Here is a 72089-nt window from a genome sequence, read left to right on the forward strand (position 1 = left end):
GTAACTAGTCGGACATAGTGTGTTGGGTCATGCACCTTTGAGATGTTTCAGATAGTAGTAGTGAGCTACGTCACTGTTGGTTTAATGCCAATAAAGAGACAGCATATTTACTACAGTAGCATGCTATGCTTGTTTAGTGATGAATACAGTGGAAAAATACTGATCACTAAAGAAACACCCATGAATGATTCATCTGACGCGGGATGTGGACCCCACTCCATCATAGTCTTGGCCCACTTAAGTGGTGCCTTTGGAGCGGCGCCCTCGCCGCCGACCTCGGACTGGGGACCCTTACAGCGGGCCCCGAATAGAAGGGAGACTCCGGCAGCGCCGGACAGGCGGGAGACTCCGGCTGCGCCGGAGTGAAGGATGACCCTGGCAGCTCCTGACTGACGGGCGGCTCTGGCAGCTTCTGAATGACGGGCGGCTCAGGCAGCTCCTGACTGATGGGCGGCTCTGGCACCTCCTGACTGATTGGCGGCTCTGGCTGCTCCTGGCTGACGGGCGGCTCTGGCAGCTCCTGACTGACGGGCGGCTCTGGCAGCTCCTGACTGACAGGCTGCTCTGGCGGCGCTGGACAGGAGGGAGACTCTGGCAGCGCTGGACAGGAGGGAGACTCTTTATGATTCTCAATCAGAAACAACGATTGACAGCTGCCTCTGATTGGGAACCATACCAGGCCAAACACATAGAAATACCAAACATAGAACTAAAACATTGAATGCCCACCCAACTCACGCCCTGACCAACCTAAAATAGAAACATACAAAAGGAGCTAAAGTCTGGACGTGACAGTGTGTGCGTAGCAGGACATGTGTGTGCGTCTGTTTGTGTGCATGTGTGTATGTGCGTCTATTTGTGTGTGTGTGCGTATGGCTGTGTGAATGTGTGGGCGTGAGAAGTCAGTATAAAATGAATTGTTTTGTATTCTTGACTTTAAAACGTTCTGTGAATAAACCTTTTTGACTATTTAGCTGGGCCTCCGTCTGTTTCATTCGACCAGGATCTTACAAATTCTGGTTTGCAGACTGAGAGTAATATAGTTAAATTGGGTGATGTACCTGGAGAACATAATTCTCTTATCAAGTATGCTTTATCCAAGAGTCAAACACTTAATGGAAGGATTCATCTCCCAAAAAACATTACAATTAGTCTTTTATTTGAGTCACCATGCCGTTAGAGTCTGATCAGACAAGTCTGAAAAATGCACTGGATGACAAAAAATACATTACATTTTATTATTATTTTCTACTACAAACCTCATTAAAAAAGTTTCGCAGAACAGATATGGAAGTTTTTACAGTTTAGACTCTAGAGGCAAGTCAGAAAAGATCTGTTCCACCAAAGAATTACAACACAGCTAATCTGCCCCAGCTCCTTCTCATCGAATCAACAAGCTGTTCAACACTAAACACACAAAATCACTATCCCATTTTCCCAGCAGGTTCTCTAGAGTTTTTAGGAAATGTGTGTATTTCCTGCCTCAATAATTACAGTAGATTATTTGTTTTCATAGATAGGGATTTTATCAGATTAACACTCAGCCCAAGAACTACATGTCATTTTGTTTTTAAGCATCTTTGAGATTATTTTGTAATGAAAAGTGCCATATAAAATAAATGTATTATTATTGTTATTATTACTCTTAGTTTTGTGAATTCTATGAATTATTTTGCAATTAAAAGAGTTTCTGGGTTCAATGACTGAGAACATTCTTCTTGGGCTGCGAGAATACAAGATTTATCTAACACATTAGATAGTGAAAACTATGAATTAAATGCAAATAAACTCAAGACAAAAACCACAAAATACAAGTATTGATTTAAATTAGATTTGATCATGTATCTTGTGCATCTCAGTTTTGTCCCTGTATTTAGTTGAGCAAGTACCAATGCATGTACTGTAGAAGGTATACAAATGTGTGGAAATTAGGTCAACATAAAAAATAAATAAAACACTGAAGTTTTCGGTAGTGGTAATCAATCTGAAGTACCTGAGCCATTCTTCCTGTGTAATAAACACTCCCTGTTCTGAGACGGTAATATCACTGGGCAGAGCTCTGGACGTGTGCTACCTTTGCACGTCGTGTTTCAGTTAATATGTAATCTAAGAGCTGGGAATAACATGGTGTAGGTAGAATAGTTTCCTCACATAGAAACCTGGGACATACAGTACGTTAAATGACATATTATGATTCTCTGTCTCTGCTCCTTATTGATTGTTTTTGTTCTAAGGTTCACATTCATCCCCGTTCTCTCTTGCAACAGATGTTATTTCAATGTAACAGACTAACCTGGATAATTAAAGGTTAAACAAGGCAACAGTAAACATGTAAACGCAGTAACCCCCTTATGCCAATTGAGATATCGTGTGACTAACAGATTTCAGTTAATCACTATATTTCCCACCTTGGGCCAATCAGTGTAATTTTGTAAATGCCGGATCTCTATGGCAAGACGCATAATTCACTCAAGTTTAGTCAAAATTGGGCCAGTACTGTCTAATATATCAAGTGACTAACGTACTAATGGACGGAGACAGATCCAAAGTCCCCTCCCCTTCATCGTGGGGGACAATAAAAATATTTTGTGCCCAAATAGGGTGAAGAGTCAGAAAGTTACAAACTTATTTAAACTGTACAAAAATATAAACGCAACATGTGTTGGTCCCAAGTTTCATTATCTTAAATAAAAGTTCCCAGAAATTTTCCAAAAGCACAAAAAGCTTATTTCGCTCAAGCCTGCTGCTTCGCTCAGTTGTGTCTGTTTAAAAAAAAAAGTCTTATGTTTTCTATCTAGTATTTATTCATTACACTGTATGTAATACAAAATGTGCAGTATTTTCTGAACAAAATGACACTTGCGCAGGTACATATCTATAGGGGAGGCATGTTCAATGGGAGGCATTGGGACTGTTCCATCAGATGATGCCTCCCCATAAAACCATGGTTTCTCTCTTTTTAGCATTTCAGGCATTGGGTAGGTACACAGGTGCTACTGTAGGCTGCTATGTGACAGCCTCAGAGCCACTTGTATCCTTAGGGGTTACTGGCACAGGCTTAGCGTATACCAAAGGCCAAGCCAACATTTTAATGAGAGCAATATTAGCAAAGAATAAGACCCAGCGTTTCCTGTTTCAAAATGATTCAGCATGAGTTGCACAAGACAGACAACTAGCTATGAGTTTTTTTTAGTGGTCACACGCCCTTGGCTTGGGTTTCATCAGTTTAATTTGTAGTTGTCCAAATGTTGATGAGCAGCAATTACGAATTTGGACCATCATTACAGCATATCAGTCAAACATGATGGAAAAGGAGATTGCAGCAGTGGTGTTTTTCCTGAAAAGACTGATCAAGAAGGTGGAAAAGTTGGAGACCCAGAAAGTGGACATGTTTGTGGAGCGGTTGACTGTTGCCCTGCAGGAGAATTCAGGGTGCATTGGTAGCCTGACAACCCCAGCAAATGACTTTAGGTGTATTCGGCTGAACAGGTTGCAGAGGGAGGATCCAGAGCTGCTGCGAGCCTGCCAGGAGAGTGGGGTTCAGTACAAGGACCTTGGCCTGCTCAGGGGAAGTGTGTTGCATATATGGAGAGAAGAAACATGCTTTCAAGGTGGCCAGTTTATTTGGTGATGAGGATGTGACTAAGAAGGTGACCAGCGAGGTTCCTCCTCAGATGAGTATAGTGGCATCAGGGAAACCCGTCCTCCCCCTACCTTCCCCTAAAATCTCCACACATATCAGGTGATCTACCCACCTGCTCCTTTGCGGCGTCCTCCAGTGCCCAAGCAGAAGAAGATGGTACCCGGTAAATCATATGACAGCCCTCCACATCCCCCTCACTATGGCTTCAGACCCCAAGGGAGACACACCCAGCCCTTCACAGACAAAATGTCTGGAATCTGCTGGCCAGAGAGGGGGGCATGGATACTAGGGTGGAACTCCAGGCCTGGCTTACTGTTAGTGACCACTGTAGCAAGTGTTGACATTAGTATTAGCCTGTTCCAGGGGGAAAATCTGTTGATGTGCCCCCGATTTATCAAACCGTAAATCGCTCGGGATAAGAGCGTCTGCCAAATGACTCAAATATAAATAGGGCAGCGTGGGTGAGACAGGTATGAGTCACTTAATGAGAGCTTAACAATTAGGAACTGAGTCATGTCTGGAATACCAAGATTCATAGATTGTTCAAATACACTAAATTACCAAAAGTATGTGTGAGCCATTCTGTGAGCTTGTGTCCACTTCGCGTCTGAGCTGTTGTTGCTCCTAGACGTTTCCACTTCACAATAACAGCACTTACAGTTGACTGTGGTAGCTGTACTGTAGCAGGGCATAAATTTGACCAACTGACTTGTTGAAAATGTGGCATCCTATGAAGGTGCCACGTTGAAAGTCACTGTGCTCTTCAGTAAGGTCATTCTACTACCAATGTTTGTCTATGGAGATTGCATGGCGGTGTGCCTGATTTTATACACTTCTCAACAACGGGTGTGGCTGAAATAGCTGAATCCACTAATTTGAAGGGGTGTCCCATACTTTTGGATATATAGTGTAGTTAATGATAGTTTCCAAGATGGTGGCACAGTAGGACGTTTATATCTATCTTCGTCTTATCCCTTATAAATAGCCAGTCTTTTTCATATATATCTTAATCTCACTTCTATCTACGAACTAAATATACTTTCCTGCAACCCACCTCACCCAATGTGGTACGGATCTGCTATTTTTATTCCTTATAACTGGAACTTCCATCAGGAGCTAGCCAGCTAACTAGCTACTAGTCTTTGTTAGTCACGGCTAGCTGTCCTCGCCTTTTTTCCACGGAATCAGTCAGCCTTAGCTCGGACAATCACCTGCCAGTATGCACCACACGATATCAACCCAGAGCATATCGGACTGATTCTCTCTACCATATCACCGGATTCCTGCCGCTCTGGATCAATACACTGGAACATTAATCCTAGCTAGCTGTCCCTGTCCTGAAGTAAGCACCAGCTAGTTTCGAGCTAGGCCCATATACCAACTAATTCTAGGGCTATAATTACCTCCTTTGCCAATCGGCTTGGACCCTTTATTGTCAACATGGAGCCCCGCCGATCCACCATGATTGGACTGCCGACGTGATCGCCTGATGTGGTCTCAACAGGCTATTCTGTTATGATATCGCCGCAGAACCATCCACTAGCCCCGGCCCATTAGCTTTTTCTGAATGCTGTGTCCCCTGCTCGCCCAGTGTAGTAGTGAATACCGTATAGCACCCTGTCTAACCTATTGCTACTCTTTTGACCCTATGCTCACTTGGCTACACAGCTGATGCCCCCTGGACTGTTTCAATAACGTGATACTTAATTTTGTTTACCTGTCGGCCCCAGCCTCGAACTCAGGTCCTGTATGTATCTAACTGACCCGCTCTGCCATTTCTTCTCCATTTACCCGTTGTTGTCTTAGCTCTCCTGATCAACACCTGTGATTGCTTTATGCCTCTCTCTAATGTCAATATGCCTTGTCTACTGCTGATTTGGCTAGTTTTTATTGTTTTATTTCGCTGTAGAGCCCGAAGTCCCGCTCAAATTGCCTTAGATAGCCCCTTCGTTCCACCCCACACACGAGGAGACCTCAACTATGTTAATTGATGCCTCCAGAGACAAAACCTCTCTTATCATCACACAACCCATAGGTTTACCTCCACTGTACTCACATCCTACCATGCCCTTGTCTGTACATTATGCCTTGAATCTATTCTACCACACCCAGAAATCTACTCCTTTTATTCTCTGTCCCCAGCGCACTAGACGACCAGTTCTTATAGCCTTTAGCCGTACCCTTATCCTACTCCTCCTCTGTTCCTCTGGTGATGTAGAGGTTAACCCAGTCCCTGTAGCCCCCAGTTCCACTCCTATTCCCCAGGCGCAGTCATTTGTTGACTTCAGTAACCGTAAAAGCCTTGGTTTCATGCATTCGTGCATTGGCCCCGCGTCGGTAGGGTTTGACCGGTGTAGGCCGCCATTGTAAATAAGAATTTATTGTTAACTGACTTTCCTAGTTAAATAAACATCTCATGGTTTTAAAGTGTAGGCCTACGCAAGTAAATATAATATGTTTTTTGTTGTTGTTGAAGTTACTGGTATTTGAAATAAGGTATTCAATATTACAGTTAAGCAGCATTAAGCAGTCTCACAAAGTAAGGGATACGGCTGTTGTAATATCTGTCAGTTTGAGTAGGGGGAAGGTTTGTGACTGGATCGTGTGGATCTGCCACTGACATGGCCTCTCATCTGAGGAGACAGCCATTGCTTTAATCCTGGGATTTCGCAATCTTCTGGGCAAGGATCTGCAGAGGTAGGACTCCAAGGACTGCAAGCCCAGGTCATTGTATGCAGATTCGTAGGAGGCGTCGGTGGAGGCCATGATGATTTTGGTTGAATGCCTTTTGATCTTTTCAAGTCGTTGTGGGCTGTGAAACCTGGGTGCCACACCGGAGCTGCATAATCAAGCGCTGGACTGACAAAGCAGATGTTGACTGTCAGAGGGTGGGTTGCATGTGAAGATGGTTGCATGTCCCATTTTATATTGGCTTGGAATGTCACGCTGAGTGCATAGGCACTGGATACTACCTCAAGTGGAGCGGTAGCCTCGAGGTTAGGGAGGTGGGCCGGTATTCGAATCCCCAAGCTGCCTGTGGGGACATCTGCAGGGAGTGAGCGAAAGGGCTTGTATATCCTGTAAACTACCTACCACTGTTGTGCTCTTCAGCAAAGCACTTTACACCTAAGTGATCAAGGGGCGCTGCTCGGCAGCATAAAGAATATCTATGCAAATGGACCAATAAAGCAAGTATTGTCTTGTATAGAGAGCATATGGCTGCAATTTTCTTATTTTACATCTTGCTCTACTTGACTTCTACTTAAAGGGTAACTCCAAACCTGTGTACATAGGTGAAAGCTGCATGTTTCTATGATCTGTGGTTAAAAAGATAGACGAAAGATCCTAAAAAATGCTTTTCTGTGACATCACTGGGCAAGATTCAAAGGAAGAAAAACAGTGATTTTCAAAACCAGGGATGATATTTTCTTGCTCACCGCAAATATCATAGTGTTTGAAAATCATTGCTTATAAAATGTCTTTTGATGATGTCATCAGGTATAACTTTTTAATGTTATATTTGTTTCTACAAAATATAGAAATGAACTGTTTTCACATAGACTGGAGATAATGAATATGAGGTTGAAAAGTAGGGGAGTTGCCATTTAACTTTTATTTGAGCATAAAACAAGGCTATTTTTGCCTCAGTATGTTTTTCTTTGGCTACAATGGGAAGCTGTGTACGGTTATTGTAACTGAACTTACTGAGAACCACCACAACTACAGACTTACAGTCAAACTGCCAGACCATTCATAAATTACAATTACTGATCTGAAGCAAGGTTCTACTTCACCAACTCCAAATTCTGCAGTATAATTTAGTTTCATTTGTCAGAGCGATTGCTACAAAATAAGCACAAACATGCACAAATTGGGTACAAGGTACCTTCCCAAACCTTGTTTTCAGAAAAGAACAGGGATGTTTATGAGTCTTGCAAGACAGAGGAGATTGTGTAAATGTATATAACATGTTGGTTGACATCCCAGAGATAAAATTAACTGTGGTCATGATAGATACTGCTGTGCTGGCAGACACCCCATAACAACTTGATGTAATTTCAGATTCATGTGGCGTAAGTATCCTCACTTTGACAAGACAGGCATCACCCTGATCACCAGCCTGTGGTCAGATATACAGTACCTCCTTACATGGACGGTGCCTATGAAAACATTGAGATGAACAACATGCTGTTTTTCAAAGATACTGCAGCACTGCACAGGAATAATTTGCATCAAATTAACTGGTTGATAACAAATGCTTTGATGTGTCAATAAATATCCTGCTGTTGCAACTCAATAATAGGAGAGTGACAGTAATTGACAAGAGCGTTGAATGTAGGTACTGCATAATGTGATGAATTAACACGACATGTTTGTTTTTCGTAGTGAATGGTCATTCGTTTTGTATCGTTCATGCTCCCAGTACTGGGCAGAGAATCAGCTAAATCTCCTCGAGGGCTACCCCATAAACATCTCAGACTTTGGCTTCCCCTCCAGGGTGAAGGCTATAGATGCTGCACTTCACTTTCGCATTGCCTGCCTCACAGTGTTCTTCACCGGGCACAAGTGCTGCAGGTACTCCTTAGACCGATCTAAGACTCTGCCATAGACTGACTCCTTAAGACTGACTTTACTCCCATGAGACTTCCTCTTTCTCTGCCCACTAACACTGTCACATACTAACACTGTCACAATATATCACATATTGATTCAACAAATGTGGGTAATGTGGTTATGTAGTCACAACATATGCTAACAATTCTGTTGCATCATCTGGAACAATGGATCAAGAAACTGTTTTGCTCACAGAAAACATCAGTTTATTGTGTTCAACAAGGGGAACCATGTTGGTTTCAACCAGAATGGATATTAGGCTACATGTACTGTGTATCATAACCTGGTGGGTGGCATTTCTGATTCTGATTGATCTTCAGGTATGATGAGGAAACCTACTGCCCAACTGTGGCCAGGCATACATACATGACCTGGATGCAGCCATTGTATATGAAGGTAGCTATTGTATATAAATTGCATCCATGAAAATCAGATACCTTTCTAAGTCCTCCCCCAAACCATAAATACATACCATAGAACTTGACTTATGACTGATTTGAACGTCATCACACTCTACATACTAAACTATCTGTTTTATTTGCAAAATAATGAATCTACGTCCTCAAGGGGTATGTTGAGTATAAAAATGACCCCAAATGCAAACATGTCACTGCCATGGGGCCTGCATATGAGTTACTGGACTGTAGACTGTACAGAACAAATTAACGACAACAACACGCTAAAGAGCGCTGATATATCTTCTGCTCACTCAAAGCCTTACACGCTACCTGGCTTCACCCCAGAGACGGTTGTACAAATTAGGGAGGACTCAATAGAGGAATGTAGTCATATGCATGAAATAGATGTGTCATTCTGTTGTGGTGAAAACCACAACAAATTGGTTTACATCATAGGAGACTTACGCCATTCACAGGTTTTCATTAAATAGACTAGGCAATGTCTTTTTACAGTATCCCACAGCTGTAAGCAACTAAATGCTTGTTTTGAAATCCTGGGTTGAATTAACAGGATGCTGTCTGATGAAAGATGTTGCATGATTATGTGATGTGACACTACTTGATAATGATGGCATGTTTACCATATTAATGATTGTAACGTATACTCCCTCTCCGGCACTCGAGGTCACCAAGGCTGCTCATTATTACACACACCTGTCACCATCGGTACTCGCATCAGCGCCTCATCAGACTCACCTGGACTCCATCACCTGCCTGATTACCTTCCCTATATACAGTGGGGTAAAAAAGTATTTAGTCAGCCACCAATTGTGCAAGTTATCCCACTTTTAAAAAAATGAGAGAGGCCTGTAATTTTCATCATAGGTGCACTTCAACTATGATAGACAAAATTAGAAAACAAATCCGGAAAATCACATTGTAGGATTTTTTATGAATTTATTTGCAAATTATGGTGGAAAATAAATAAGTCACTCCCTTAGATTATTTTCCTAGGTGTTGTTGTTTCTGTTCCAGAGTTCATGTCTTTACCCTACCTGTGTTTCTTGTTTTGTCCTATGTAAATGTATTTATTAAATACACTCCCTGAACTTGCTTCCCGACTCCCAGTGTAAAGGTTACAGAATAAAGCTACACCAAAGGGAAGCACCAGGGAGTGTTTTCTTTGTTAGTATGGGTGACGTCAGGTCTGGGTGTCGCTACAGGAGCAACTGGGGACGCCTCAGCTGGCTCGTCAGGTTTCCATGGCCAGAGAATTGAATGTTCATTTATATACCATAAGCTGCCTCCAATATCATTTTAGATTATTTGTATAGCATTGAAGCTGGGCTCTGCCTGGCCAGAGAGGGGGGCACGGGTACTGAGGTGTCACTCCAGGCCTGGCTTACTGTTTGGGACCACTGTTGCAAGTGTTGACGTTAGTACAGTATTAGCCTGTTCCAGGTTGAGGTTGAGTTGTTGAGGGTAACTAATAGAGCAAGCAATAATTAATGGGCGGCAGGTAGCCTAGCGGTTAAGAGCGTTGTGCCAGTAACTGAAAGGTTGCTGGTTTGAATCCCTGAGCTGACTAGGTAAAATAAATCCGTCAATGTGCTCTTGAGCAAGGCACTTAACCCTAATTGCTCCTGTAAGTTGCTCTGGATAAGAGTGTCTGCTAAATGACAAAAATTAAAATAGGGCAGCGTGGGTGAGACAGGTATGAGTCACTTATTGAGCGCTTGCCAGTTAGGAACTGAGTCATGTCTAGAATACCAAGATTCATAGATTGTTCAAATACACTACATGACCAAAAGCATGTGGACCCCTGCTTGTTGAACATCTCATTCCAAAACCTTGGGCATTAATATGGAGTTGGCCCTCCTTTGCTGCTATAACAGCCTCCACTCTGCTGGGAAGGCTTTCCACTAGATGTTGGAACATTGCTGTGGGGTCTTGCTTCCATTCAGCCACAAGATAGTTAGTGAGGTTGTGCACTGATGTTGGGCGATTAGGTCTGGCTTGCAGTCGGTGTTCCAATTCCTTCCAAGGGTGTTTGACTGGGTTGAGGTCAGGGCTCTGTGCAGGCCAGTTAAGTTATGCCACACGATCTCGACAAACCATTTCTGTATGGACCTCGCTTTGTGCATGGGGACATTGTCATGCTGAAACAGGAAAGGGCCTCCCCCAAACTGTTGCCACAAGGTTGGAAGCACAGATTTGCCTAGAATGTCATTGTATTCTGTAGCGTTAAGATTTCCCTTCACTGGAACTAAGGGGCCTCGCCCGAACCATGAACAACAGCCTCAGACCATTATTCCTCCTCCACCAAACTTTACAGTTGACACTATGCATTCGGGCAGGTAGCGTTCTCCCGGCATCCACAAAACTCAGATTGATCCGTTGGACTGCCAGATCGTGAAGCGTGATTCATTACTCCAGAGAATGTGTTTCCAATGTTCCAGAGTCCAATGGCGGCGAGCATTACACCACTCCAGTCGAGGCTTGGCATTGTGCATGGTGATCTTAGACTTATGTGCGGCTGCTCGGCTATGGAAACCCATTTCATGAAGATTCCGACGAACAGTTCTTGTGCTTTCATAGGCAGTTTGGAAATCGGTTGTGAGTGTTGGAACCAGGTACAGACCCTTTTTACACCCTACGTGCTTCTGCACTCGGTGGTCCTGTTCTGTGAGCTTGTGGGAACTTCCACTCAGCGTCTGAGCTGTTGTTGCTCTTAGACATTTCCACTTCACAATAACAGCACTTATCGTTGACTGGGGCAGCTGTAGTAGGGTAGAAATATGACGATCTGACTTGTTGAAAAGGTGGCATCCTATGAAGGTGCCACGTTGAAAGTCACTGTGCTCTTCAGTAAGGTCATTCTACTGCCAATGTTTGTCTATGCAGATTGCATGGCTGTGTGCTTGATTTTATACACCTCAGCAACGGGTGTGGCTGGAATAGCTGAATCCACTCATTTGAAGGGGTGTCCACAAACGTTTGTATATATAGGATAGTTAATGGCTTTGATATAACTATTAATATATTTAAGGTTTACATATATTTAAGGTTTATTTTGAATTGTACTCATTTACAGCTTAAAGCTGAATTGCAGCATACATACATTGTAAAACTACGTTTTCAGGATCTGATCACACTGATCATTTTCTGTAACACTTTCAATGAAAATGCGTCAAAGTATTTAGATTGCAAACACCAGAACATGTTATTGACTAACACTTTTTAAACACATCAACACATGTATTCAGCACAAGGTGTTTCATTTTCAAACACTAATCACTGCAGGTGTTGTTTTAACACTGTAGGGTGTAAAGCCATATTTTCATATTTGCCAGCATGCCTTTCGAGTGAATGTGAGAGAGACATGGTTGTTGTATTCAATAACTTATATTCCTGGAGCTAATTATTGTGTTTAAATTCAAAGTAAATCCTTTATGACCAAATATTAAAGATTTCTTAAGGCCTAGTTATCCTCAACATTGTTGCCTGAAAAGCCTTGCTCATGAGCAACATCAGATCTGCAAGTCACAATACACTAGTTTGTGTAGTGATTAGTAATTCCAATCTATATTATATATTAGATAATACAACCTAAAACATCTAAACAGGAACAACCATCTCAGTAACGGGTGCAATAAATCCAACCCCTACAGATTGGATTAGTTTAGAAAAATGTAAATTATTTATATTTGTATAGTATGAGGTAAAATAATCAATCAATGTGCATGAGATATTAAAACAAACTATGCAATAAATCCAACCCCTACAGATTGGATTAGTTTAGAAAAATGTAAGTTATTTATCTTTGTATAGTATGAGATAAAATAATCAATCAATGTGCATGAGATATTAAAACAAACTATTCTACAAAACCTGTTGGGAAGTATGATAATGTCGCCCTACCACGTCTTTTTCACTCAGAGAATTAACGGAAATTAACTCAACGCAGTTGAGTAACAACAACACCACGCGATTGAAAAGATTTCTTGAATCAAATGTCCTGTTCAGTTGCGCTGAAATGTAGGTATCCCAGAGATCAAATTAACTGTGGGGCTGATAGATATTGCCGTGCTGGCAGACACCCCAGAGCGATGTCATGTCAGATTTATGTGGCGTAAGTATCCTCACTTTGACAAGACAGGCATCACCATGATCACCAGCCTGTGGTCAGATATACAGTACCTCATTATATGGACGGTGCCTATGAAAACATTGAGAAGAACAACATTCTGTTTTTCAAATATACTGCAGCACTGCACAGGAATAATTTGCATCAAATTAACTGGTTGATAACAAATGCTTTGATGTGTCAATAAATATCCTGCTGTTGCAACTCAATAATAGGAGAGTGACAGTAATTAACAAGAGCGTTGAATGTAGGTACTGCATAATGTGATGAATTAACACATGACATGTTTGTTTTTCGTAGTGAATGGTCATTCGTTTTGTATCGTTCATGCTCCCAGTACTGGGCAGAGAATCAGCAAAATCTCCTCGAGGGCTACCCCATAAACATCTCAGACTTTGGCTTCCCCTTTAGGGTGAAGGCTATAGATGCTGCACTTCACTTTCGCATTGTCTGCCTCACAGTGTTCTTCACCGGGCACAAGTGCTGCAGGTACTCCTTAGACCTATCTAAGACTGCCATAGACTGACTCCTTTAAGACGGGCTCCCTTTAGACTGACTTTACTCCCATGAGACTTCCTCTTTATCTGCCCACTAACACTGTCACATATAATGATTCAACAAATGTGGGTAATGTGGTTATGTCCAATATAGTCACAACAATATTATTATTATATTAAATGCTAACAATTCTATTGCATCTTCTGGAACAATGGATTAAGAAACTGTTTTGCTCACAGAAAACATCAGTTTATTGTGTTCAACAAGGGGAACCATGTTGGTTTCAACCAGAATGGTTATTAGGCTACATGTACTGTGTATCATAACCTGGTGGGTGGCATTTCTGATTATGATTGATCTTCAGGTATGATGAGGAATCCTACTGCCCAACTGTGGCCAGGCATACATACATGACATGGATGCAGCCATTGTATATGTAGGTAGCTATTGTATATCAATTGCATCTGTGAAAATCAGATTCATTTCTAAGTCCTCCCCCAAACCATAAATACATACCATAGAACTTGAGTTATGACTGATTTTGAATGTCATCACACTCCACATACTAAACTACCTGTTTTATTTCCAAAGGAATTAATCTACTTCTTCAAGGGGTATGTTGAGTATATATATATTTGACCCTAAATGCAAACATGTCACTGCCACGGGGCCTACCATTGAGTTAATGGACTGTACAGGACAAATTAATGACAACACGCTAAAGAGGGGAGATGGCTGATCTATCTTCTGCTCAAAGCCTTACACTCTACCTGGCATCACCCCAGAGACAGTTGTTCAAATTATGGAGGACTCAATAGAGGAACGTAGTGATATGCATGAAATAGATGTGTCATTCTGTTGTGGAAAACCACAACAAATTGGTTTACATCACAGGAAAATTAAGCCATTCACAGGTTTTCATAAAACAGATTGAGCAATGTCTTTTTACAGTATCCCACAGCTGTCAGCAATTAAATGCTTGTTTTGAAATCCTGGGTTGAATTAACAGGATGCTGTCTGATGAAAGATGTTGCATGATTATGTGATGTGACACTACTTGATAATGATGGCATGTTTACCATATTAATGATTGTCACGTATACTCCCTCTCCGGCACTCGAGGTCACCAAGGCTGCTCATTATTACACACACCTGTCACCATCGTTAAGCACACCAGCGCATCATCAGACTCACCTGGACTCCATCACCTGCCTGATTACCTTCCATATATGTGTCACTCCCTTAAGTTATTTTCCTAGGTGTTATTGTTTCTATTCCAGAGTTTATGTCTGTACACTACCTGTGTTTCTGGTTTTGTTCTATGTAAATGTATTTCCTAAATACACTCCCTGTACTTGCTTCCCGACTCCCAGTGTAAAGGTTACAGAATAAAGCTACACCAAAGGAGAGCACCAGGGAGAGTTTTTTGTTGGGTGTCCCTAGCATTGCCAAAAGACAAAGATGGCGCTGACAGACATGGCAGCTCTGCTTCCAGACGAGAAGGAAAGTATTTTTGCGTGTTATTTCTTACATTATTAGCCCAGAACGTTTTATGTGTTATTACATACAGTTGAAGTCGGTTTACATACACCTTAGCCAAATACATTTAAACTCAGTTTTTCAAATTTTCTGACATTTAATCCTAGTAAAAATTCCCTGTCTTAAGTCAGTTAGGATCACCACTATTTTAAGAATGTGAAATGTCAGAATAAAGCAGAGAATTATTTCTTTCAGCCTATACTTCTTTCATCACATTCCCAGTGGGTCAGAAGTTTACATTTACTCAATTAGTATTTGGTAGCATTGCCTTTAAATTGTTTAACTTGGGTCAAACATTTCGGGTAGCCTTCCCCAAGCTTCCCACAATAAGGTGGGTGAATTTTGGCCCTTTCCTCCTGACAGAGCTGATGTCATCTATTTTGTGAAGTGCACCAGTCCCTCCTGCAGCAAAGCACACCCACAACATGATGCTGCTACCCCCGTGCTTCACGGTTGGGATGGTGTTCTTCGGCTTGCAAGCCTCCCTTTTTCCTCCAAACATAACGATGGTCATTATGGCCAAACAGTTCTATTTTTGTTTCATCAGACGAGGACATTTCACCAAAATGTACAATCTTTGTCCCCATGTGCAGTTGCAAACCATAGTCTGGCTTTTTTATGGCGGTTTTGGAGCAGTGGCTTCTTCCTTGCTGAGCGGCCTTTCAGGTTATGTCGATATAGGAATCGTTTTATTGTGGATATAGATACTTTTGTACCTGTTTACTCCAGCAAGGTCCTTTACTGTTGTTCTGGGATTGGTTTGCACTTTCCACACCAAAGTACGTTCATCTCTAGGGGACAGAACGCGTCTCCTTCCTGAGCGGTTTGACGGCTGCGTGGTCCCATGGTGTTTATACATGCGTACTATTGTTTTTACAGATGAATGTGGTACATTCAGGCATTTGGAAATTGCTCCCAAGGATGAACCAGATTTGTGGAGGTCTACAATTTTTTTCTGAGGTCTTGGCTGATTTCTTCTGATTTTCCCATGATGTCAAGCAAGGAGGCACTGAGTTTGAAGGTAGACCTTGAAAAAAATCCACAGGTACACCTCCAATTGACTCAAATGGTGTCAATTAGCCTATCAGGAGCTTCTAAAGCCATGGCATCATTTTCTGGAAATGTCCAAGCTGTTTAAATTCTTTGGGGTACCCCTTCTCAATTTCCGCCTAAAGACACACCCTAATCTAACTGCATATTGCTCAGGCCCAGAAGCAAGGATATGCATATTCTTGGTATCACTTGAAAGGGAACACTCTGAATTTTGTGGAAATGTGAATTGAATATAACACAATAGATCTGGTAGAAGAAAATACAAGGAAATAAACATACGTTTTCTGTTTTTTATTGTTGTTGCATCTTTCAAATGAACAAGAACAGCCAAACATGCAGATAGGATGCTGGGGATGATTTGAATGAAGAACATAAGATAGCAAAAATAGCTGAGCAAAGTTTTAGACCGATAACTTCAAAAATGAGCGAGCTACATGGCATTGAGCATGAAGTCACCCAGGTGTCCCACACAAATGTACCCAAGTGGCCAAATTCGTACAGTGATACATTTTGAAGGAAAGACCTATTTACAAATTACATAAATGCTATTCTAACACACCCCACAAAAATATTTTAAAAATAATAATAATAATTAAACAAAACAAGGGTAACTATTTACACATTTTCTATTTACAATATTGTGAAGACCCTCAAGTCTTCTACACAATATTGTGCTGCTGGTGCCATGGCCCATAGCAGTCTCTTTCTGCTGTAAAGCAGAGGCTTACTGAACAGGTGGTGCAGGTGAAGGGGCATTTCCTGTGACAAAGGGCACAACGACATCTCCCTGCTTGTGCCCTGTTTGCCAGGAGGCACATTCATGCCTGCAGAGATGAATCTGGGCAGGTGAACACCACTGGTTGGAGCAGAAGGGACAGAGGTAGAGGGGACAGAAGGTGCTGCAGTGGACTTGCTGTAGCTAGCAAGCTCCCGGATAAGCAGCTCCCTGAAGGCTAGCTGTGAGATGGGGGGCTGCCCACAGCTCTTGGCCATTTCCTTCTGGAGGATGAAGGCATTCACCACAGCAATGTCAATTAAATATTTCTTATACCATTTCATGGTCTTGTGGACAACATTGTAGTATCCTATCAGTGCACCTGACAGGTCCACACCTCCCATGCCCTTGTTGTAGTCCTTCACAGCAGCTGAAATGGGAAAAAATGTTTGTGGTCCATGCCCCGCTACCGGCCTTCACATGCCTGACAACGTGATCGCCACTGAAGGACTTGTGGATAGTTGTGCACATGACCACCGCTCCGGTATTAATCCACTTTACAAAGAGCAGGTCATCTTCACGAATCCGTCACATGGAAACCCCGCTCAGCCCGCTTAGGCATGTCATTCACCTTTGTTTTTGGAAAGCCCACTCTGTTGGTCCGAATGGTGCCACAAGCCCACACATCCTGCTTTCTCAGCTCTGTAAACAGGGTAGGGCTTGTGTAGAAGTTGTCCACAAACAGTTTGTAGCCCTTCCTCAGCTCTGTAAACAGGGTAGGGCTTGTGTAGAAGTTGTCCACAAACAGTTTCTAGCCCTTCCTCAGCTCTGTAAACAGGGTAGGGCTTGTGTAGAAGTTGTCCACAAACAGTTTGTAGCCCTTCCTCAGCTCTGTAAACAGGGTAGGGCTTGTGTAGAAGTTGTCCACAAACAGTTTGTAGCCCTTCCTCAGCTCTGTAAACAGGGTAGGGCTTGTGTAGAAGTTGTCCACAAACAGTTTGTAGCCCTTCCTCAGCTCTGTAAACAGGGTAGGGCTTGTGTAGAAGTTGTCCACAAACAGTTTGTAGCCCTTCCTCAGCTCTGTAAACAGGTAGGGCCTGTGTAGAAGTTGTCCACAAACAGTTTTTCGCCCTTCCCAAGCAGTTGAAAATCCAATAACTCCATAACGGAATCATAACTCAGTCCATTACTGGTAGCAAAACTGAAAGATTAATCTTGCTAAAGCAACTCGGTCTCGCTTTCTCTATCAATTTCCTCTATAATTTGGGTTAAATCTGTACACCTAGACTTTGTTTTAGCTTTTCCTGATTTGTTCGTCATAATATATATATAAGCTTGCTGAAAATGCTATTGACTATGTACTGCTATGTGTAACACTCGTGGCTCTGTCAAGTAGAATTTGCAATGGCGAATGAACCTCTTTTACGCCAGAGTTTACGACAAAGGCTGATTGGCTATCTTCCAAGCTAGATTTCAAGATGATGGCGGTTTTGGAGCAGATTTCAAGATGATCAGTGGTCATTGGGCCAAAATAGTCAATCAACAATAGACCGGTCCTACCATTGGTGCGCAATGAGGTCATTGATTGGTGTCTTCAAATCGGTTTGTTACCGTCAATTCGTCCCGGGAAAAGAACCATCAAGTATGGTTGTGTTAGTAACAACCAGCGGATTGCAATGAAACCAACCATGACTGGATAAATGTTTTGTTTAGTGTTGTTTAGTGTTTAGTGTGTTAGGCTATATAAATGGATGTTATCAAACAAAACAAACATTCAATGTATAGTTAGGACACTTGGCATTGCCACCAGAGGAAGATCTTCAAATGTAAGCGATTTGTTATTTCTGACTTTCGTGATGGTAATGCTTGGTTGGAAAATACTAGTAATACTTGTGTGTGCGGGGCGCTGTCCTCAGGAAATCGCTTGGTTTGCTTTCGCAGTAAAGCCTTTTGGAAATCTGACACAGCGGCTGGATTAATAAAACGTTCATCTTTTAAATGATGTAAGATGCATGTATTTACAAGAATGTTTAATTTAACGAATGGTGTATTTAGAATATTAGCGCTCTGCAGTTTACCGGATGTTGGCCTGGTGGGACGGTAGCGTCTCACCTACCCTAGAGAGGTTAATGGCACAGTCAACTTAGTGTATGTAAACCTTTGACCCCCTGGTCAATTTGTGGAGTGGTTGAAAAACGAGTTTAATGACTCCAACCTAAGTGTATATAAACTTCCAACTTCAACTGTATAGCCGGAAATAACTTTTGGATATCAGAAAGGCTGTAACTCACCAGCATTATGCACAAAAATATGACTTTCCTGAATTGGATCCTTTGTTTGTACCCCCAGGGCAATTGAACTCATCCCAGAGGCTGCTCCAAGACCCAGTCGGCGGAGAAGAAGTATTCGGAGTGGACTTCTAGTCTGAGGCATGCACACCGTCCACTGATTCCGAGTATTTTACCCGCTAATGTTCAGTCCTTGGACAATAAAGTAGATGAGCTCAGGGCGAGGATCTCCTTCTAGAGAGACATCTGGGACTGTAACATATTCTGTTTCACAGAATCATGGCTCTCTCCGGATATACTGTTCCCATCCATACAGCCAGCTGGGTACTGAGTATATCATGCACACATGAATAAAGAACTCTCCTAGAAGAAAAAAGGCGGTGGTGTATGTTTCATGGTGTGATTGTGATGACTTCCTGTCCTTTTGTTCACCCGACCGAGAATGTCTCACAATAAAATGCCGACCGTATTACCTCCCAAGACAATTATCTTTCATTATACTAACAGCCGTGTATATTCCCCCTCAAGCCGATACCACGACGGCCTTAAAGGAACTACACTGGACTTGTGGAATCTGGAAACCACATCCTGAGGCCACATTTATTGTAGCTGGAGATTTAAAAAATCTAATATGAGGAAAACGCTACCGGAGTTCTATCAACACAATGCTATCAACACAAAAACTATCAACCATGATTATTCCCCCTTCCGGAATAGCTACAGGGCACTCCCACGTTCTCCCTCCATTTTGCTCCTCTCTTCTTATAGGCAGAAACTCAAACAGGAAGTACCCGTGCTAAGGTCTATTCAACGCTGGTCTGACCAATCAGAAATCATGCTTCAATATTATTTTGATCACACGGACTGGGATATGTTCTGGGTTGCCTAACACTGACGTATACACGGACACGGTGACTGAGTTCATCAGGAAGTGTATAGGGGATGTTTGTTTTACTCATTTTATATGCTTTTCACCCAGTTTAACTTCTCCCTTTCCTACCGCCCGGGTTCCAAGAATGTCAAGCCGGATGCGCTTTCATGCTGCTATAGCCCCACAGCTACTCCCTCGGACCACGAGACCATCCTCCCCACCTCGTGTCTGGCGGCGGCACTCAGCAGGGGAATAGAGAATCAGGTCCGTGAGATGCAGCGTTCCCAGCCAGACCCGGAGGGGGGGCAGATGTTTGTCCCTGACGCTGTCCTCCCCTCGGTATCTGCCACCCGGGCTCCCGTCGGACCCTGGCCTATATACGACAATGCTTTTGGTGGCTTACCATGGTCCCTGACATGTGTCCGCATTCGTCGATGCCTGCACGATCTGTGTGCAGAATAAAACTCCTTGGCAAGCACTGGCTCTTCTCCTTCAACCACTTCCTGTCCCTCACCGTCCTTGGTCACACATATCCCTGGACTTTGTGGCTGGACTTCCCCCATCTGATGGCAACACCATCATCCTTACAGTAGTGGACTGGTTTTCCAAGGCCACCTGTTTTATTCCTCTCCCCAAGCTACCCTCTGCTAAAGAGACAGCTCATGGTGCAGCACATCTTCCAGATCCATGGACTCCCAGTGGACATGGTCTCTGACCGGGGTCCTCAGTTCTCATCCCGGTTCTGGAAGGCGTTCTGCACGCTCATTGGGTCGTCGGCCAACCTGTCCTGCGAGTTCCACCCCTGTCTAACGGCCAGTCGGAGCGAGCCAATCTGGACCTGGAGACAACTCATCGCTGCCTTGTCTCTGCCAAAACCACCACCTGAAGCCAGCAACTCATGTAGGTTGAGTATGCCCGCAGCACCCTCCCCTACTCTGTCACTGGTCTCTCGCCGTTTGAGTGTTCCCTGGGATATCTGCCCCCGATCTTCCCGGAGGAAGAGGTCGGCATACCCTCTGCCCAGATGTTCATCCGCTGCTGTTGCCGGACCTGGAAGAGAGCTCGGATGGCTCTTCTCAAAAACACTTCCAGGTATCGATGACAGGCAGACCACCACTGGCTTTTCACTAGGGATCTGCCCCTCGGGCCCTTTCCCCATCTCCAAAATTCTTATCCTCTCTTCTGTTCATTTTCTTAGGAGGACACCAGGTTGCTACTGTCACACCCTGATCTGTTTCACCTGTCTTGGTGCTTGTCTCCACCCCCCTCCAGGTGTCACCCATCTTCCCCATTATCTTCCCCAGTCCCTTACGGACTGCCCTGGATTACTGACCTCCACCTGCCCTTGACATTTGTCACTTTGAACTTTGTCTGCATCTTGGTCTTATCCTGAGGTCTGATAATTTAGTTGATTTGACTATTGATTAGATTTTTGTGTCTGAATCAATTTGAGGGTATGTTTTCCTCCAAATTATAGTACATAATGAACAGTTAGATGTAGTGATAAAAAGTACACACTTCATTGGGATATAAAATGGTTACCATAACAATCAATGACAAATAACAAATATAACAATGTGTAAATATAGTAGATGAAGGCAGGGTTTTTGTCTTTGTCATAATTCCTTTGTTGTGGAAAATGTATTTGGTGATGTCATCACCTTGATTTCCTTCCTCTTGTTTGATGGAGAGGGTTTTGACAGCGATTACTCACCTGAGACATTGCTCAACTTCCCATGCTTTAAGCGTATATAAGACATCCCCTGGCCACACACCACACAAACAAGAAGCTCTCAAGGAAGAAGCATCATGAAGACTTTCAATCTGTGCTTACTACTAGTCAACCTGGCAATAGTGGTTTACTCTTTGCCAATATTGCCACCTACTGAAGAAGATGAAGCCCTTGCAGAGGTATGATTATTGTAAAATATTTTGGAAGGAAGGTCTTTATGGGTTTTACAACTGAAAATATTATGATGGAACAGACGTGTTCATGTAACTCCATATGGCTTCAGTCAGGTTGGATGTGTTATATTATATTCATAACACTGTAGTAAATGGTACTATCATTATAACATCATGCTTGCCGTGTTTTCTGTAGACGTACCTGAAGAAGTTCTTTAACCTGACGGAGGAGACGGGTCCAATGTTCAGACGGGGGCCCAGCCAGCGGAGCAGGAAAGTCAGCGAGATGCAGAGGTTCTTTGGCCTCAAGGTGACAGGAACCTTGGATGCTGAGACCGTAAAGATGATGAAGAAGCCACGCTGCGGGTTACCTGACGTCCAACTCGGCCGATTCACCACCTTCAATAACCTTAAGTGGCCAACAAACCAGCTTACCTACAGGTGAGAGGAGTGAGAAAAACAAGTTGACCATGGTGAGCAAAAATAGGGTTTGTAATGTTAACATTTAGTTAGTTGCAATACGAATTAGGTTGTCTGTAAACCTTGAGAAAAACACTAAACTACACCAAACTGTTTGTTGCACTCACCACGGTAGGTCGCTCTGGATAAGAGCATCTGCTAAATGACTCAAATGTAAAAGAAAATGTAAATGAGTCAATCATAAAAGTTTTGTATTTGCAAACATCAAATTATACACAGAGACACTGTGAGTGATAGGCCAAAGTCAGGGTTTGCTTAACAAACCCCCCCAAAAAATTCAACATTGAGAAATATTTTTGGTGTATTGTCTTTTTCAGAATTGAGGACTACACTCCTGACATGTCTGTGGCTGAGGTTGACAACTCCATAGAGAGAGCACTACAGGTGTGGGCCAAGGTCTCCCCCCTGAGGTTCACCCGTATCTACCGCGGCACCGCTGACATCATGATCTCCTTCGGCAACAGAAGTAAGAAACTTTTATTTTACACAATGTTAATGTGACCAACTGAAACATGATTAATTAAATATTTAGAAAGTGTAACCTGGAATTACTTGGATGTGATTCTGAATGTTTGTCAAAGCTACAAATAACCTATTATAACAATACTATTGGTAAAAGACCATTGGTCTGATGCACCAACATGTCATGCTGTACATGTACACTAAGAATGTATACATTTAAAGATCCACTCCATATATACACACTACCTTTCAAAGGTTTTGGGTCACATACAAATGTACTTGTTTTTGAAAGAAAAGCACATTTTTTTATCCATTAAAATAACATCAAATTGATCAGAAATACAGTGTAGACACTGTAAATGTTGTAAATGACTACTGTAGCTGGAAACGGCTGATTATACATGGAATATCTACATAGGCGTACAGAGGCCCATTATCAGCAACCATCACTCCTGTGTTCCAATGGCACGTTGTGTTAGCGAATCCAAGTTTATAATTTTAAAAGGGCAATTGCAATTATGTTAGTGCAGCTGAAAACTGGTGTGGTGATTAAAGAAGCAATACAACTAGCCTTCTTTAGATTACTTTAGTGTCTGGAGCATCAGGATTTCTGGGTTCGATTACAGGCTCAAAATGGCCAGAAACAAATAACTTTCTTCTGAAACTCATCAGTCTATTCTTGTTCTGAGAAATGAGAAATGAAGGCTATTTCATGTGAGAAACTGCCAAGAAAGTACATTAGTGTCTAGTTTGAGAAACAGACGCCTCACAAGTCCTCAACTGGCAGATTCATTAAATCGTACCCACAAAACACCAGTCTCAATGACAACAGTGAAGAGGCGACTCCGGGATGCTGTCCTTCTAGGCAGAGTTACAAAGAAAAATACATCTCAGAATGGCCAATAAAAATAAAATAATATGATGGGCAAAAGAACACAGACACTGGACAGAGGAAGATTGGAAAAAAGTGTTATTGACAGACAAATCTAAGTTTGAGGTGTTCGGATCACAAAGAAGACCATTAGTGAGAGGCATAAAAAATGAAAAGATGCTGGAGGAGTGCTTGACGCTATCTGTCAAGCATGATATGGAGACAATGTGATGGTATGGAGCTGCTTTGGTGGTGGTAAAGGGGGAGATTGTACAGGGTAAAAGGGATCTTGAAGAAGGAAGGTTATCACTCCATTTTGCAATGCCATGCCATACTCTGTGGACAGTGCTTAATTGGAGCCAATATCCTCCTACAACAGGACAATGACTCAAAGCACAGCTCCAAAATATGAAAAAACTATTTAGGGAAGAAGAAGTCAGCTGGTATTCTGTCTATAATGGAGTGGCCAGCACAGTCACTGGATCTCAACCCTATTGAGGTGTTGTGGGAACAGCTTGACCGTATGATACAGAAGCAGAGCCCATCAAGCCAATCCAACATGTGGGAGGTGCTTCAGGCCAGGTCGCAATTGTAAATGAGAACTTGTTCTCAACTTGCCTACCTGGTTAAATAGAGGTGAAATAAAATAAAAATAAATAAAAGGAAGCATGGGGTGAAATATCTTCAGATTACCTCAACAAATTGACAACTAGAATGCCAAAGATCTGCAAGACTGTAAATGCTGAAAATGGTGGATTCTTTGACGAAAGCAAAGTTTGAAGGACACAATAATTATTTCAATTAAAAATCATTATTTATAACCTTGTCAAAGTCTTTACTATATTTCATATTCATGTGTCCCTGAACAAAGTGGGGGTCAAAATCAAAAGTAACAGTCAGTATCTGGTGTGGACACCCGCTGCATTAACTACTGCAGTGCATCTCCTCCTCATGGACTGTGCCAGATTAGCCAGTTCTTGCTGTGAGATGTTACCCCACTATTCCACCAAGGCACCTGCAAGTTCCTGGACATTTCTGGGGGGAATGGCCCTATCACTCACCCTCCGATCCAACAGGTCCCAGATGTGCTCAATGGGATTGAGATCCAGGCTCTTTGCTGGCCATGGCAGAACACTGACATTCCTGTCTTGCAGGAAATCACACACAGAACGAGCAGTATGGCTGGTGGCATTGTCATGCTGGAGGGTCATGTCAGGATGAGCCTGCAGGAAGGGTAACACATGAGGGAGGAGGATGTCTTCCCTGTAACGCACAGCGTTGAGATTGCCTGCAATGACAACAAGCTCAGGCCGATGATGCTATGACATACTGCCCCAGACCATGACGGACCCTCCACCTCCAAATTGATCCTGCTCCAGAATACAGGCCTCGGTGTAATGCTCATTCCTTCGACGATAAGCGCAAATCCGACCATCACCCCTGGGGAAACAAAACCGCGACTCGTCAGTGAAGAGCACTTTTGCCAGTCCTGTCTGGTCCAGCGACGGTGGGTTTGTGCCCATAGGCGACGTTGCTGCCGATGATGTCTGGTGAGGACCTGCCTTACAACAGGCCTACAAGCCCTCAGTCCAGCCTCTCTCAGCCTATTGCGGACAGTCTGAGCACTGATGGAGGGACTGTGTGTTCCTGTTGTGACTCAGGCAGTTGTTGTTGCCATCCTGTACCTGTCCCACAGGTGTGATGTTCGGATGTACCGATCCTGTGCAGGTGTTACACGTGGTCTGCCTCTGCGAGGACGATCAGCTGTCCGTCCTGTCTCCCTGTAGCTCTGTCTTAGGTGTCTCGCAGTACGGACATAGCAATTTATTGCCCTTGCCACATCTGCAGTCCTCATTCCTCCTTGCAGCATGCCTAAGGCATGTTCACGCAGATGTGCAGGGACCCTGGGCATCTTCCTTTTGGTGTTTTTCAGAGTCAGTAGAAAGGCCTCTTTAGTGTCCTAAGTTTTCAGAACTGTCACCTTAATTGCCTACTGTCTGTTAGCTGTTCGTGTCTTAATGACAGTTCCACAGGTGCATGTTCATTAATTGTTTATGGTTCATTGAACAAACATGTGTTTAACACCTTTACAATGAAGATCTGTGAAGTTATTTGGATTTTTACAAATTATCTTTGAAAGACAGGGCCCTGAAAAAGGGATGTTTCATTTTTTACTGAGTTTATATATACATATTTTATTTCTTTGTTGAAAAACATAATTCCAAGTATAATTAGTAAAGTCAGTCGTTGAAAAAGTACCCAATTGTCATACTTGAGTAAAAGTTCAGATACCTTAAGAGACAATTACTCAAGTAAAAGTGAAAGCCATCCAGTAAAATACTACTTTAAAAGTCTAAAAGTATTTGGTTTTGAATATACTTAAGTATCAAAAGTATATGCAATTGCTCAAATATACTTAAGTGTTGAAAGTAAAAGTTTAAATAATTTCAAATTCTCTATTTTAAACAAACTAGATTGCACCATTTATTCACTGATAACCAGGGGCACACTCCAACACTCGGACAAAAGAAGCAGAAGAAGCAGTGTTTAGTAAGTCCACCAGATCAGAGGCAATAGGGATGACCAGGGATGTTCTGTTGATAAGTGTGCGAATTTGACCATTTTCCTGTCCTGTTAGTCATTCAAAATGTAAAGAGTACTTTTGGATGTCAGGGAAATGTATGGAGTAAAAAGTACATTTTCTTTAGGAATGTAGTGAAGTAGATATAAAATATAAGTGAGTACAGGTACCCCAAAAAACAACTTAAGTAGTACTTTAAAGTATTTTTACTTAAGTACTTTACACCACTGAGTAAAGTACACACACTAAGGGTGAAAAAACAAAATAGTGTTTTTTTTTAACACAATTGCTAAATTCAGTTGGTCTGGTGGGTGCACTCTGATATCGTTGGCCTCCCCCTTGCTTATGGCAACAACAGAGAAGCAATAGTGGAAAGGCCAACCCCCCCCCAACTTGTTCCATGTAATTAGGAGCCCTGCACCATCTACTAAAATCACCTTTTGTGAGGTAAATCAGGTGATAACTGAGGTGCTAGGGAGGCTGAAGTGGGTCTTCAAAACTGAAACATGAAAGACGGACACTTAAAGCTCTCAGGATGTTTGAGTAGCAGGGTTAGAAAGGGAGAGCGGGAGATACAGTACCTGTGGAGGATCCTCTCTTTACATTCCTCCTGTCAGAGCACGGTGCAGGTATATTCAGACATTATGACAGTATTCCCTGACTAAAAGCTTTGAAACAGAGGTGCACCCTATGCCCCATCCCACTTACATAACCAACATCACCACCACTCGTAAAAAAACAAACACAGTATCATCACTGCTTGTCCCCCTCACTGTAATCTGTCTACAGTTTGACGAGTTGAAAGAGTGTTATTCGAGTCACTTTGCCTTATTACATTGGGCCCCTATAAGTGCATCGGTTTGAGAAACTAACATAAATAATTCTTTTTTTTATACAGTATGCATTTGTCCTCATCTCTGATGGCTCATACTATTATTCATCCTGTCTGTGTAGATCATGGTGATTTCTACCCCTTCGATGGCCCTGAAGGCACCCTGGCCCATGCCTTCTCCCCCGGCGCTGACATTGGAGGAGATGCTCATTTTGATGATGATGAGTACTTCACCTTCAGCTCAACCAGAGGTGAGAACCTCTATCACAACAATAAATGTGGAACATAACTTAATTTACTACATTACCCTGTTTCAAATGTAGGACAATCCTGGGTGAAGTGTCAGGTAGCCTAGCGGTTAAGGGCATTGGGTCAGTAACAGAAAGGTTGCTGATTTGAATAACCAAGTCGACTAGGTGAAAAATACACCAATGTGCCCTTGAACAAGGCACTTAATCCTAATAGCTTTTGTAAGTCGCTCTGGTTAAAAGCGTCTGCTAAAATGTAAATGTCATGAAAATGTCCACAACAGAGTAGAAGAATGATATATTTTCATCATATAGGGTACAACCTGTTCTTGGTGGCTGCCCATGAGTTTGGCCATTCCCTGGGTCTCAGCCATTCCAACGACCCTGGAGCGCTGATGTTCCCAGTGTACAGCTACACAGATCCCAGCACCTTCTCTCTGCCTCGTGATGATGTCACCGGTATCCAGTACATATACGGTCAGTATTAAATGATCTTTTCTCTTTCTGACTTGTTTGATTTACATTTATATTGCTGTATTCCACTTCTTTTGACTGACTAACAAAAAGGCTCATGCTAAAAATCTCCAAGTAACTCATGTTATGAGACTTTCCAATATTGGAACCGGAACTAATGAGTATCTGTGTCCCCCAGGCCCAAACCAAGATGTTAACCCCAACCCAGATAAGCCCGACCCTACACCTGTTTCCACCCCTGATGCCTGTGACCCCACCCTGGTCCTGGATGCTGTCACCACTCTGCGTGGGGAGAAGATGTTCTTCAAGGGCAGGTACAGCACGTCATGTAGCCTAGATCAGATGTTCAGTGACTTATGGTAACCTACAGCTCAGACACAGTCTATGAATGACACTGTTTCCCAGAGAAACAAAATGGTTGCCTTTTAATCTGTGATCCAGAGCTCTAATGTTCTGATGACCTCCCTTCATCTTCAGGTTCTTCTGGCGTATTTACCCTCAGAGCAGCAAACCACATCAGAACCTCATCAAGACTTTCTGGCCTGAACTCCCTGACAACATCAATGCTGCTTATGAGAGCCAGCTATCTGACAGAGTGTTCCTCTTTAAAGGTATTGCAGTCACCAATTGCCTCAAATTAGCCCTTGTATGGCTGTATTCTCCACATGGTGTCTAGACAACAACTGTGGAGGCTACAGCCATATCAGTGCTAGCCTCACTCTTTGCCTGTAATGAATTCTGTGTGAATGCATTAAGCTGTTTAATTGGAGTCATATCTCAGTAATACTCTGTCTCTGTCCCTGCAGACCATCAGGTCTGGGCTCTCTATGGCTATGACATCGTCCCCGGCTATCCCAGAAACCTGAAGAGCTTGGGTCTGCCCAGGACCGTGAAGAAAGTTGATGCCGCCCTGTACGATGAATATTCTCGCAAGACCTTGTTCTTTGTTGGCGACAACTACTACAGGTTAGTGGAGTCTAGTATATCAATACAAGCGATGTCATTTTTGGTCACCTTTTCTATGTACTGTTTGTTGCCATTATACTGTATTCTTATGTCAAGAGTATCACAATCTCACTAATATTTCTGTTACCGTAGTTACGATGAGGAAATGAAAAGCATGGACAGAGGTTTCCCCAAGCGTGTGGATGAACAGTTCCCAGGCATGACAAGCAAAGTGACTGCAGCCTTCCAAGTCCGAGGTGAGTGCGATACAGCATCTAAGCACACAACTGTGCATTACAAGCCAAGGAGACGTAAATATACAAAATATTATTTCCTACCTTCTAAAGTATTCATTGAATATAAGAAAGTCCCCTGAATAGTCCTTTTAAGTCATATTTTAGATTTTCTTGAGCATTGATAGTTTGTCAGTGTGGCATGTCGCTAACCTCTCTACCCTATATGGTTTTTAGGCTTCACCTACCTCTATAGTGGCCCCTACATGTTTGAATACAACATGAGGACCAGAAGACAGTTCCGCGTGCTAGGAAACAACTACTTCCTGCCTTGTTAGACCATCGACCATGATGAAACGCTTAAGAAGCAGCCGTGAACAATGATGAATTTAGCCAAATGACAAAGTTGTTTCAAACATGAAGTTGTTGTATTTTTGGGAGATTTTACAGATTTGTTTTCTCAGAAATATTATTGCTATATATCTATTTAAATATATATTTATGTATCTAAATTATTTTATATTTTTCTTGACTAAATAATCTGAAAACATGAATGTATTGAATATAGTCCGAACATATTTGTATATGTTGCATATTCAAATAAATTCCAAGTTTTTGTGATTCTTTGTTTTTGGCTTTTACTATTATTTTACCTTTATTTAACCAGGTAGGCTAGTTGAGAACAAGTGCTCATTTGCAACTGTGACCTGGCCAAGATAAAGCAAAGCTATTCGACACATACAACAACACAGAGTTACACATGGAATAAACAAAACATACAGTCAATAATACAGTCGAAAAATAGAAAACAAAAAGTCTATATACAGTGAGTGCAAATGAGGTAGGATAAGGGAGTTAAGGAAATAAATAGGCCATGGTGGCGAAGTAATTACAATCTAGAAATTAAACACTGGAATGGTAGATGTGCAGAAGATGAATGTGCAAGTTTTTAAAATATTTTTTTTATTTCACCTTTATTTAACCAGGTAGGCTAGTTGATTTTGCAACTGCGACCTGGCCAAGATAAAGCATAGCAGTGTGAGCAGACAACACAGAGTTACACATGGAGGTTAGAGACACTGCGGTGCAAAGAAGCATGATAAAATAAATACTGTATGGGGATGAGGTAGGTAAATGGGCTGTTTACAGATGGGCTATGTACAGGTGCAGTGATCTGTGAGCTGCTCTGACAGCTGGTGCTTAAAGCCAGTGAGGGAGATATGAGTCTCCAGCTTCAGTGATTTTTGTAGTTCGTTCCAGCCATTGGCAGCAAAGAACTGGAAGGAAAGACGACCAAACGAGGAATTGGCTTTGGGGGTGACCAGTGAGATATACCTGCTGGAGCGCGTGCTACGAGTGGGTGCTGTTGTGGTGACCAGTGAGCTAAGATAAGGCAGGGCTTTACCTAACAGAGACTTGTAGATAACCTGTAGCCAGTGGGTTTGGCGACGAGTTCGAAGCGAGGGCCAACCAACGAGAGCGTACAGGTCGCAATGGTGGGTAGTGTATGGGGCTTTGGTGACAAAACAGATGGCACCGTGATAGACTGCACTAAATTTGTTGAGTGTTGGAGGCTATTTTATAGATGACATCACCGAAGTCGAGGATCGGTAGGATGGTCAGTTTTACGAGGGTATGTTTGGCAGCATGAGTGAAGGATGCTTTGTTGCGATATAGGAAGCCAATTATAGATTCAATTTTGGATTGGAGATGCTTAATGTGAGTCTGGAAGGAGAGTTTACAGTCTAACCAGACACCTAGGTATTTGTAGTTGTTGGAGGCCACGGAAGGAGAGTTGTATGGCATTGAGCCTCGTCTGGAGGTCAGCTAACACAGTGTCCAAAAAAGGGACCAGAAGTATACAGAACTATGGTGGACTTATGGTAGAAACATTATGAAGCATAGATGTTCATTTGAACCCTTTTCTGATGAAACCTAAGACAACTTTACCAAACAATTAACTTAAACAAATATACAACCAACATGTGGACATCCCTTCAAATGAGTGGATTTGGCTATTTCAGATAGACCCGTTGCTGACAGGTGTATCAAATTGAGCACACAGCTATACAATCTCCATAGACAAACATTGGCAGTAGATTGGCCCATACTGAAGAGTTCAGTGACTTTCAACATGGCACCGTCATTTGATGCCACCTTTCCAACAAGTAAATTTGTCAAATTTCTGCCCTGTTAGAGCTGCCACGGTCAACTGTAAGTGATGTTATTGTGAAGTGGATACGTCTTGGAGCAACAACGCCTCAGCCGCAACGTGGTAGGCCACACAAGCTCACAGAACGGGACCGCTGAAGCGCATAAAAATTGCCTGTCCTCGGTTGCAACACTCACTACCGTGTTCCAAAATGCCACTGGAAGCAATGTCAGCACTATAACTGTTCGTCGGGAGCTTCATGAAATGGGTTTCCATGGCCGAGCAGCCGCACACGAGCCAAAGATCACCATGCGCCATGCCAAGCGTCGGCTGGAGTGGAGTAAAGCCCACCGCCATATGGACTCTGGAGCAGTGGAAATGTATTATTTGGAGTGATGCATCACGCTTCACCATCTGGCAGTCCAACAGACGATTCTGGGTTTAGTGGATGCCAGGAGGATGCTACCTGCTCAAATGCATAGTGTCAACTGTAAAGTTTGGTGGAGGAGGAATAATGGTCTGGGGCTGTTTTTCAACTTTCGGGCTAGGCCCCTTGGTGCCAGTGAAGACAAACCGTATCACTACAGCATCAATGACATTCTAGATTATTCTGTGCTTCCAATTTAGTGGCAATAGTTTGGGGAAGGCCCTATCCTGTTTCAGCATGACAATGCCCCCAGGCACAAAGCTAAGTCCATACACAAACGGTTTGTCGAGATCGGTGTGAAAGAACTTGACTGGCCTGCACAGAGCCCTGACCTCAACCCCATCAAACACATTTGGGATGAATTGGATCGCCGACTGCGAGCCAGGCATAAGCACCCAACATCAGTGCCCGACCTCACAAATGGTCTTGTGGCTGAATGGATGCAAGTCCTCACAGCAATTGTCCAACATCTAGTGGAAAGCCTTCCCAGAAGAGTGGAGGCAGTTGTAGCAGCAAAGGGGGGACCAACTCCATATTAATGCCCATGATTTTGAAACGAAATGTCTAAGGAGTAGGTGTCCACATACTTTTGGTCGGGTAATGTAATCTATATTATGGTACATGAAAGCATAACAAATGGAATTGATCATATAATAAGATAGCTAGAGAATAACAACGAAGAAACACTGTGGCATACCCATTTCAATTTCATACATGCAGCACACTGATTCAGTATACCACAAATTATTGAGTATTTGCAGTGGAAAGAAACCATGAACTTGCGTGGCAGTCCCCAGGCTAGAGAAAATAAGGTATGAATCTCCACCTCCATGTACTGCTTTGCTTGGTCAAACCCACATTATAGTCCAGTGACAGGAGAGGTAAGTGTTGCACACTAAGTGTTGCACAGATAACAATTATATGTTACGAAACGTTAGAAACAGGTTATCTGTTGTCACATCAGTATGAGGCAATGATCCTGCCTTAAAAGAAATGTCCTCTTGTCAATTAAGTTTTTAGAATTGCCTAATTCCCTGCTTCCGCTCTTTGAACTCAAAATAAACACACTGCACTAATCTGGGCAGTTACTTACAGTAGGTTAAGTGAAGCCTCAATATTGCCTACCCTGTGGATGGTGGCAAATGTTTTACTTTTAAACTCGGACAAAACAGAGATGCTAGTTTAGGTCCCAAGAAACAAAGAGATCTGCTGTTGGATCTGACAATTAATCTTGATGGTTGTTCAGTCGTCTCAAATAAAACTATGAAGGACATCAGCATTACTCTGGACCCTGATCTCTCTTTTGATGAACATAATCAAGACTATTTCAAGGACATATTCTTTCCATTTTAGTAACATTGCTAAAATCTGAAAAGAATTATGCAGAAAAACTAATCCATGCTTTTGTCACTTCTAGATTAGACTACTGCAATGTTCTACTCTCCTGCTACCGAGATAAAGCACTAAATTATCTTCAGTTAGTGCTAAACACAGCTGCTAGAATTCTGACTAGAACCAAAAAATGTGATCATATTACTCCAGTGCTAGCCTCTCGACATTGGCTTCCTGTTATGGCTAGGGCTGATTTCAAGGTTTTACTGCTAACCTACAAAGCATTACATGAGCTTACTACCACCTAAATCTCCAATTTGGTCCTGCTGTACATACCTACTGTACACGTACACTACGGTCACAAGACACAGGCCTCCTTATAGTCCCTAGAATTTATAAGCAAACAGCTGGAGGAAGAACGTTCTCCAACAGAGATCCATTTTTATGGAATGGTCTGCCTATCCATGTGAGACGCAGACTCGGTCTGGCCCTCTAAGTCTTTACTGAAGACATCTCTTCAGTAGGTCCTATGATTGAGTGTCGTCTGACCCAGGGGTGTGAAGGTGAACGGCAAGTCACTGGAGCGATGAACTGCCCTTGCTGTCTCTGCCTGGCTGGCTCCCCTCTCTCCACTGGGATTCTCTGCCTCTGACCCTACTACGGGGGCTGAGTCACTGGCTTACTACTGCTCTTTCATGCTGGCCCTAGGAGAGGTGCGTCACTTGAGTGGGTTAAGTCACAGATGTGATCTTTCTGTTCGGTTTTGCGCCACCTCGGGCTTGTGCGGTGGAGGAAATATTTGTGGGCTATACTCAGCCTTGTCTCAGGGTAGTAAGTTGGTGGTCGGTTGATATCCTTCTAGTGGTGTGGGGGCTGTGCTTTGGCAAAGTGGGTAGGGTTATAGCCTGCCTCGTTGGCCCTGTCCGGGGGACACAGTGTCCTCCGACCCACCCGTCTCAGTCTTCAGTATCTATGCTGTAATAGTCTATGTGCCGGGTCAGTCTGTTATATCTGGTGTAATTCTCCTGTCTTATCTGGTGTCCTGTGTGAATTTAAGTATGCTCCCTAATTCTCTCCCTCCCCTCCTGGAGGACCTGAGCTTTAGGATCATGCCTCAGGACTACCTGGCTTGATGACACCTGGCTGTCCCCAGTCCACCTGGTCGTGCTGCTGCTCCTGTTCTGCCTGCGGCTAGGGAATCCTGACCTGTTCACCGGACGTGCTACCTTGTCTCAGACCTGCTATTTTAGACTCTCTCTACCACACCTGTTGTCTCGACATCTGAATGCTTGGCTATGAAAAGCCAACTGACATTTATACCTGAGGTACTGACCAGTTGCACCTTTTACAATCACTGTGATTATTATACGACCCTGCTGGTCATCTATGAACGTTTGAACATCTTGAAGAACAATCTGGCCATGTACTCTTAAAATCTCCACCTGGCACAGCCAGAAGAGGACTGGCCACCCCTCAGAGCCTGGTTCCTCTCTAGATTTCTTCCTATGTTCTTGCCTTTCTAGGGAGTTTTTCCTAGCAATCATGCTTTTACATGTGCAAGTTTTAGGCTGGGTTTCTGTATAGCACTTTGTGACATCTGTTGATGTAAAAAAGGTTAATACATAACCTTGACTGATTGAACAAGTTTCTCCCACAAGAAAATATTCCACTGTGATTTATCCAGATTTTGGAATACTTCCGAATGCTTGCTTGGATTTAATTAACTCGCAACTTTAAATAATAAGCGAACAATATAATTATTTTCTTCTCAATCCTTTTTAAATGTTTTTACATGTTGTGTAAATTTCAGTGTGTATCCTGTATGTTAGAGGCTGTATGCAAATTTGCTGTATTCCGCATCAGGACGTCAGAAGCCAGTCATACAGTATAATGGTAACGCATCCTGAGTCTTGCCTGTCTGGGCATGAGTAAAGTAAACATTTTCAGAGAAACCTCTCTCCCCTCGGGCTATTCTTGTACTTTAGCGTGTCCTTCAAAGCCTACTTAAAGTACTTTAGATTGACAGTTGTGCATATTACAGGGCTCTTGGTGTAGGAGTGGGTGTCAGATTAGCTACACGTCATTTGGGGGATTTAGGATTTCCCCCAGTTTTCCAATCCAGATCTAGCAGCTGACTCACGTATTCCCAGCAATACCGTACTTTCCTAATGGCAATAGCCAGCTAAAACACACCAACCTAACTTGCTTTTATTTGTTTGATCACAGAGAGAAGTAAAGTTCTTCATACTTGATTTGAGGTTTTTAACCCTAACCAAATTCGGTATGCATCCGACTTTGGGATACAACATTTACATTCGTTGTTTTGGTTTGTGTTGTAAGTAGGCATTGATCAATGCCAAATGTTAAATTCTTCTTACCATCACAACTAAGCCAATATGACTATGGAGGTAGGCTACACAACACACACTCGTCTTCCGTCATGTTCCATTCATGTCTGGTCTAGGTTTACATTTACATTTACATTTAAGTCATTTAGCAGACGCTCTTATCCAGAGCGACTTACAAATTGGTGCAATCACCTTATGACATCCAGTGGGACAGTCACTTAACAATAGTGCATCTAAAACTAGGGGGGGTGGGGTGAGAGGGATTACTTAACCTATCCTAGGTATTCCTTAAAGAGGTGGGGTTTCAGGTGTCTCCGGAAGGTGGTGATTGACTCCGCTGTCCTGGCGTCGTGAGGGAGTTTGTTCCACCATTGGGGGGCCAGGGCAGCGAACAGTTTTGACTGGGCTGAGCGGTTATTGGCAAACAGGTAATTCTCATAGGCTCCATTACACAATCGGCTGACCAAGAGTGATATAGCTTTAATTGTTCACATAAAGTAATGACAAATCAAATCAACTTTGTCACATGCGCTGAACACAACAAGTGTAGACTACCGTGAAATGCTTACTTACAAGCCCTTAACCAACAGTGCAGTTCAAGAAGAGACAGTGCAGTTCTAGAAGAGTCAACAAGAGGCAACGCATAAAACATATAATAGCAGTTATAGCACAGTTGTAACCTGTGTATTATGAAGTGAAATGGTTGATTAAGCAAGGTAAGCAATTAGACAATTATAAGCGATGAGTCTATAGGCTACACATCAGTCATAATAACTGTATATCAGTGAGCCAAGAATGATGCTTTATGTGCGTAAAGCACCAAGGGGAAATTGCCAAATTGATGAGTGCAGAGATGTCATCAGTGTTCTATCCAAAGCTTCAAAGATTCTTGTGGAATTGTTTTGTCTGTAATACATTTCCAACCTCCAGCTCTGGGAGGATCACTGCTGTCAAACAGCTTGTTGTGAAGGGGAAATTAAACAAAGAGATTTAAACAACGGCTGAGTCTAATCCTGGATGCTGATTGAGGCGGCAGGGTAGCTTAGTGGTTAGAGCGTTGAACTAGTAACTGGAAGGTTGCAAGTTCAAACCCCCGAGCTGACAAGGTACAAATCTGTCGTTCTGCCCCTGAACAGGCAGTTAACCCACTGTTCCTAGGCCGTCATTGAAGATAAGAATTTGTTCTTAACTGACTTGCCTGGTTAAATAAAGGTACAAATAAAAATAAATTGATTAAAACTGCATTCCAGCTGGTGTCTATTCCACAAATTGCCACTGGCTAAATCTATGATGTTGAAATGCCTATTTACTCTTTCCCATCTGAATGCGCAATCCACTTTCTCATCAGCTCAGCCAGGCAATTTATATACTAGATCTACACTGTAGAAACAATGCCGCATTTCCTTTAGACTAGCATTTGGTTTTCAACAGCGGAGATTTGTAATAACCTTGCTGTCTGTCTCTGTGACATTTGCAACATTGTTTCAATACTGAAATTCGAGCTGTCCTATGGTAATGAGACAGACAGGCTGGCAGCCTTTCTCAGCCAGTCAAAATCGTGAATCCGCATCATTTTTATTGATATATATTTTGATATATACAAAGAAATGTCAAAAGAAAAACACAAAATGTCATTCCAGCTAAATTAAGTTTAGCTGTGTAGTTGGCTCTCTCTTCAGATCAGCGGCCTGGCAAGAAAGCACATTTCCTATACCAGGTGAAATCGCACATCATTAGCTCATTGTTATGGATGTCACAAGAAAAAAATCACAAAAAAATCACTACAAAACTGCATAAACAAACACAAATGCAGCTACTTTGCTGTTATTCTGACTGTGCTGTTGGCTAGGTAACAAGCAATGGATAAGAACATTGCTAGTGTCACGAATCCCGCTTCCTGAGTCTGTGTTTGCCTGTGTTTCTGTCCTGGAGTGTGTTTCCGGTGTCCTGGAACGCACCCTATCTGGTTGCCGGGCGAATTAGCTTGTTGGGAGATCGATGTTCACCCGCACCTGTATCCCATCAGTAATCTGCACACCTGTCCTGATCATAATAATAATAATATAATAATATGCCATTTAGCAGACGCTTTTATCCAAAGCGACTTACAGTCATGTGTGCATACATTCTACGTATGGGTGGTCCCAGGAATCGAACCCACTACCCTGGCATTACAAGCGCCATGCTCTACCAACTGAGCTACAGAAGGACCATCTGACTGTAGTAGAATTGTAGTAGAATTTTAATATGATGATAGGATAGGCCTATTCTACTAAAACTGCGAACATATCAATAAAAAAATTGATAGAGTCTTGAAAGCAACCATGTAATCTAGCCCAAAAAGGGGTCCTGGTTAAAAGGGCTCCAGTTTTTTATCAAATTAATGTAAAACGTTAGGGTCAGCTAAAATACAAAAATTGAACTCTTTTCATAACCTTAACCTAACTTAGGATTTTGTGTTAATTTGACAAAAGCTGGGTCCCTTCTAGCCATGACCATGAAAAGGTGAGAAGCAAATTGTAACAGAGACGCTGAGAGTCGAGAATCAGGTGCAGATGAAACATATACTAAAAATAAAAAAACTTGAAACGAGACAACATAACAGTATCGTCTACGCATAAGCACAGGAACAATGATGACAAGGAGCGGGCCAGTCCGGGCGGCGAAGGTGGAAATCATGGATGACATTGGGATCCAAAATGTCCTCCACCGGAACCCAACACCGCTCCTCTGGGCTATACCCCTCCCAGTCCACCAAATGCTGGAGCCAACACACACGGCATCGGGATTCCAGTAGAGATCTGACGGAATAGGCCGGACTCCCCTCGATATCCAGGGGGGGGGGGTGGAGGGGACCAAGAACCACCGGCCTGAGAAGGGAGACATGAAAAGGAGGTGAGATACGGTAGTGCCTGGGATGTTGTCACCATATATGTTACATCGTTGACCCTCCAGAGAACCTTGAACAGTCATGTGAATTGGGGCACATGGTCAGAGACGATGTCGCCTGGAAGGCCATTATGCCATAAGACCTGCTGGAATAGTGCTTCAGAGACCTGGAGAGCAGTAGGAAGACCAGACAGAGGGAGTAAACAACAGGATTTTGAAAATCTATCCACAACCACCAAAATGGTGGTGAAACAGTCAGAGGAGCGTAGATTAGTAACAAAGTCAATGGGATAGATCGGACTAGGGAAGATGAGGCACGGGAAGGAGAAAGATTTTCCCTGCTGGAGCGTTCCGGGGGGATTTGGTTTGGGCACATTCGGAACAGAAGTTGACGTCACAAGTGACATCCTGAGCCAAGGTGGGCCACCATTATTTCTCAGAGATGGATTGGGTAGTGCGAGAAATACCTGGATGTCCAGGGACAACAGCTGTGTGTGCCCAGATCAGCAGCCGGTCCCTTATCCCCGTTGGAACATTGATGTCCTCGGGAGGACAGTTAGTGGGTGCGGGCTCCCTCTCCAGAGCCTGGCGGATGTCCACATCTACATCCCAGACCACAGCAGCTACAACTCGGGAGGATGGGATTATAGGAGCATTATGGACAGGACCCTCTCCCGAATTGTAGAATCAGCTTGACACAGATTCAGCCTCCTCGCTGTCCGTATGTACTCCAGGTTCCGATGGTTGGTGAGGATGAGAAATGGTTCCTTGGAACCCTCCAGTCAGTGTCTCCACTCCTCTAATGCCAACTTCACCGCCAGGAGCTCTCGATTACCGACGTCGTAATTCCTCTCCGCAGGGACAGTTTCTTAGAGTAATATGCACACGGGTACAATTTCTGTGGATAACCCTGTCTTTGAGACAGAACTTCCCCCACGCCCACCTCTGAAGCATCCACCTCCACCACAAAGTATATCGTGGGATCTGGGTGTTTGACCAATGGGGCGGATTTGAAATGTACCTTGAGTAGACAGAAGGCCTCGTCGGCTGCTGGGCTCCACACCAACCTACGGGGACCATCCTTAAGGAGAGAGTTGAGAGGAGAGGTGGCGGTGCTGAAATTCCTGATGAAATGGCAGTAGATGTTGGCAAACCCCCAAAACTGATGTAACCCCTTTATGGTGGTTGGGACTTGCCATGACCTGACCGCATCTACCTTTTTATTGCCCATCCTCACTCCCTGCGGGCTGATTTGGTAGCCTAAGGAGACAGCCCTCTGATGAAATTGGCATTTCTCAGCTTTGACGAACAGGTGGTAAGCCAGGAGATGTTCCAGATGCTGAGAGACAACAACCAGTTGCAAGTGAAACGTTTAATAAAACAACAAACATGAAACGAGACAACATAACAGTAGCATCAACGCATAGACACAGGAACAATGCTTACTGAGGAAAGAACCAAAGTGAGTGACAGACATAGGGGAGGTAATCAGGACCAGGTGAGTATCATGATGACGTTCAGAGGTGTCACGTTCTGACCTTAGTTCCTTTGTTTTGTCTTTTGTTTTAGTATGGTCAGGGCGTGAGTTGGGTGGGTTGTCTATGTTAGTTTTTCTATGATTTTCTATTTCTGTGTTTGGCCTGGTACGGTTCTCAAGGCAGCTGTCAATCGTTGTCCCTGATTGAGAACCATATTTAGGGAGACTGTTTTTGTAACGTCGTTCTTCGTTTGTAGAAAGAGAGTCGGACCGAAATGCAGCGTGGTGGTTACTCATGACTTTAATAGAAAAAGTGACACATGAAATAACGATACAAAATACAAAACAACAAATGGAACGTGAAACCTAATTACAGCCTATCTGGTGAAACTACACAGAGACAGGAACAGTCACCCACGAAATACAAAGCGAAACCAGGCTACCTAAATACGGTTCCCAATCAGAGACAACGAGAATCACCTGACTCTGATTGAGAACCGCCTCAGGCAGCCAAGCCTATGCCGTAATCCCAATAATACAAAAACCCCAATACGAACCACAACATATAAACCCAGGTCACACCCTGGCCTGACCAAACAATTAACGAAAACACAAAATACAATGACCAAGGCGTGACAGTTTTCGATTGTGTTTTGTGGGTGGTTATTTTCAATCTTTGTGACAGAACTGTTTCGGTTGTTGCTTTGTTGTATGTTATTCAGTGTTCAGATTTTCAGATTTTTCATTAAATAAGATGAACACTAGCCACGCTGCGCTTTGGTCCTCACCTTCTTCCCAAGACAGCCGTTACAAGGGGAGCGTAACGATTTATGCCAGGCAAGCGTAATGATGAACCCCAGGACCGGTACCGGCAACATCTACCACCTTAGGGGAGGAGCCGGAGTAGAAATGACACAAATTGTACAATATTATGTCCATATACAGTGCATTCTGGAGAGAATTCAGACCCCTGGACTTTTCCACATTTTGTTACATCACAGACTTATTCTATTGATTAATGAATTGATTAAATTATGTTTTTTCATTATCAATATACACATAATACCCAATAATGACGAAGCGAAAATCTTTTAAATGTTTTTTTAAAACACATTTATAAAAAATAAATACCCTATTTACATAAGTATTCAGACCCTTTATGAGACTGGAAATTGAGCTCTGGTGCATCCTGTTTCCATTGATCATCCTTGAGATGTGTCTACAACTTGATTGGACATGACATAGAAAGACACACACCTGTCTCTGGAGACAGGATTGTGTCGAGGCACAGATCTGGGGAAGGGTACCAAAAAATGCCTGCAGCATTGAAGGTCCCCAAGTACACAGTAGCCTCCATCATTCATAAATGGAAGATGTTTGGAAACCTCAAGACTCTTCATAGAGCTGGCCCAGCCAAAATGAGCAATCGGGGGAGAAGGTCCTTTTTTGGACACCGATTATGGCCGATTACACTGTACTCTATGAGGAGACTGCTTGGCAGGCTGACTACCTGTTACGCGAGTGCAGAAAGGAGCCAAGGTAAGTTGCTAGCTAGCCATAAACTTATCTTATAAAAAACAATCAATCTTAACATAATCACTAGTTAACTACACATGGTTAATGATATTACTTGTTTATCCAGCTTGTCCTGCGTTGCATATAATTGATGCTTTGCCTGTTAATTTGTCATCGAATCACAGCCTACTTCGCCAAACGGGTGGTGATTTAACAAGCGCATTCGTAAAAAAAACACTGTTGTTGCACCAATGTGTACCTAACCATAAACACTGAGGCCTTTCTTAAAATCAATACACAAGTATATATTTTTAAACCTGCATATTTAGTCAATATTGCCTGCTAACATGAATTTCTTTTAACGAGGGAAATTGTGTAACTTCTCTTGCATTCTGTGCAAGCAGAGTCAGGGTATACGCAGCAGTTTGGGCCGCCAGGCTCGTTGCGAACTGTGAGAAGAGCATTTCTTCCTAACAAAGACTGGAATTAATTTGCCAGAATTGTACATAATTATGACATAACATTGAAGGTTGTGCAATGTAACAGCACTATGTAGACTTAGGGATGCCACCCGTTAGATAGAATATGGAACGGTTCGGTATTTCACTGAAAGAATAAACATCTTGTTTTCGAAATGATAGTTTCCGGATATGACCATATTAATGACCTAAGGCTCGTATTTCAGTGTGTTATTATATTATAATTTAGTCTATGATTTGATATTTGATAGAGCAGTCTGACTGAGTGGTGGTAGGTAGCAGCAGTCTCGTAAGCATTCATTCAAACAGCACTTTCCTGCATTTGCCAGCAACTCTTCGCTGTGCTTTAAGCATTGCGCTGTTTATGACTTCAAGCCTATCAACTCCCGGGATTAGGCTGGCAATACTATAGTGCCTATAATAGTGCCTATAAGAACATCCAATATCCAATAGGTATATGAAATACAAATGGTATAGAGAGAAATAATTACTAAAGTCCTATAATTACTACAACCTAAAACTTCTTACCTGGGAATATTGAAGACTCATGTTAACTTCTTGCGTCGAGCCACACAGGAAGCGGCGCAGGTCCTAATCCAGGCACTTGTCATCTCCCGTCTGGATTACTGCAACTCGCTGTTGGCTGGGCTCCCTGCCTGTGCCATTAAACCCCTACAACTCATCCAGAACGCCGCAGCCCGTCTAGTGTTCAACCTTCCCAAGTTCTCTCACGTCACCCCGCTCCTCCGCTCTCTCCACTGGCTTCCAGTTGAAGCTCGCATCCGCTACAAGACCATGGTGCTTGCCTACGGAGCTGTGAGGGGAACGGCACCTCAGTACCTCCAGGCTCTGATCAGGCCCTACACCCAAATAAGGGCACTGCGTTCATCCACCTCTGGCCTGCTCGCCTCCCTACCACTGAGGAAGTACAGTTCCCGCTCAGCCCAGTCAAAACTGTTCGCTGCTCTGGCTCCCCAATGGTGGAACAAACTCCCTCACGACGCCAGGACAGCGGAGTCAATCACCACCTTCCGGAGACACCTGAAACCCCACCTCTTTAAGGAATACCTAGGATAGGATAAAGTAATCCTTCTCACCCCCCCCCCCCCTTAAAATATGTAGATGCACTATTGTAAAGTGGCTGTTCCACTGGATGTCATAAGGTGAATGCACCAATTTGTAAGTCGCTCTGGATAAGAGCGTCTGCTAAATGACTTAAATGTAAATGTAATGTAAATGAGCCATCCCGGATCCGGGATTGTGACTACAGCCTCAAGCCCATTACCATAACGCAACGTTAACTATTCATGAAAATCGCAAATGAAATGAAATCAATATGCTAGCTCTCAAGCTTAGCCTTTTGTTAACAACACTGTCATCTCAGATTTTCAAAAATATGCTTCTCAACCATAGCAAAACAAGCATTTGCGTAACAGTATTGATAGCTAGCGTAGCATTTAGCCTTAGCATTCAGCCGGCAACATTTTCACAAAAACCAGAAAAGCATTCAAATAAAATCATTTACCTTTGAAGAAATTCAGATGTTTTCAATGAGGAGACTCTCAGTTAGATAGCAAATGTTCAGTTTTTCCTGAAAGATTATTTGTTTAGGACAAATCGCTCCGTTTTCTGCGTCATGTTTAGCTACGAAAAAAACCTGTATCCACGATTGTGTAAATCTATCCGCAAGCTCATTAGCATAATGAGCATTAGCATAACTATTCATGAAAATCGCAAATTAAATGAAATAAATCTATTTGCTCTCAAGCTTAGCCTTTTGTTAACAACACTGTCATCTCAGATTTTCAAACTATGCTTCTCAACCATAGCAAAACAAGCATTTGTGTAACAGTATTGATAGCCTAGCATAGGATTATGATAGCCTAGCATAGGATTATGCCTGGCATTCAGCATGCAACATTTTCACAAAAACCAGAAAAGCATTCAAATAAAAACATTTATCTTTGAATAACTTCAGATGTTTTCAATGAGGAGACTCTCAGTTAGATAGCAAATGTTCAGTTTTTACAAAAATATTATTTGTGTTGACAAATCGCTCCGTTTTCTTCATCACGTTTGGGTAAGAAAAAAACTGAAAATTAAGTCATTAAAACGCTAGCTTTTTTCCAAATTAACTCCATAATATTGACAGAAACATGGCAAACAATGTTTAGAATCAATCCTCAAGGTGTTTTTCACATATCTATCGATGATAAATCCTTCGTGGCAGTTGACTTTCTCTTCTGACGAAATGGAACGCGCATGGACCTAGAGATTACGCAATAATTTCGACACAGAACACCGGGCGGACACCTGGTAAATGTAGTCTCTTATGGTCAATCTTCCAATGATATGCCTACAAATACGTCGCAATGCTGCAGACACCTTGGAGAAACGACAGAAAGGGCAGGCTCATTCCTGGCTCATTCACAGCCATATAAGGAGACATTGGAACACAGCGCCTTCAGAATCTGGGGCATTTCCTGTATGAAACTTCATTTTGGTTTCGCCTGTAGTTCTTTAGTTAGTTAGTTCTGGGGCACTCACAGATAATATCTTTGCAGTTTTGGAAACGTCAGAGTTTTGTCTTTCCAAATCTGTCAATTACATGCATAGTCAAGCATCTTTTCGTGACAAAATATCTTGTTTAAAGCGGGAACGTTTTTTATCCAAAAATTAAAAGAGCGCCCCCTATCTCGAAGAAGTTCAAAGGAACCACCAGCTTTCATATGTTCTGAGCAAGGAACTTAAACGTTAGCTTTTTTACATGGCACATATTGCACTTTTACTTTCTTCTCCAACACTTTGTTTTTGCATTATTTAACCAAATTGAACATGTTTCATTATTTATTTGAGACTAAATTGATTGTATTTATGTATTACATTAAGTTAAAATATAAGTGTTCATTCAGTATTGTGTAATTGTCATTATTACAAATTAGTATATAGAAATCGTCCGATTAATCTGTATCGGCTTTTTTGGTTCTCCAATAATCGGTATCGGCGTTGAAAAATCATAATCGGCCGACCTCTATTGGATTTGCACTAAACAATTTCATATTAGAACAAGGCATTGACAAAATATAGTATAATAATTAGCCTCATACATTGTCTACTGGTATCGTTTTTAAATTGAGAACATATAACTGAACAATGTAAACAATGTGTGAGCTAAGCTATTCTCTACTTCAGATGCACAACGTCAAGGGGTGCATTGCACATGTCCATAAGGTTAATGCCATCATACTGTAGGGCAGTGGTTCCCAACTCCGGTCCCCAAGTACCCTCAACAGTGCAGTTTTAGTGTAGCCCAGGACAAACACACCTGATTCAACTTGTCAACTAATTATCAGGCCCTTAATGAGTTGAATCAGGTATGGTTTTTTCAAGATGAAAACTAGTTCAGCTTGAATAATAGTTAAGTTAACAATTAAGACAAGTTTAAAACACTTAACTTCAACGAATCAACACATATAATGTCAAGGTGTACAAGAAAGCTCACTCACATGTAAAGGTTAGACATTTTAGTTACAAGTAGGCTATTACTAGTAAAGCATAATTTCAGGTGAACAAAAAAAAAGTAAATACCAGAGGTGGCCAACCTCACTCCACTGATTCCTGATCTACTGGGTGAGCAGACTTCCGTTCCAGCCCAGCAATAGCACACTTGATTATTAAGTTTAGGTTTAGGTTAGGTTTGATACATTGAATCAGGTGTGTTAGTGCTGGGCTGGAACAGAAGCAGGGTTGGCCTACTCCAGTTGTAATAGGTTTATACATTGTATAACTTTCACAAACTTTGCCAACATAGGTACACATATAATCCATGGTATACAAGAAAGTACCCTATTTCTCTTGGGACATTCATTGGGACCTCTTCATCTACAGCCAGGGACCTCTTCATCTACAGTCAGGGTTACACGGCTCTCTATCTGAGGACAGAAAACATCACAAAGAAACAGGCTGCATTATAGTAAAATTAGACAGCCCTGAATATTATACTGCTCTATCCAGAGTAGCCTAATCTCCTTTCTCTGACAGCTGGAACTGCTAGATAATACTTTCACCCCCTTCCATGGTTGTTAGCTAGCTAACTACCTAGCTAAAGATGCATTTAGTTACAACAATAAGTACATCAATATAGCTAGCTAACTAGCTAACGTAAACTCACCCCATTCCGTACAAATTTGCGCAACATTCAAACAAGGCTACAAAGAAAACTAATGGGACTGTAGCGACTGTGTTGACTTCAAAATCTGGGGTGTGAACTACGTTGTGAACTACGTTTCTATTCAAGCGTTGATCTACATGGTAATGGCTCTATAGTATTGGAGAAAAGTTGCACGCATAAAGCTACTATTTCTGTCTTACAATCTCTGTCCACCAGGTGTAGCACTTCTCTCATCGTTTACAAACAAGAAATGGACAATGAAGGGGGTAAGGGGGGGATACCTAGTAATTTTTTGGGTCATCACTTTCAAAGCCGCTGTTTACTTCTGAAGATCACTTTAGCACCGCCCTAAAAAACAGATTCAAATTTGACACAAACCTTCAAATAGGTATGTAATGACACATTAGATAAACTCTTTATAGTGTCTTATTTACACTTTAAAAGGTGATGAGGTGATGAATTGGACAGATCGAGAGAAAAAAAGCAGTTTTTCCACACATCTCCTTCTCACTATCACGCATTAGTTTCGCTTCCCCACCCGCCATTTTTAAAAAGACCAGAAGGAGCTCATTGCCTTCTTGAATTTTGCAGAAACAGGCAGCGTGGAGGTCATGTCATTAATTTTGTTGGAAAGGGGAGAAATTGTGCTTTACAATGGTGTTGATCTGGAGGTATTACGTTTTTGGGGCACTAAAATAAGGTCAATTGTATGGACCAAAGGCGATGTACAAAAGTGAGTGAGTTTACGTTAATATGAAGTTAGCAAGCTGGTGATATTTAATTCACTTAGCTAGCTATGCTGTATGTAACGTTAGCTGACTACGGTAGCTATTTGAGTTAGCCTGCACACTACGTTTCTGTAGCAAGCTAGCTAATAATACATCGTTTTTGATAATTTTCAAAATATATTAACTTACTTGAATAGGTTTTCTGGGTCCTCAGAAAAAAATACTAATGAGTAATCTTCCCAAAGTTTCTGGTGGTAGCAGAATGCAGCAGCCATGTGAATGATTGTAGGCAGCCGACAGACTGACAACGGTTTTCCAACGTGGCGTCTGGTGTGATTGCTAGGTGATTTGTGATACAACACAAAAGTCCTCTATAGATAAGTACAATGCTGATTTGTCTGTTCTTTTGTGATATCGATGAAGGTATTTGATTGGGGAATGGGGATACATTTTCATGATGGGAATTTAATTCATCAATAAATGTGGGGAAACAATGGCATATATTATTATATTATATATATTATTATATTATTATTATTATATATTGAAACAGAAAAAAATAATAATATGTTTTGTTTAAATTCCCTTGGTGCAACTGCATGGTATTTACAACTATAATGAGTCAAACAGGAAAACGCTCATCCAGAGAGAGTGCTGGGGACTTTAATACAGGGAAACTTAAGTTAGTTTTATCTAATTTCTATTAGCATGTTAAGTGTGCAACCAGAGGAAGACCACATTTACTCCACACACAGAGACGCACACAAAGCTCGTCCACCATTTGGCAAATCTGACCATAATTCTATCCTCCTCATTCCTGTTTACAAGCAAAAAATTAAAGCAGGAAGCAGCAGTGACTTGGTCTATAAAAAAGTGGTCAGATGGAGCAGATGCTAAACTACAGGACTGCTCTGCTACTGTAGCACAGACTGGAATATGTTCCGGGATTCTTCCGATGGTATTGAGGAGTACACCACATCAGTCACTGGCTTTATCAATAAGTGCATCGAGGACGTCGTCCCCAAAGGGACTGTACGTTCATACCCCAACCAGAAGCCATGGATTACAGGCAACATTCGCACTGAGCTAAAGGGTAGAGCTGCCGCTTTTAAGGAGCGGGATTCTAACCCAGAAGCTTATAAGAAATCCCGCTATGCCCAACGACGAACCATCAAACAGGCAAAGCGTCAATACATGATTAAGATCGAATCAAATATACATGCAATACATCATCCAAATTGCATGATAGCCCATGACTACTGTAAGTGGCTAAATGAAAATGTTCTATTTTTAAAAAATCCTAAAACAACAAATTAGGCCAACTTTATTATAAATTAGGCCATTATCCCAGTCAATCATGAATAGTAATAATTCTTCACATTTTACAGGTGAAACATCCATGCTGAATGAATGCTAACCATTTGATCCCAATCAGTTTCATGAGAATATGCCTTCTGGTTTTCTTGAAAGATGGGGTTATATCCTTCCTGTTTGGCCCTGTCCGGGGGTGTCCTCGGATGGGGCCACAGTGTCTCCTGACCCCTCCTGTCTCAGCCTCCAGTATTTATGCTGCAGTAGTTTATGTGTCGGGGGGCTAGGGTCAGTTTGTTTATCTGGAGTACTTCTCCTGTCCTATTCGGTGTCCTGTGTAAATCTAAGTGTGCGTTCTCTAATTCTCTCCTTCTCTCTTTCTTTCTCTCTCTCGGAGGACCTGAGCCCTAGAACCATGCCCCAGGACTACCTGACATGATGACTCCTTGCTGTCCCCAGTCCACCTGGCCATGCTGCTGCTCCAGTTTCAACTGGCCTGGGCCCTAGGACCATGTCCCATGACTACCTGACATGAGGACTCCTTGCTGTCCCCAGTCCACCTGGCCATGCTCCTGCTCCAGTTTCAACTGTTCTGCCTTACTATTATTCAACCATGCTGGTCATTTATGAACATTTGAACATCTTGGCCACGTTCTGTTATAATCTCCACCTGGCACAGCCAGAAGAGGACTGGCCACCCCACATATGCTCTCTCTAATTCTCTCTTTCTTTCTCTCTCTCGGAGGACCTGAGCCCTAGGACCGTGCCCCAGGACTACCTGACATGATGGCTCCTTGCTGTCCCCAGTCCATCTGACTGTGCTGCTGCTCCAGTTTCAACTGTTCTGCCTTATTATTATTTGACCATGCTGGTCATTTATGAACATTTGAACATCTTGGTCATGTTCTGTTATAATCTCTACCCGGCACAGCCAGAAGAGGACTGGCCACCCCACATAGCCCGGTTCCTCTCTAGGTTTCTTCCTAGGTTTTGGCCTTTCTAGGGAGTTTTTCCTAGCCACCGTGCTTTTACACCTGCATTGTTTGCTGTTTGGGGTTTTAGGCTGGGTTTCTGTACAGCACTTTGAGATATCAGCTGATGTACGAAGGGCTATATAAATACATTTGATTTGATTTGATTTGATGTAAGGGTGGCTAACCAGCTGAACTAACCAAATTTTAGAGCAGATTGAGTGAGACACAGCCACCGCACGAGAAAACAAAAATCTACATTTAAGCACAATCATCCTAAATTGTCATAAGAAATGACATGGTGTTTTTGGTATAACAGTAGCCTGACATTATCATGCTATTCTATTCGGTTTGTTAAGTAGAATACGAAAGTGATTTTGTGAGACATAGCACCAGTGGCAATTTTAACATGTAAATCTTGGAGAGGCAAACAAAACATGTTTTTTAGATGCATGACAGCAAAGCCACTACACAACACTAAACAATACATTACTTGCACTATAACGGTGACAAACGGTGTTCACAAACTGTTATGGCCTACATAAAGCTGACCCAACAGCAGAGTCCCAACCGCAGTCCCAACACCTTACCACTGCTACACCTGGCTACCAGCGGAGCATTGTCTGGCAGCGAAACAGTTCATTTAGCCTCATTTATTGCCTTTAAAAAAACATATCTGATATGGCTGACTTACTTAAACATGTGGTTTCTACTGGTAATTGAGATGTACAAACTATGGCATAAAGGGAAGACAAGCGGGTAAGAGGCAATCCGTCATTTCAATTAAGACTATGAGCGAGCAAGGACAGATGTAGTCAATATAACTATTTGTTCAGCACTTTTGAAATGTACAGTGACAGAATTCAGAACATGGGCCATTCTTACATTATTCTCCCTGTACCCCAAGTCAGAACATTGTGTTAAGGTTTTCTTCCGGTGAATGAGAGGTGGACCAATATGCAGCGTGGTTATTTCGATACATGTTTAATAAAAGGTAAACACGAACACTACAAAACAAGAAACGTTCCGTAAAAACCTAAACAGCCTATTCTGGTGCAAACTAACACAGAGACAGGAACAATCAACCACGAAACACTCAAAGAATATGGCTGCCTAAATATGGTTCCCAATCAGAGACAACGATAAACACCTGCCTCTGATTGAGAACCACTCCAGGCAGCCATAGACTATTCTAGACAACCCCACTAACCACAATCCCATGACCTACAAAAACCCCAAGACAAAACACACCACCTAAATAACCCATGTCACACCCTGGCCAAAATAATAAAGAAAACCCAAAATACTAAGACCAGGGCATGACAGAACCCCCCCGCACACCTAAACCCATAGGGGAGGGTCCGGGTGGGCGTCTGACCACGGTGGTGGCTCCGGCGCGGGACGTGGACCCCACTCCAACAAAGTCTCAGTCCGCTTACATTGCATCCTTAGATTGGCGACCCTCGCCGCCGACCTTAGCCTGGTAACCCTAACCAAGGGCCCCACTGGACTGAGGGGCAGCTCCGGACTGAGGTAGCTCGGGACTGAGGGATAGCTCGGGACTGAGGGGTAGCTCGGGACTGAGGGGAAGCTCGGGACTGAGGGGAAGCTCAGTATTGAGAGGAAGCTCAGGCAGGTAGATGGATCTGGCAGATCCTGGCTGGCTGGTGATTCTGGCAGATCCTGGCTGACTGGCGGTTCCGGCAGATCCTGGCTGAATGGCGGATTTGTAAGTTCCTGGCTGACTGGCGGCTCTGGCCGCTCCATGCTGACTGGCGGCTCTGGCCGCTCCATGCTGACTGGCGGCCCCTTGCAGACTGGCAGCTCTGGCGGCCCCTTGCAGACTGGCAGCTCTGGCTGCTCCTTGCAGACTGGCAGCTCTGGCGGCCCCTTGCAGACTGGCAGCTCTGGCGGCCCCTTGCAGACTGGCAGCTCTGGCGGCCCCTTGCAGACTGGCAGCTCTGGTGGCTCCTTCCAAACTGGCAGCTCTGGCGGCTCCTTCCAGACTGGCAGCTCTGGCGGCTCCTTACATACTGGCTGCTCAAGCGGCTCCTTGCAGACTGGCAGCTCTGGCGGCTCCTTGCAGACTGACAGCTCCTTGCAGACTGACAGCTCCTTGCAGACTGACAGCTCTGGCGGCTCCTTGCAGACTGACAGCTCTGGCAGCGCTGAATAGGCGGGAGACTCCGGCAGCGCTGTAGAAGAGGAAGGCTCTGGCAGCGCTGGACAGGCGAGGCGCACTGTAGGCCTGATGCGTAGTGCTGGCACTGGTGGTACTGGGCCGAGGACACGCACAGGAAGCCTGGTGCGGGGAGCTGCCACCGGAGGGCTGGTGCGTGGAGGTGGTACGGGATAGACCGGACCGTGCAGGCGCACTGGAGCTCTTGAGCACCGAGCCTGCCCAACCTTACCCGGTTGAATGCTCCCGGTCGTCCTGCCAGTGCGGTGAGGTGGAATAGCCCGCACTGGGCTATGCAGGCGAACTGGGGACACCGTGCGCAAGGCTGGTGCCATGTAAGCCGGCCCAAGGAGACGCACTGGAGACCAGATTCGTAGAGCCGGCTTCATGACACTTGGCTCGATGCTTACTCTAGCCCGGCCGATACGAGGAGCTGGTATGTACCGCACCGGGCTATGCACCCGCACTAGAGACACTGTGCGCTCCACAGCATAACACGGTGCCTGCCCAGTCTCTCTAGCCCCCCGGTAAGCACAGGAAGTTGGCGCAGGTCTCCTACCTGGCTTCGCCATACTCCCTGTGTGCCTCCCCCCCAATAAATTTTTGGGGCTGATTCTCGGGCTTCCTTGCCAACAGTGTTCCCTTGTATCACCGGCTCCTCAATCTGGCTGCTTCTGCTCTCCTAAGTGCCTCCACCTGTTCCCATGGGAGGCGATCTCTTCCAGCCAGTATTTCCCCCCAAGTGTAACAACCCTTGCCGTCCAAAACGTCTTCCCATGTCCTTTCCTCCTTTCGCTGCTCCTGCTGCTGATCACCACGCCGCTTGGTCCTGTTGTGGTGGGTGATTCTGTTAAGGTTTTCTTCTGGTGAATGAAAGGTGGACCAAAATGCAGCGTGGTTATTTCGATACATGTTTAATAAAAGATGAACACGAACAATACAAAACAAGAAACGTGCCGTGAAAACCTAAACAGCCTATTCTGGTGCAAACTAACAAACTTTCTTCTAGATCGTTCTGTTACCCAGTAAACAGCACCCTTCCGACAAAAAAATCTCTTAAACGATGCCGAATGATAATTATTTTCCTGACACTGGTCATAGACCCATACAAGATTACTTTGAATATAGCCAAAGGGAGCGTGATAAGATCATTATTTCGGAGTCCCTTTTTGACATGCCGGGATGTAATTCTGACCTCTCGAAAGAACTGTTACATTTATCTAAGCGCCAGAAGAGAACGCATCTACATATAGTCACTCTTAGTGATTATGTGCGTCAAGGCATTATTCCACGGTGACTCAGGTGGCAAAAATAACCATAATTGGGACAGCGCACAGATGATTACTGTGAATGCTGGTTTGCCATCCTGAACAAATGCTCTATTGATTTAATGACATTAATTGTTGACCAGTTGAAGAAGGATTTTATTGAAATGGATTGCACGATTAAAGACAAACGCACAGCTCTACAAACAGTTGTTAATGATGATGGCATATTCAATGAACTGATGAAAACTAACCAAGCGCTCCAGGACAAGTTGTCTACAGAAATAAAGGAACTTAAAATCAAGAAATTCAACCAAGACAAAAAAGACAAGGCCGATGGTAAAGTCTACTTCTGGAGAAAAAGAGGTCCTGCTCCCCCTCTCCATGGCAGACGCAGGAGGGATGCCGCTTACTTCTATCCACCCTTGTCTGATCAACGCTCCACAACCAGCGCTGGTAGTTTTTTATTCAACGAGAGACTGGACGGACGGAAGGGCGGAGGAGGCCGCAGGCACGCGCATCTACGAGATGTTGCACCCGACGGGGTAAGAAGAAATGACTATCAGAGGCAGAGGAGACCTTTCACACGGTCCCAGAACCCACGGGACTGAGTGTCTTTAATTTATCAAGCAAGATATTGAGCCCTGCCCATGTCTCTTTGCTTAATAAAGGGTTAACTTTTGTGCCTACAACCCAGGGCAACAATTTTGATGTTAAGGTAGACATGTTTAAGTTTTTTAGAAACATCCGTTTAACTTCTTGCGTCGAGCCATCCCGGATCCGGGATCGTGAATACAGCCTCAAGCTCATTACCATAACGCAGCGTTAACTATTCATGAAAATCGCAAATGAAATGAAATTAATCTATTTGCTCTCGAGCATAGCCTTTTGTTAACAACACTGTCATCTCAGATTTTCAAAATATGCTTCTCAACCATAGCAAACTAGCATTTAGCGTTTAGCGTTTAGCGTTAGCATTTAGCATTAGCATTTTGTGTTAGCATTAGCAGGCAACATTTCACAAAAACCAGCAAAAACATTCAATAAATCATTTACGTTTGAAGAACTTCGGATGTTTTCAATGAGGAGACTCTCAGTTAGATAGCAAATGTTCAGTTTTCCTGAAAGATTAGTTGTGCAGGAGAAATTGGTCCGTTTTCTGCGTCATGTTTGGCTACCAAAAAAAAAACGAAAATTCATTCATCCAAAAGCCAAACTTTCTTCCACATTAACTCCATAATATCGACTGAAACATGGTAAACGTTGTTTAGAATCAATCCTCAAGGTGTTTTTCACATATCTCTTCATGATATATCATTCCTGGAAGTCTCCTCTCTGTCTCAATCACATGGATGAATGCGAGCAGCTTGGAGATTACGCAACAATTTCAACAAAGGACACTGGGCGGACCCCTGGTAAATGTAGTCTCTTATGGCCAATCTTCCAATGATATGCCTACAAATACGTCGCAATGCTGCAGACAACTTGGAGAAACGGTAGAAAGGGCAGGCTAATTCGTGGTGCTTTCACAGCCATATAAGGAGACAATGGAAAACAGAGCTTCAAAAATCCTGCTCATTTCCTGTTTGAGGTTGCATCTTGGTTTCGCCTGTAAGATCAGTTCTGGGGCACCCACAGATAATATCTTTGCAGTTTTGAAAACGTCAGAGTGTTTTCTTTCCAAAGCTGGCAATTATATGCATAGTCGAGCATCTTTTTGTGAGGCTGAGGTGCACCCGTGACCAGCTCGGAAACCAGATTGCATAGCGGAGAAGGTATGGTGGGATTCGAGATGGTCAGTGACCTGTTTGTTGACTTGGCTTTCGAAGACCTTAGATAGGCAGGGTAGAATGGATATAGGTCTGTAACAGTTTGGGTCCAGGGTGTCTCCCCCTTTACATATATATGCCATTTAGCAGACGCTTTTATCCAAAGCGACTTACAGTCATGTGTGCATGCATTCTACGTATGGGTGGTCCCGGGAATCGAACCCACTACCCTGGCGTTACAAGCGCCATGCTCTATCAACTGAGCTACAGAGGGGGATGACTGCAGCAGCTTTCCAATCCTTGGGGATCTCAGACGATATGAAAGAGAGGTTGAACAGGCTGGTAATAGGGGTTGCGACAATGGCGGCGGATAGTTTCAGAAATAGAGGGTCCAGATTGTCACGCCCAGCTGATTTATACGGGTCCAGATTTTGCAGCTCTTTCAGAACATCTGCTATCTGGATTTGGGTAAAGGAGAACCTGGAGAGGCTTGGGCGAGGAGCTGTGGGGGGGCCGGAGCTGTTGGCCGAGGTAGGAGTAGCCAGGTGGAAGGCATGGCCAGCCGTTGAGAAATGCTTGTTGAAGTTTTCGATAATCATGGATTTGTCGTTGGTGACCGTGTTCCCTAGCCTCAGTGCAGTGGGCAGCTGGGAGGAGGTGCTCTTGTTCTCCATGGACTTCACAGTGTCCCAGAACTTTTTGGAGTTGGAGCTACAGGATGCAAACTTCTGCCTGTAGAAGCTGGCCTTAGCTTTCCTGACTGACTGCGTGTATTGTTTCCTGACTTCCCTGAACAGTTGCATATCGCGGGGTCTGTTCGATGCTATTGCAGTCCGCCACAGGATGTTTTTGTGCTGGTCGAGGGCAGTCAGGTCTGGAGTGAACCAGGGGCTGTATCTGTTCTTAGTTCTGCATTTTTTGAACGGAGCATGCTTATCTAATATGGTGAGGAAGTTACTCTTAAAGAATGACCAGGCATCCTCAACTGACGGGATGAGGTCAATGTCCTTCCAGGGTACCCGGGCCAAGTCGATTAGAAAGGCCTGCTCACAGAAGTGTTTTAGGGAGCGTTTGACAGTGATGAGGGGTGGTCGTTTGACTGCGGCACCGTAGCGGATACAGGCAATGAGGCAGTGGTCGCTGGGATCCTGGTTGAAGACAGCGGAGGTGTATTTGGAGGGCCAGTTGGTCAGGATGACGTCTATGAGGGTGCCCTTGCTTACAGAGTTAGGGTTGTACCTGGTGGGTTCCTTGATGATTTGTGTGAGATTGAGGGCATCTAGCTTAGATTGTAGGACTGCTGGGGTGTTAAGCATATCCCAGTTTAGGTCACCTAACAGAACAAACTCAGAAGCTAGATGGGGGGCAATCAATTCACAAATGGTGTCCAGGGCACAGCTGGGAGCTGAGGGGGGTCGGTAGCAGGCGGCAACAGTGAGAGACTTATTTCTGGAGAGAGTAATTTTCAGAATTAGTAGTTCGAACTGTTTGGGTATGGACCTGGAAAGTATGACATTACTTTGCAGGCTATCTCTGCAGTAGACTGCGACTCCTCCCCCTTTGGCAGTTCTATCTTGATGGAAGATGTTATAGTTGGGTATGGAAATCTCTGAATTTTTGGTGGCCTTCCTGAGCCAGGATTCAGACACGGCAAGGACATCAGGGTTAGCAGAGTGTGCTAAAGCAGTGAGGAAAACAAACTTATGGAGGAGGCTTCTAATGTTGACATGCATGAAACCAAGGCTTTTTCGATCACAAAAGTCAACAAATGAGGGTGCCTGGGGACATGCAGGGCCTGGGTTTACCTCCACAGAACAGAGAAGGAGTAGTATGAGGGTGCGGCTAAGGGCTATCAAAACTGGTCGCCTAGAGCGTTGGGGACAGAGAATAAGAGGAGCAGGTTTCTGGGCATGGTAGAATATATTCAGGGCATAATGCACAGACAGGGGTATGGTGGGGTGCGGGTACGGCGGAGGTAAGCCCAGGCACTGGGTGATGATGAGAGAGGTTTTATCTCTGGACATGCTGGTTGTAATGGGTGAGGTCACCGCATATGTGGGAGGTGGGACAAAGGAGGTATCAGGGGTATGAGGAATAGGACTAGGGGCTCCATTGTGAACTAAAACAATGATAACTAACCTGAGCAACAGTATACAAGGCATATTGACATTTGAGAGAGACATACAGCGAGGCATACAGTAAACACAGGTGTTGAGTTGGGAAAGCTAGCTAAAACAGTGGGTGAGACAACAGCTAATCAGCTAGCATAACAACAGCAGGTGAGATGGCATTGACTAGGCAACTCGGCCGACAGATAAAACAAACAAGCAGAATGGAGTACCGTGATTAATGGACAGTCCAGCGTGCATCAGCTATGTAGCCAAGTGATCAGAGTCCAGGGGGCAGCGGTGGATGGGGCAGGGGGGCTGGGCTGGCGAGTGTTATCCAGGTTAAGAAAACTAACAATGACTAAATAGCTTGTGGATAGCTAGCTGGATACAGAACTGAGTAAAAACTTACTTTACTCACAAACTAGTTCCATGCAGGGAAAAATATTCCAGCTCGACACAAAAGAGCGACCACTTTACACACCTGTTTTAAACACCTGTCAGCAAAGGGTGTGACTGAAATAGCCAAATCCACTTATTTGAAGCGTCCACATACTTTTGGTCATGTAGTGTATGTCTGGTAGAATAATGAAATAGTATTAATACATTTATCAAAGTAACGTTTTTAATGGAAATATGTCCATCATTGTTTGAACCACTGCTTTTAATCAGGGCAAGGTGACTGGAAACATGACCGAATACAAACAGTGTAGCTATTCCCTCCGCAAGGCAATCAAACAAGCTAAGCGTCAGTATAGAAACAAAGTAGAATCTCAATTCAACTGCTCAGACACAAGAGGTATGTGGCAGGGTCTACAGTCAATCACGGATTACAAAAAGAAAACCAGCACCGTCACGGACCAGGATGTCTTGCTCCCAGGCAGACTAAATAACTTTTTTGCCCGCTTTGAGGACAATACAGTGCCACTGACACTGCCCGCAACTAAAACATGCGGACTCTCCTTCACTGCAGCCGACTTGAGGAAAACATTTAAACGTGTCAACCCTCACAAGGCTGCAGGCCCAGACGGCATCCCCAGCCGAGCCCTCAGAGCATGCGCAGACCAGCTGGCTGGTGTGTTTATGGACATATTCAATCAATCCCTATCCCAGTCTGTTGTTCCCACATGCTTCAAGAGGGCCACCATTGTTCCTGTTCCCAAGAAAGCTAAGGTAACTGAGCTAAACGACTATCGCCCCGTAGCACTCACTTCCGTCATCATGAAGTGCTTTGAGAGACTAGTCAAGGACCATATCACCTCCACCCTACCTGACACCCTAGATCCACTCCAATTCGCATACCGCCCAAACAGGTCCACAGACGATGCAATCTCAACCACACTGCACACTGCCCTAACTCATCTGGACAAGAGGAATACCTATGTGAGAATGCTGTTCATTGACTACAGCTCGGCATTTAACACCATAGTGCCCTCCAAACTCGTCATCAAGCTTGAGACCCTGGGTCTCGACCCCGCCCTGTGCAACTGGGTACTGGACTTCCTGACGGGCCGCCCCCAGGTGGTGAGGGTAGGCTACAACATCTCCACCCCGCTGATCCTCAACACTGGGGCCCCACAAGGGTGCGTTCTGAGCCCTCTCCTGTACTCCCTGTTCACCCACGACTGCGTGGCCACGCACGCCTCCAACTCAATCATCAAGTTTGAGGACGACACAACAGTGGTAGGCTTGATTACCAACAACGACGAGACGGCCTACAGGGAGGAGGTGAGGGCCCTCGGAATGTGGTGTCAGGAAAATAACCTCACACTCAACGTCAACAAAACTAAGGAGATGATTGTGGACTTCAGGAAACAGCAGAGGGAACACCCCCCTATCCACATCGATGGAACAGTAGTGGAGAGGGTAGTAAGTTTTAAGTTCCTCAGCGTACACATCACAGACAAACTGAATTTGTCCACCCACACAGACAGCATCGTGAAGAAGGCGCAGCAGCGCTCAGGAGGCTGAAGAAATTTGGCTTGTCACCAAAAGCACTCACAAACTTCTACAGATGCACAACCGAGAGCATCCTGTCGGGCTGTATCACCGCCTGGTAGGGCAACTGCTCCGCCCACAACTGTAAGGCTCTCCAGAGGGTAGTGAGGTCTGCACAACGCATCACCGGGGGCAAACTACCTGCCCTCCAGGACACCTACACCACCCGATGTCACAGGAAGGCCATAAAGATCATCAAGGTCAGCAACCACCCGAGCCACTGCCTGTTCACCCCGCTATCATCCAGAAGGCGAGGTCAGTACAGGTGCATCAAAGCTGGGACCGAGTGACTGAAAAACAGCTTCTATCTCAAGGCCATCAGACTGTTAAGCAGCCACCACTAACATTGAGTGGCTGCTGCCAACACACTGACTCAACTCCAGCCACTTTAATAATGGGAATTGATGGGAAATTATGTAAAATATATCACTAGCCACTTTAAACAATGCTACCTAATATAATGTTTACATACCCTACATTATTCATCTCATATGTATACATATATACTGTACTCTATATCATCTACTGCATCCTTATGTAATACATGTATCACTAGCCACCTTAACTATGCCACTTTGTTTACATACTCATCTCATATGTATATACTGGACTCAATACCATCTACTGTATCTTGCCTATGCTGCTCTCTACCATCACTCATTCATATATCTTTATGTACATATTCTTTATCCCCTTACACTTGTGTCTATAAGGTAGTAGTTTTGGACTTGTTAGCTAGATTACTTGTTGGTTATTACTGCATTGTCGGAACTAGAAGCACAAGCATTTCGCTACACTCGCACTAACATCTGCTAACCATGTGTATGTGACAAATAAAATTTGCTTTGATTTGATTTGAATATGTCGGTAATATGTTGTATAAAAGTGACCTCAAAGCCAGCATTTGGAGGATTTATTGGCATGGTTTTCCGGCCAATATATCCTCCAAACTCCGTCCTCTCGGTGTGTTATCACTATAAAATAAGAGTTCATATTGTGATCATTGCAAATCATCTCTTTCACAAAACAAAGAATTGTATTCAATTAAAAAACTATATTTTCAGATGCCATATTTATCTAGGATGCAGTTAATCAGAGTACATATTTTTTCTGCATGTTTCAATAAAGTAGCTGATGTGCCATTTGCGGCCTGACAATGAGTGAGGCATCACAAACCAGATATGACAGCCTCACAAGGAGAAGCCCCATGTTTGCATACTTTCTCTTCCATGCATTAGCAAAGCGAATCCAAATCTTCCCCCAGATCTACAGCACCTGGACTGTCCTCCCCCTCCTTCTCCTCCCACGTCATTGATAACAATCCCTCATTTCCTGAATAGGACCTGCTCAGACAGAGTCTGGAATGCTGTAGTGCTCAATCATGCATGCAGTGCCAGGGCCCGTTGGGTACCCTAAACAATTTTTGGGAAATGAGAAACAATCTATCATCACATCCATTCTAATGTGTGGTGCCTGGGATCTGGGCTATATAAGGAGAGGTGCAGAGGGCTTAGGGCAGTCAGACTTTCTCCTCTGCAGTAGAAGGTTACATTCATGGGAAGATCAGTGTTTACCGTGTTACAGACAGTGGCTGCTTTTGCTATTTGTATAGCAGCCCCTACTACAAGTCAAGATGTCACTCTGTCTTCAGATGACCTACAGGCCAGAGCTAAGGTAAACTATTGCTAATTACTGTAGTTCTATATGTGTGTGTATTATTTAATATTTACATATAGTGTACATATTTATCATTGAATGTTACGTTGTTTCTTTGACAACACAATGGAATGTACCAATTGAAACAAACAGTACAGAGACAAACTACCCACGGTTTGGTTGATGGACAATTGTGCATCAACCAAACCGTTAAACTGTACTTTGCCACGGACCACTCACTGTCCATTTTTACAAGATTGACAGTTAGCTCTCTGTACAGGCCTATCTATCCCAGTTTTACTCGGTTGCTGGCTCCACCAACTCCATCATGTCCAGGCGAGTGATGATGGACACCCCAGTGGACTCATTTGAGAGAGACCTGAGGAGCATGCAGGACTTCTTTGGGTTGGAGGTGACAGGCAGGCTGGACTCGAACACCCTGGAGGTGATGGCCAAGCCCCGATGTGGGGTCACAGACGTGGCCCGCTACGGACACTTCCAGGGCAAGCCCCGCTGGAAGCAGAGCATCGTCACTTACAGGTAGCCTAGATACCGGACAGAGACTTCAGAAATTACCAATTGAGTAAAAACTACTTGAATCAACTTTGTTTCTACATCATAAAAAAACATAACGTTTAAAAAAATATATATATCAATGTGTTCGTGATGATGTTGAATCAACATGGAAATCTGAATGGATTTTTTAAAAGTCAGCAATGTAAAGACATTTCTGGAATTTTGTATTTTTTCACCTAAGCTTTAACCTAAATCCTACATGGTTCAAATGTTGTTGATTTCAAATCAAATTGCATTTGTCACATGCGCCAGGTTTAGACCTTACAGTGAAATGCTTACTTACAAGCCCTTAACCAACAATGAATTTAAGAAAAATAGATATGTAAAAAAAAAAAAACAGAGAGTAGCAGCAGTGTAAAAGAGGGGTGGGGGGGGGGGGGGGGGGTACAACGCAAATAGTCTGGGTAGCCATTTGATTTGCTGTTCAAGATTCTTATGGTTTGGAGGTAGAAGCTGTTAAGAAACCTTTTGGACCTAGACTTGGTGCTTCGGTACAACTTGCCTTGCAAATATTTTCAGTCTCCTGAGTGGGAATAGGTTTTGTTCGTGCCTTCTTTACGACTGTCTTGGTGTGCTTGGACCATGATAGTTTGTTGGAGATGTGGACACCAGGGAAGTTGAAGCGCTCAATCTGCTCCACTACAGCCCCGTCGATGTTAATGGGGGCGTGCTCGGTCCTCCTTTTTCTGTAGACCACAATCATCTCCTTTGTCTTGATCATGTTGAGGGAGAGGTTGTATCCTGGTACCACATGGCCAGATCTCTGTCTCATCTTTGTCGGTGATCAGACCTACCACTGTTGTGTCGTCGGCAAACTTAATGATAGTGCTGGAGTCATGCTTGGCTATGCAGTCATGAGTGAACAGGGAGTACAGGAAGGGACTGAGCACGCACCCCTGAGGGGGCCCGTGTTGAGGATCAGTGTTGCAGATGTGTTGTTACCTACCCTTACCACCTGTGGGCGTGTCCAGTTGCAGAGGGAGGTGTTAAGTCCCAGGGTCCATAGCTTAGTGATGAGCTTTGTGGGCACTATGGTGTTGTATGCTGAGCTGTAGTCAATGAATAGCATTCTAATGTAGGTGTTCCATTTGTCCAGATGGGAAAGGGTAGTGTGGAATGCAATAGAGATTGCATCATCTGTGGATCTGTTAGGGCGGTATGCAACTTGGAGTGGGTCTAGGGTTTCTGGGATAATAGTGTTGATGTGAGCCTTTGAAAGCACTTTATGGCTACAGACATGAGTGCTACGGGTCGGTCGTCATTTAGGCAGGTTACCTTAGTGTTCTTGGGCACAGGGTCTATAGTGGTCTTTTTTTTTCTTTTTTTTTACCTTTATAAGTCAGTTAAGAACATATTCTTATTTTCAATGACGGCCTGGGAACAGTGGGTTAACTGCCTGTTCAGGGGCAGAACGACAGATTTGTACCTTGTCAGCTTGGGGGTTTGAACTCGCAACCTTCCGGTTACTAGTCCAACGCTCTAACCACTAGGCTGCCGCCCGTCTGCTTGAAACATGTTGGTTTTACAGACTCAGTCAGGGACAGGTTGAAAATGTCAGTGAAGACACTTGCCAGTTTGTCAGCGCAAGCTCGCAGTCCTGGTTATCCGAAAGGAAACACTTTGACGTATATGGAAATGTTAAAGGAATGTAGGAGAATATAACACAATAGATCTGGTAAAAGATAATATAAAAAATATATATATATGTATTGTATTTTTTTGTACCATCTTTGAAATGCAAGAGAAAGGCCATAATGTATTATTCCAGACCAGCCGCAATTTAGATTTTGGCCACTAGATGGTAGCAGTGTATGTTCAAAGCTTTAGACTTGATCCAATGAACCATTGTATTTCTGCTCAAAATGTTGTATCAAGACTCCCCAAATATGCCTATTTTGTTTATTAATAACTTTTCATGTTCAAAACTGTGCACTCTCCTCAAGCAATAGCATGGTATACTTTCACAGTAATAGCTACTGTAAATTGGACAGTGCAGTTAGATTAACAAGAATGTAAGCTTCATGCCAATGTCCTGGGAATTTTTATTGTTACTTACAACCTCATGCTAATCACATTAGCCTACGTTAGCTCATCCATCCCGTGGAAGGGACACCGATCCCGAAGAAGGTTAAGGTCTTACTCAGATCGGCTGTGGCGAGTGTGATCACACAGTCATCTGGAACAGCTAATGCACTCATGCATGTTTCAGTGATCCTTGCCTTGAAGCAAGCATAGAAGTTATTTACCTCATCTGGTAGGCTTGTGTCACTTGGCAGCTCTTGGCTGTAATAGTTTGCAAGCCCTGCCACATCCGACGAGCGTCGTAGCCGGTGTAGTACGAATTGATCTTATTCCTGTATTGATGCTTTGCCTGTTTGATGGTTCGTCGGAAGGCATAGCGGGATTTTTTATAAGCTTCCGGGTTAGAGTCCCACTCCTTGAAAGCGGCAGCTCAGCCCTTTAGGTCAGTACGAATGTTGCCTGTAATCCATGGCTTCTGGTTGGGGTATGTACGTACAGTCACTGTGGGGACGACGTCCTCAATGCACTTATTAATAAAGCCAGTGACTGATGTGGTGTACTCCTCAATGCCATCGGAAGAATCTCAGAACATATTCCAGTCTGTGTTAGCAAAACAGTCCTGTAGTTTAGCATCTGCTTCATCTGACCTCTTTTTTTATAGACCAAGTCACTGGTGCTTCCTGCTTTAATTTGGTCAGATTTGCCAAATGGAGGGCGAGGGAGAGCTTTGTACGCGTCTCTGTGTGTGGATTAAAGGTGGTCTAGAATCTTTCTCTCTCTGGTTGCACATTTAACATGCTGATAGAAATGAGCTAAAACCGATTTAAGTTTCCCTGCATTAAAGTCCCCAACCACTAGGAGCGCCGCCCCTGGATGAGTCTTTTCCTGTTTGCTTATGGCGGTATACAGCTCATTGAGTGTGGTTTTAGTGCCAGCATCGGTCTGTGGTAGTATGTAGACAGCTACGAAAAATACAGATGAAAACTCTCTAGGTAGATAGTGTGGTCTACAGCTTATCATGAGATACTCTACCTCACGTGAGCAAAACCTCGAGACTGCCTTAGATATCGTACACCAGCTGTTGTTTACATATATGCATAAGCCCCTGCCCCATGTCTTACCAGAGGCTGCTGTTCTATCCTGCCGATAGAGTGTATAACCTGCCAGCTGTATGTTCTCAATGTTGTTGTTCAGCCACGACTCGGTGAACCATAAGATATTAGAGTTTTTAATGTCCTGTTGGTAGAATATACGTGCTTTCAGTTACTCCCATTTATTTTCCAGCGATTGAGCGTTAGCTAGCAGGACGATGGCAGATTTTTGCAGATTTTAGCAGATCTTTTTGCGAAATTTCCATTTCCGTCTCCAGCGAATGATGGGGATCTGGGCCTGGTAGGGTATTCCCCTGCAGCACCATCATATTATCCTTTTGACATACGCCTTGTTTACTGAATCGGGTCACATTTCAGTGGCCTTTTATTGTCCCCGGCACAAGGTACACCTGTGTAATGATCATGCTTTTTAGTCAGCTTCTTGATATACCACACTTGACAGGTGGATGGATTATCTTGGCAAAGGAGGAATGCTCACGACCAGGGATGTAAACAAATTTGTACAAAATTTGAGAGAAATAATCTTTTTGTGCACATGGATTTTTTTTCAGCTAATGAAACAACATTTTACATGTTGCGTTAAAATTGTTTGGTTTTTATTCAGTAGACATATGAGCACCGGTGGAATTAGAAAAAAACTGTTACACCAAATCCACACAGTTACACCAAATCCACCTATAGATATTGGTCTTGAAAATGGGGATCGGTATATTCCTGCACTACTAAACAGAAGTGTGCTAAGATTTTCAAAACATAGCAAACATAATTGGATTTGCAAGTTATGACACATGGCAAACAAACAGGATGATGAAAAGCCACAACAAGTACATGATGGGCATTCGGATAACCAATACATAATACGATAGTTTCTCCTATTTATTTTCCCAGAATTACTGAGTACACGCATGACCTGAGTCGGCGTGAGGTGGACTCCACCATCGCCCAGGCCTTCAAGCTCTACAGCGACATCATCCCACTGGACTTTAAGCAGATCTACAGTGACACCGCTGACATCATGATCCTGTTTGGAGCCAAATGTGAGTTCTGTTCAGTCACTCCTGTTCAGAGATAGAGTTGATATGTTGAACCACAAGCATGTTTTGTATTTGTTAATTTAAGAGCAATTGTATTAGGAATACTGTTTCTTCCCTTTTTAAACCAGACCACGGTGACTTCTACCCCTTCGATGGGCCGAATGGTGTCTTGGCCCATGCAAACTCTCCAGGAGAAGGCGAAGGTGGTGACACACACTTTGATGAAGACGAGTCTTGGACTCTGAGCCAGAGAGGTACAAGATCAAAGAAACAACACCAATAAACTCTACAGTTGCTGTACTAAAATACTTCAAATCAATTCTGACAGTACCGTCATAGTTTTTACCTAAGCATCTCTCTCTGACTCTACAACAGGGATAAACCTGCTTCTGGTGGCGGCCCATGAGTTTGGCCATGCTCTTGGATTGGCCCACTCACGAGACAGCTCAGCTCTGATGTACCCCACATATCACTTTGTGAACACAAAAGGATACAGGCTACCTGCAGACGACAGGCGGGGAGTACAGGCCTTGTACGGTGAGTGAGTGTTCAGCCCACTGTGAGAAGGGTGACAATTAAACATTAAACGGCTACATCAGGGTCCGTATTCATAAATTGTCTCAGAATAGATAGGAGTGCTTTTCTAGAATCTCCCCCCTTCCCTCTTATTTATTCTTGAATAGAAAACTGATCCTTTATCAGCTCTTCTACTCAGAGACACTTTGTGAATATGGGCCCTGAACCTCACAGTACTAGGGAAAATGGTACTGTGTATTAACAGAATATCTATTTTCATAACCTAATATTTAATGTAGTCATTGAAACATTACTCTTCAATTTGTAAGGTGTCCGGACAACACCAGGTCAGCCGGAACCAACAAGACCCAAGCCTAAACCAAAGCCCAAACCAGAACCTAGACCAAACCCTCCAGAAAGATGCAACAGGAACCTTGTCTTTGATGCTGCCAGTACCATTCGGAGTGAGCTGTACTTCTTCAAAGATGGGTGAGACAAACACACACTAACATTCTTTCAATAAATTTTCAAAGTGAAGGGTACACTGCCGCTACCTTGCTTTCCAACCATGGTGCATGAGGAGCAAACTTTGTTTTCGTGTTATAATCCTGTGTATATTTTGAGGACCACAATGGAAATACATTTTAAAACTTTTGTGTCCTCCTTGATTCATTTACAGGCATTGTACGGTATCCACATGTGTGGTTGTATTGTCTTTAAAAATGGCCAAATAAATAGATACAAATTTAAACCTGAGGTAAGAAGGAGATTCAGGAACACTTGGAGGACAGTGGAATTAAATAAAAAAGCTTATTTATTACAACAAGTAGAACATGTTTTTTTATATAGTTTTATAAGTTTAATCAATTTCTTAGTATCATGCTGTAAGCACAATTTCTTTTGAAATGTAGATGCTTCATAGAAAGTGCTGTTGTATATATCATAAAATGTGCAAGGAATCTTCCTATTGTTGCAATGCAAGCAAAGTATTGTCAAAATCCTGAAACACATTTTTGGTTTGTTTATCAGGTATTACTGGAAGAAGAGTGGCTATTGGAATGGAGTAATGACGAAGACAGTGAAGGGAACCTGGCCTAGCATTAGCCATGTTGATGCTGCATATGAATACAAGGGTCGAGACATCGCCTTACTATTTGAAGGTACAGTATTAACCTATGCTAGGCCCAGCCCAAGTTGCCCAACCCAGTAATCCAACAAGTGCACAGTTAATTATCTTGCTTTAGTAATAGCAGTGGTTAGATACCCTAGGTACTCAATTTTCTGGCACTGGTTTGAGTGAGAATGATAGAGAACCTGCTCTCTCCCATATCTGTAATATACACTGAGTATACCAAACATTCCTGATATTGAGTTGCACCCCCCTCAAACGTTTTGGATACTCAGTGTGTAACGTTCCTAATCTTTTCTACAACATTTCTTCTCACAGGAAGAAGGTACTGGGGCACCAGAGGCCTTACCGTCCTATCAGGTTATCCCAAATCCATCTACAACTTTGGCTTCCCCTCATACGTAACCAAGATAGACTCTGCAGTTCATGTGGCATCCACAGGGAAAACCCTATTCTTTGTGAGAAACAAATACTGGAGGTGTGTGACAGTCAGACACTAAATGTGGCTAAATATTTGATTAACTAATGGTCTCCTGTTGTATTCAAACTCATATTGAAATCAAATGTATTGCAGTATCCTAAATGTGTTCTGATCTATACCACAGCTTCAATGAAAGGATGAGCACAATGGACCGTGGCTACCCCAGAAGCATCTCCCAGGATTTCCATGGTATTGGCAGGAAAGTTGATGCTGCTTTTGAAAACCATGGTAGGTGGTGGTGACACTGAAGACACAATACAATCAACCTACCTCAAGCCTTGACATGTTGCTAATACATCTTCTGTGGTTTCTCCTTCAGGTTACATGTACTTTTCAGATGGCCCCAGGCAAACCGAATACCACTATCCATCAAAGAAGGTGAACCGTGTCTTGTTGAACTATGGATGGCTGGACTGCTACTAAAAAGAGAATCATTAATCATTTTCAGCTGTACAAAGTATTTATGTTGTCATCAAGAGCTGTGACTACACCCAATTAGCAATATAGTATTTTTCTAGATATATGCACTTTCAAAGATGACTTTACTGATACCAGTTTTGGAACAAGTCCTCAATTTGATCAGAGAACATTATCATGATGAGACCCAGATGCAGAAACAGGAGGCAGATGGTTGAAGTCTTATAATGTTTAATAATCTAAAAGGTGTAGGCAAGAGAATGGTCGTGGACAGGCAAAAGGTCAGAACCAGGAGTCCAGGAGGTACAGAGTGGCAGAAAGGCTCATGGCCAAGGCAGGCAGAATGGTCCGGTAGGCGGATACAGAGTCTAGAACAGGCAAGGGTCAAAACCAGGAGGACTAGAAAAAAGAGAATCGCAAAGGCAGGCGTACAGTGAAAAAAACACGGGTTTTCTTGGAACATAGAAGACGAACTGGCACAGAAAACACAGGGGTAAATACATTGGGGAAAACAAGAGACACCTGGAGGGGGTGGAGACAATAACGAGGACAGGTGAAACTGATCAGGGTGTGACAACATGTCTGAATTTATTGAAATATGTTGAAAATATATTTCTACAACTTGGGAGTGCATGTAGTTTATTGAGGAATATGTGACAGACACAGTCTATTTCATATATTCATAGTGCATTTGCTATGAACAATTGTTATAGGAAATTATGGGAAATTACTATCCTTCCTTGCGGAGGATTTGAATAGGTGAGGGAAGCCTAGATATAGAACATTTCACATGAATTTAAACTATGTCACTACGTCATTAAAACTATCATGTATTTTTTTACTGAAAGATACTGTTGTAAACAGGCCTTCAGGCAGGGAATCTACAACAGTTTGAAACTAGAAAGTTTGAGCTAGTTTATTAGCACTGATCCTAAGTAAAATGGTGGATGCATTCAAACTAGAATTTCTGTCTATGGCGCTTCCTCACTCTCAAACCCATGGAAATATAATACATGTGCTTGACTTGTGGAGCAAACTGACATGAATAGAACATTTAGCAACTCTTCATTGCTTCTTTATTGTTGTTAAACCAACAAGTTTAGTCCAACCGGCCTTTGGCCTTCCTAAGGGTCTTTACTGACTGACCTATGAAAGAGAATTTTATTTGTTTTCAAAATGGGACCAATCACAATATTGCCAATCTATTGGTCAGTTCAAAAACCCATTGCCCAGATTTTTGACCCAGGATGGGGGCCCAAAGGTGTTGATAGCCTAACAATGAAGAAAACAATTTTATCTAGGCCCTACTTCCACTGTCTTCGAGTTGCTGAATTTTCTTCACTGCTGTCTATGGTTGGGAAGAACTTTTGATAGCTTTTGATAAACATTCGGATGAGGATTGTAACTCTTTGAGTGGAGTGGCAGGTTCAAGATCATCTCTCTCGGGGGCCAAGGAGCTGTGACTTGTCCATAACTCTGCACGGATCATTCAGGGCACCTTTTTTGACCCCCACCTGGTTAGCTAAAAAAAAATACAAATTATAATATTTTTTTTTGTTACCCGTTTTGCACGTTATTTTGGCATTAATACGTGTGTCACACATCAGTTTGCAAACAATAAAGCCGCATACAAACATGGTCTCTGTTTTGCTTTCTTGAGTAAGGCAGCTCCAAAATGCAGGTGTTTCAGCCTAGCTTAGTGCTCTCTGTGGTGGTGGGGCAGCCAGCAGAAAATACAGAGTGTAGGGGTTGGTAATGTTCTCTAGCTGTGCCGTAATTGGCTCAGTGTTCTGTCACTCATGGGGACACTACGTTTTGAATGGTCATCCAACTCAAAACTCCAAGTCTGGAACTTGGGCCTCTTTCTAGAGCTCCGACATGAAGATCACTGACGTCATGATTTCAACCTTGTTATTTTGAGAGTTGAGCCTTTAAAAAGTCAGTTGTCTTGAAAAAACTATAAATCAAGAGAATGTTAGACTTTGATGACAAAGTTTGATGACATAATTTGCCCACAAGAATGACTGCCGTGTCACCTTCCTGTTCAAGTGAGCACAACAAGATGAGTGCAAAAATCTATTGTATGCTGCTGCATAAACTATGCAATATGCCAGATATGTATACAGTAGCTAAGAAAGTAATACAAAGTGTATGTTGTGTAGTAAGCTGTTAGAAGCCCATGTGCCTCACCATAATAATTTGGTCCCTTTCCCCCTCAAAACTTAGCCTACTGTTCCGACTTGGTGGTGCACATGTAGCCTATAGCCTGTTTTAGAGAAATGTCATCATCGAATAGTGTAAGAGCTTTCATTGTCTGTTTAAATGCTCCCTTTCTTTATCCACCTGACTTGGTGTACAGGGAGACTATTGTAAGAACGGCCCATGTTCTCAATCCTGTCGCTGTACATTTGAAAAGTGTTGAACAAATAGTTATATTGACTACGTCCGTCCTAGCTTGCTCATTAATGTCTTAATTTAAATGATGGATGGCCTCTTATCCACTCGTCATCCCCTTATGCCACAGTTTGTACATCTCAATTGTCAGTAGAAACCACATTTGTTTAAAAGGCACATTTGTTTAAAAGGCAGTAAATGAGGCTAAATTAACTGTTTTGCTGCCAGACAAGTCTACGGTGATAGCCAGGTGTAGCAGTTGTAAGGATTCACTCCATGGTGCTGAAAAGAAAGCTCTGTGTAGGCCAGTTTGTGGGCACCTTTTGTCAAAATTATAGTGCAATTAATGTATTGTTTAGTGTTGTGTTTTTGCTTCGCTGGCATGCATTTAAAACTTTTGTTTGTTTGCCCCACCAAGATTTACAACCTAAAATGTCCAATGGCACAGATATAATTACTATAATAATATTATTTAAGTAAAAGTCAGGAGAGACTTTGCATTGAATGAATGGCAAAGGAATAATGTTCATGAATCATGTCCATTCTTGTTTACTTCAAATGTCTAAAAGAGAGCGCTTTCCTTAACGTGGAACGTTTCTAGAACTACAAGTCTACAATCATATTTTGTCTACAACATCACTGACTACAACGACCACAATGCACATTGACATAACACATTTTCCACACACACCTCTCACCCTGATTGGTCCATTGGATTGGCTTTGTGCTTGGTCGAGTCCCTTACCGGTGTGTCGTGAGCAACAACAGTGGAATTGGCGGTTTGCCTTCAAAAGAAAAGGCCCTATTGAAACTGATGCAAAAGGATGACATTTTCGAAAACATGCCACAATTGGACTAGTAATGCTAAACAAGGTAGGAATGTTGTTATATAAATTAAACAGAAGACAAATCAGTAGAACACACTGTGGACGTATTTGAACAAAATAACAAAGTGAAGAAACCGAAACAGTTCTGTAAGGTGCATAAACTATACAGAAAGCAATTACCCACAAAACACAGGTGGGAAAAAGGCTGCCAAAGTATGATTCCCAATCAGAGACAACGATAGACAGCTGCCTCTAACTGGGAACCACACTTGGCCAAAAACAAATAAATAGAAAACATAGAAATAACAAAACTAGAATGCTCACCCTAGTCACACCCTGGCCTAACAAAAATTGAGAATAAAAGCCTCTCTATGGCCAGGGCGTGACACTAACAGCCTAACCTGCACCCATGAAATGGTGTATCAGCCCACTCAGTGACACCCACAGAACATAACTATGTAGAGTTTACACACAGGACTTGACTGTGGGAAACCAGGCTCCAAGCTCGAGACCTCCAGTGCGCCTCCACGGCCCAGTGTATCTGATGCCTCTGCCAAGGACAGGACCTCCTGTATGTCTCTCCAGCCTAGCGAGTCCTGTGCCTGCGCCCAGAACTAATCCTCCTGTATGTCTCCCCAGCCTGGTGAGCCTTGTGGCAGCTCTATGTACCAGACTGCCCATACGTCTCCTCACCATGGCACGAAGCCTTCAGTGATGAGCCATGGCACAAAGCCTCCAGTGATGATCCATGGCAAGAAGCCTCCAGTGATGATCCATGGCAAGAAGCCTCCAGTTTTGATCCATGGCAAGAAGCCTCCAGTGATGATCCATGGGACGAAGCCTCCAGTGATGATCCATGGCAAGAAGCCTCCAGTGATGATCCATGGCACGAAGCTTCCAGTGACGATACATGGCAAGAAGCCTCCCGTGATGATCCATGGCAAGAAGCCTCCAGTGATGATCAATGGCACAAAGCCTCCAGTGAGGGGTCATAGCACGAAGCCTCCAGTGATGGTCCCCATTCCGGAGCCTCCAGCGACGTTCTCCAATCCCGAGCCTCCAGCGACATTCTCAAGTCTGGAGCCTCCAGTGACGGTCTCCAGTCTGGAACCCGCGACGAGGGTGTCCAGTCCAGGGCCCGCGACGTGGGTCTCCAGTCCGGGGCCCACGACATGGGTCTCCAGTCCGGGGCCCGCGACGAGGGTGCTCAGTCCGGGGCCCGCGACGAGGGTGCCCAGTCCGGGATCGGCGACGAGGGTGCCCAGTCCGGGGTCGGCGATGAGGGTGCCCAGTCCGGGGCCCGCGACGAGGGTGCCCAGTCCGGGGCTCGCGACGTGGGTCTCCAGGCCGGGGCCCGCGACGAGGGTGCCCAGTCCGGGGTCGGCGACGAGGGTCTTAAATTATTTAGTGCTATCCTTGCTCCTGTTGTTCGAGACCTTAAAGTGTTAGAGAGTGATGGCATTGTGGTTCCTTTATACAGTGATCATGTTCGTGGCAGTGTGGTCCATAATAATCTGGGCCTACATAGTTTGTTTGGGCCTGGTGGAGTCTTTTAGCGCAAGGTATTGCAGTAGGTGCGGTCTTGCAGAAAAATATGACTTTCAGACAGAATTCTCTGAAGATTGTGTTGCGAACTAAATACATGCACACTGCTACTCAGGAAATTAATAGGAATTTTTGGTGTGAAGCGTTCGTATTTATTAAACTGAGTATTTTCACACAATTGAGAACTTCTCAGTTGATGTGATGCATGATGTTTTAGAGGGTGTGGCGAGTTGAAGCTATTATTTCTTTATCTGAAAGAAAAACATGTAACATCTGCAGAATTACATTGAAGAATACAGTTTTGATTATGGATTCATGGAAAGAAACAATAAACCAGTGGCTGTGAATTTATCTGAAGGATCAAATGATTTGGGACATTTAATGCAATTCAGTCATGGTGCCTACTTATTTTGGGGGGTTTGATAACATCTACTGACCAGCACTGGGGCCTACTCCTTTTATTA

General features: G+C 43.4%; 2 protein-coding genes and 1 pseudogene across 2 annotated transcripts; all 3 read left to right on the plus strand.

The window, feature by feature from the left end:
- The first annotated feature begins 3301 nt into the window (after positions 1–3301).
- On the plus strand, positions 3302–20228 carry LOC123999787 (annotated as a pseudogene).
- Positions 20229–20973: 745 nt separating this feature from the next.
- Positions 20974–29418, plus strand: LOC124000314 (collagenase 3-like). Its single transcript, XM_046306589.1, has 10 exons — positions 20974–21677; positions 21868–22112; positions 22469–22617; positions 27020–27148; positions 27461–27622; positions 27798–27933; positions 28097–28230; positions 28426–28585; positions 28718–28821; positions 29035–29418. Exons 1-10 carry the CDS (start codon positions 21576–21578, stop codon positions 29133–29135), a joined length of 1422 nt encoding a protein of 473 aa, XP_046162545.1. The 5' UTR covers positions 20974–21575; the 3' UTR covers positions 29136–29418.
- A 29950-nt stretch (positions 29419–59368) lies between these two features.
- On the plus strand, positions 59369–68497 carry mmp30 (matrix metallopeptidase 30). The gene is made up of 10 exons (XM_046306354.1): positions 59369–59590; positions 59853–60112; positions 64171–64319; positions 64445–64570; positions 64692–64853; positions 65162–65321; positions 65862–65992; positions 66280–66439; positions 66567–66670; positions 66762–68497. The coding sequence occupies exons 1-10, from the start codon at positions 59471–59473 to the stop codon at positions 66863–66865; spliced, it is 1476 nt and encodes a 491-aa protein (XP_046162310.1). The 5' UTR covers positions 59369–59470; the 3' UTR covers positions 66866–68497.
- Positions 68498–72089: the final 3592 nt, after the last annotated feature.

Source organism: Oncorhynchus gorbuscha, linkage group LG16 (genome assembly GCF_021184085.1).
Source record: "Oncorhynchus gorbuscha isolate QuinsamMale2020 ecotype Even-year linkage group LG16, OgorEven_v1.0, whole genome shotgun sequence".
Classification (NCBI taxonomy): Eukaryota; Metazoa; Chordata; class Actinopteri; order Salmoniformes; family Salmonidae; genus Oncorhynchus; species Oncorhynchus gorbuscha.

Excerpts from the sequence above, each read along its gene's own strand:
- LOC124000314 (XM_046306589.1), top strand. The coding sequence starts at position 21,576 with ATGAAGACTTTCAATCTGTGCTTACTACTAGTCAACCTGGCAATAGTG. Across the intron at positions 22,113-22,468 it reads ACAAACCAGCTTACCTACAG|AATTGAGGACTACACTCCTG; the intron begins GTGAGAGGAGTG and ends TGTCTTTTTCAG. Across the intron at positions 27,623-27,797 it reads CGGTATCCAGTACATATACG|GCCCAAACCAAGATGTTAAC; the intron begins GTCAGTATTAAA and ends TGTGTCCCCCAG.
- mmp30 (XM_046306354.1), top strand. The coding sequence starts at position 59,471 with ATGGGAAGATCAGTGTTTACCGTGTTACAGACAGTGGCTGCTTTTGCT. Across the intron at positions 65,993-66,279 it reads CATCGCCTTACTATTTGAAG|GAAGAAGGTACTGGGGCACC; the intron begins GTACAGTATTAA and ends TTCTTCTCACAG. Across the intron at positions 66,440-66,566 it reads GTGAGAAACAAATACTGGAG|CTTCAATGAAAGGATGAGCA; the intron begins GTGTGTGACAGT and ends TCTATACCACAG.